At 38.2% G+C, this 72089-nt stretch overlaps 5 protein-coding genes across 6 annotated transcripts; all 5 read right to left on the bottom strand.

Annotated features, from left to right (window-relative positions):
• Positions 1–4237: 4237 nt before the first annotated feature.
• LOC116122229 (F-box protein At1g78280) lies at positions 4238–14211 on the bottom strand. Its single transcript, XM_031408123.1, has 16 exons — positions 13865–14211; positions 13488–13598; positions 13334–13389; positions 13107–13249; positions 11791–11988; positions 11508–11707; positions 10867–10966; positions 10201–10776; positions 9502–9624; positions 8567–8647; positions 7623–7954; positions 7242–7493; positions 6573–6657; positions 6199–6424; positions 5378–5540; positions 4238–4578 (listed from the first exon to the last, which is right to left on the bottom strand). Exons 1-16 carry the CDS (start codon positions 14020–14022, stop codon positions 4440–4442), a joined length of 2943 nt encoding a protein of 980 aa, XP_031263983.1. The 5' UTR covers positions 14023–14211; the 3' UTR covers positions 4238–4439.
• A 1796-nt stretch (positions 14212–16007) lies between these two features.
• Positions 16008–19658, bottom strand: LOC116122228 (phospho-2-dehydro-3-deoxyheptonate aldolase 1, chloroplastic-like). Its single transcript, XM_031408122.1, has 5 exons — positions 19063–19658; positions 18690–18967; positions 17772–18048; positions 17432–17677; positions 16008–16450 (listed from the first exon to the last, which is right to left on the bottom strand). The coding sequence occupies exons 1-5, from the start codon at positions 19570–19572 to the stop codon at positions 16166–16168; spliced, it is 1596 nt and encodes a 531-aa protein (XP_031263982.1). The 5' UTR covers positions 19573–19658; the 3' UTR covers positions 16008–16165.
• Positions 19659–41990: 22332 nt separating this feature from the next.
• On the bottom strand, positions 41991–44712 carry LOC116122230 (F-box protein FBW2-like). 2 transcript variants are annotated; one of them, XM_031408125.1, is made up of 3 exons: positions 44607–44712; positions 43253–43561; positions 41991–42912 (listed from the first exon to the last, which is right to left on the bottom strand). In XM_031408125.1, the coding sequence occupies exons 2-3, from the start codon at positions 43558–43560 to the stop codon at positions 42255–42257; spliced, it is 966 nt and encodes a 321-aa protein (XP_031263985.1). In that variant the 5' UTR covers position 43561; positions 44607–44712; the 3' UTR covers positions 41991–42254. The 2 variants fall into 2 exon arrangements, with proteins under 2 accessions (XP_031263985.1, XP_031263984.1); XM_031408124.1 differs by lacking the exon at positions 44607–44712 and having other exon boundaries at positions 43253–44129.
• Positions 44713–47886: 3174 nt separating this feature from the next.
• Positions 47887–51599, bottom strand: LOC116122232 (serine/threonine-protein phosphatase 2A activator-like). The gene is made up of 2 exons (XM_031408127.1): positions 50339–51599; positions 47887–48286 (listed from the first exon to the last, which is right to left on the bottom strand). Exons 1-2 carry the CDS (start codon positions 51487–51489, stop codon positions 48280–48282), a joined length of 1158 nt encoding a protein of 385 aa, XP_031263987.1. The 5' UTR covers positions 51490–51599; the 3' UTR covers positions 47887–48279.
• A 1788-nt stretch (positions 51600–53387) lies between these two features.
• LOC116122233 (protein EXORDIUM-like 2) lies at positions 53388–54639 on the bottom strand. The gene has a single exon (XM_031408128.1). It carries the CDS (start codon positions 54576–54578, stop codon positions 53649–53651), a length of 930 nt encoding a protein of 309 aa, XP_031263988.1. The 5' UTR covers positions 54579–54639; the 3' UTR covers positions 53388–53648.
• Positions 54640–72089: the final 17450 nt, after the last annotated feature.

Genomic DNA, 72089 nt, shown 5'->3' with positions numbered 1-72089 from the left:
GAATTGTGGACATAGTCTCTTCCGCATCATCCCCAATCGGGGTCAAAAAGGGACGGACGACTCCCCTGCAATAAGAAAAAAAAATCAATCAGATTGAAGCAAATAAAAAAACCAACTGCATATTCAAAAGCTAATCCTTCCATCTTACCTCAGCTGCTGAATCTCAATCTACTATTGGCCAGAATCATCCCAATGGTTACAGCTCTCGACATGCCACCGCAACATCCTAGGAAATCGCTGTTGCACATTCACATTTGTGCTCCTCCCCCCGCCTTGGCGAAGACAAGGGATGGCCTCGTACATCCAAGCATACATGTAAAAAAACAAGTCCATGTCATTATTCAAAACACACATATATAAAAAAATAACATAGAGCTATTAATATTACCTGCATTGCCCATGGGAAGCCAAACAAATTATACGTGCTGGTAAGCCTTCCCGCCCATTCGGCATGCTTTAACGCCATGTCTGGTTTTTAGGCTCTTGATGGTTCGCTCAAATGATATCCGTCCCCACGGATAAGAATTAAAGAACTCCAGTCGCTTACAAACAGCAACCAACTTTCTCAATAGCTTTTGTTGAGTCACAGCCAATAAGATAGAATGACCAAAAACAATATCAAGCACACTTTATACTTCTCTGCATCAACTAAACCGAACTGTAGATAGCTCTTCTCTAAAACTTTTCCTGTAATAGACTTGCCCCTGTTCAAAACCTTTTTACAAAAGTTTATGGCTCCCGCACTCTTTCTTACTGGCGTCTGCCCCGCCTTAGTGGCACTTCCCGCATCCTAAGCCCGTCACCAACGCATACTCCAATCATACCAAACCTAGTGGGCTTTCCCTCCACCACGAACCACATTTCATTTTTTTCTTGCTTTTTACTGAGTGCATCAACTAGTAATGCACTCCTGCCCCCAAAATGATTTTTCCACTTTTTTCCAATTCTAAAAACTGACCGAAAACAAGTGTCACCAAACATCTCTTTTCACCATGCTCATTCTAGAGCTAAAATGGCCCTTATTCTGTCAAAAACCTCCCAGCTCGCGACTCACCGTCACCCTTGCAGGGAAGTAGGGTACCTCTACACTATAGGCTCCAAACTCGTACTCTATACAGTTCGGTCCGCACATCTGCACAATCGATTATAAATAAAATGTCATCAACAAAAAATAAACCATAAACCCACTGTATCTCTTAAAACGATTCATGGACGACTTAAAGATCTTGAATGTGTCAGGCAAGATCGCTTAAGCGATTTTAAATCGCTTAAGCGAATCAACAGTTAACTGGAATCTCTTAATCGTGATTAGCCCAGAACTAAGTCGCATAAGCCACAAGAGTTAAGACCACATCATGAATCTCTTAACGGTTCATTGCTGCGATATGAGTAAAAACGCGAACTAGACTTAATGCGATACTAATGACGCTTAGGAAATTACAAGACAACTCCCAAACTAGTACCCTATCTTCGCCGGCTTCTCCTCGGCGCTGAAGATCCGCACGGCGACCACTCAACTGCCCCTGATATCGCCAGTGGAACCAACCTCCGGTCCTGCATTCTCTCCGGAATCCTCCTTCGGGTTGCCTGAGAGTCTCGCTCCTGATAACTCGTCTTCAGACCCCTGTGCTGGTTGTCTTCACTCATCTTCTGTGCCGCCGGCGTTCCTCTACGTGTGGACCACTTCAATGGTCAGTGATTCGACGCGGAGCAGCCATGAACTGCGTGAGCCACGGAATGTAGATTCGAAGTGGCGTGGGTTGCGTCGTCAATTTGTGAGTGTCACAGGCTTTGGATTGATTTGGTGTGAAAATGTGTAAGTTTGGATTGAAATATGGGCTGTATCGCGGGGAAAATCGCGCAGGATTCTGGTTATAGTGAAGGACAATCGTTCTTAGGGTTCAACAAATCGATCGCAAATCGAGCTATATCGCCGAAAATCGCGATTGTATTCGGTTTAGGTTTCAAGAAATTGATTTAGGGTGGCAAATCAATTGGTGTGGGATCGGAAAAAAATCGCGTCTCCCTTTCGTTCAAGAAATCGCGTGTCAAACTGATGAATCGATTAAGCGCACCCGTGCATAGAGTGTGGGGTTGTTTTGCGAAATTTCCAAATTTGAAAACTCATTATTTCTGATTCGGCCCACATATGTTGTAATCTTTTCATTTTAACCCATTTTACGTGTTTAAGATATCCACTATGCCCCGTCATCTCTCTAAATATAAACTATTTTATGAACAGTATTATCAAGGCCATTTCTGAAATGCAGAACTGGGGGGGACGGGCAGCTAAATTTTTCGGTTAAAAGTAGATACTGAAATGAAGAATCTTGTAATGGGTCGGTGCAACTGTTTCTTCTTTGGTTGAGCAGAAGGGTTGTTGCAACTGTTTTGCGTATAGATGTGAAAACCTTGGCTTGTTTGTTTAGATATTAAGTTGGTTGCAAACTTGAATAAAGGGGAAATGTTGACTTGTTTTGGTTTCTAGTTAAGCATATTTGAAGATAATTATTGTTTTTATCACTCTATCAGTTGGTTCTTACCTTGGAATAAAGATAGCAATGGTAAGGATTCGTTCGTGCCCTTGAATGAGCTTGTGGTTGTTGTCTCAGTCTATCCTGGACTGGTAATGCCTGTCTCTAACAATTAGAAGAAACCCAACGCATACTTTCCGTTAGGATGATCTCTGCCCTCGTGAAAACCGAGAATTATAAATCCAAAGTTCATCAAAACCACAGCATTAATCCTGTAATGATTGAATTTATGTTTGATAACAACAAACGCAGAAATTGCAATGAAAGCAATCTGAGTTGAACCTAGAAGAGAAGAAACAGAAATCGGAAGATAGGATAAACCAAAAGAATACAAGTAGATACCAAGACCAAGGAGAAATCCCAATAATGCACTAGCAGCGAAAAGCCAACGTGTGACAAGTAGTCTGCTACTTCGAGCTGTAGTTTAAGCTCGTTCGTAAGAAATGGCAATTGGAAGGATCAAGTAGTCTGCTTAAGGTGCTGCTACTCGCCGTATTAGTGATGAAGGCGATGAGTGATGGGAGCTCAAGTATGAGGTTCTGCAATTATGGTGACTAGGTAAGACACATCATTTTATATAATTAAAGTTAATAATGATTATCTGGTGATGAAAGAATACAACATGATCTAGCATATAGTAATTAATTATGTATGAAAAAAGCAAAATCATCCCAGAAAGTAGCATCACCGCGATTAAAACAAGTGATGCCAACGCCAGTCGCCATATTTAACTAAAGAATCAATAATACAAATCCATATACCCCTATTTAAAATCTGAAAAGCAAGCTAGATTGTCCTTTAGGTTTAGGGTTACTAATCATCACCACTCGTTAGCATTTTAGTTGCAGTATTTTATAATGTTGTTCTATTTTATTTGTCAATGGGGGAGTGGGGAAGACGAGACAATCTATTAAACCTCATCAGGAGGTTGGACGACAAGACAAGCACTAGAATTGAGATTGCTAGAAAGTACGAATGGCACACCTCATTTAATCACTTATGGAAGATAACAAGAATCATCATTACCAATCCCAAAAGATTAAAATACTTAAATCTTCTGATGAAACAAGAAATCGCTATAATATGTACTGAATCAACTACACCGATTCGTTCTTGAATTAAAAAAAAGAAGAGTTAGGAGCTTCATTAATATCACCACTACTAGTTTTTGTGCCCAATCCTGCTAAGTTCTGGCCATGAGCCAGACCTCTGGGTGATAATTTGAACCTGGGTAAAAGTGTTTTGAATCAAACAAAGGGCAAGGAAATAATGTGGAACAACTGGCTAAAACTTGTCTCGGTACAACTCTTATTTTTGAGTTCTTTGATCATTATAATCATGTTGATTTCGCATTCCCAAGTTAAGTTCCAGATCTCACTTAAGCTTCAGTTACTAGCTGCAAAGTTGCTTGAAGGTAGAGACGATCTTGATTGATCTCACACACTTCAATTTTGAAATACACTCTATCAATATAAGACGACGACGTGTAGAGTCGAAGGTCATCAAACCATTTGATCTGAGGGGCATTAGCTAACTGAAAAGTTTTATGCATACAAATAATTCAAATTAAATCTTTCCAATATTCCATTTTAATTAAACAATCAACACTAATGACTCAGTCTGAACAAATAGGCCTGAGCCTGATAAACCTTATTTTTTCTATTGAACCACAGCTGTAATCAAAATAATCTGACAGAAAAACGTGTAAAAATTTAAAATTATTCAATTTTTATGTTATTTTTTTCCCTTACAACAAAAATTGTAATGCAAATTTAAATTACATGAAGGATTACCAGTTTTTCAAAACTAATGATAAAGATCAAATATGTGTTTGTATGTTTAGACTCAAAAAGCACAGTCGTTGGAGGGTGTAAAACCGTAAATAAATGAGAAACGCAAGAATGATCAGGGGAAGCCCTTGTAATTATTTAGGTCTCCCCACAATTTCAACTCAACTTCTTCCCATGATTTGGCCATCCTTAATTCCTTCCACATACCAAAAATAGCTCCCAAGACATTATCTTTATGCAAAATACAGTAGCACCTGCAGACATGAAGCCATCCAAAAGATTAATATAGATATGCTCAATCTACAGCAAAACGTACAAGCACGTGAAGAACGCTGATTAGCATGATGATGGCAGATTGATGCTGATATAGGATGAAAACATGGACAGTATAACAATGATGCTCAAACTTATAATGGATATCATATTTAATTTGCTCATATCCATCGTTGAAGACCTATATTCAGAAAATACTCTATTAACCCATTAGCAAATTATCCTATTAATATCTTGGATTTTTCAAAGAAGAGATTCAGGTTAAATAATTTGAATGCTTAGATACAAAATAAATGAACAGTTTCAAGCTTAAGGCCCCTTAACCTGGATGCTGAATTAGAGAATTAAAGTTATAGGTTGGGTTGAGACTGAATTTAACTCAGGTTATATTGGATTGAAGCGGATTGTCAAAATATTAATTGAAAAGAAAGCATGCAATAGTGTACTAGCTATTTTCAATATATGGCACTAGAATAATTAAGGAGGGGCATGATTTATAAACACACCATTACAGGGGCCATAAACCTCTGAATTTCAAACCCGTTTAACTGGTACTACTTCAGATAGTATATCTTTCCCGACGGTACTACAATTCGTGTCATTTTTTATGATAATTTCCTTACAATGTTAAATTTACTTGAGCAGTAATAATTGATAGTGTTGTCAATATCATATTACATGAATGATAAATGCATAATTGAACATCAATAATAGCATTGATAAAAATTCGATCGTGAGGTACCCAAAGACAGAAAAAGCATAAATGAGGATGTTCCTTACATGGTGTGGTATGAAAGTCGTGCAAACTTGTCATCTCCTGATTCAGGCTGCGGCATTCTTCTCAATAAAGGGAGTTTATAGCTCTCTAAAAATTGCTTAAAGAGACAAGAATCGCCTCTAAAGACATCTATATATATAGGTATCAAGTCATAGATAGGATCACCTGCAAAAGGATAAAACTCAGATAGATTGTTACATAAAGTTGATTTAACTGTATGCATTACCTCAACATTTACATTTTAATTGACCAATAATAACTACTTTCAAAGTGAGGAAAAACAGAAAATCAACTTGCCTACAAGCCTAATACCATGTTTTTATACACACGAAGTACCCAAAGGTTAGAGCATTGGTTGTCCCACCAGACCTAGAGTTCACAATCGGAACATTGCTACATGACATTCTGTAAAGCAGAGGAACTGATGCATATCCGATGGATTGAAGGATTTCCATTGCAATAATGTAAAACAGACAAAAACATAGATAAAATTTCAAGTTTCCCCAGGTAGTATATTTAAGGTAGAAATATCTGGGTTAAGAGGAATTTGATAAAAACTCGAGGCAAAAACTCTCTATGAGAAAGATAAATAATGCTTCTAGCCTTATAGTTTATAGTAGCCATTTGTTGCTCAGAATCTGCAAGTTTTAAGTTTTATCGTTCACGTTCTGCTTGTCTGGTATTTTGTAGCCTTTTCTTTAATCTCTTTATCTTTAGGCCTTTCAGTAGATTGGCTGCTGGTTGGGTTATTTTTCTTCTTTTCATGACAAAATCATGGTTATAGCTACATAGAATAGAAATTGCATTAACCAAAAGCACTAACCTATAGAAAGATCACTAAAATCAAGAATGTGAGTTGGACGCCATGACTTGTCTTCTCCACTGCCATCATAGCCATTCATGGACCCAGTGTCCCTCGGGCCAGAATCTGCAGCATTTTCACTCAAGCATGAGCTAGCATAGCACCGTTCCATGTGAATATTGTCATCCATGATATCTGAGTGTATCCAGGAGCAAGGTTTGCAAACTTTATTCAGGCCATTCTCATCCTGAAAACAAACAAGCAAGATCCAACTGATAATGAAAAACTAATAATACTTTACCTAATAGAGGTTCCACCATGATATATCTTTACCCGAAACAAAAGATATCACAGCCAAAAAAAAAAAGAAAAAGTTGGTGCGCTACAGAAGAAACCTTGTACACGTGAAGCAACTTTGCAAAATCATCAGGTATGTATTCATCAACTTTCTCTATCAGTGTCCCAGGAATTGGATCGCCCCTACAAGTTGCAACATAAGGATCTCAGAGGTGCCACACAGAACCTTTAAGTGCAAAACACATAAAACATGAAGCTCTAAATTCACATCAGTAGTAACAGAAACTGTCTAATGAAAAAATGTATCAATTATAGAGAAAAACAAATTATAAAGAAATTTGGTTTATTTAATTAAGCACTTCCAAGTATTCAAACTTTGGCATACTATGCAGACTCAATCAAGGTGACCAGATTTATTGGAAAAATTGGGAATAAAAACACACACGCACACTAAGCCTCCTAATCTAAAAATTGGGAGTTGTCGTGTCTGAAAGGCCATTATCAAATTAATATACAAACTTGTTTCTAGTGATAATTTAAAAGAAGATGAATATGAGGAGGAAATAAGTGTGAGATGCTTAAGCGAATCCCCCTCAGTTCATCCGAACCGGATGATGTACAGGTAGTAACCAGTATTTAAAATAAATAAAGCATGTCATGAAATGTGCATATCAATCTGCCAAAAATCATATGCAATTAGCAGTTGGGATATTTAACAGGCTTGAGGTGTCAACAAGACATAGAAGGCAAAAGAAGTGTCTTCATACCAGTTAGTCAGGCGGCTTGCAACATCCTTCTTCTTCTCAGCAAGAGTTCTGATAAAAAATTCCCATTCCACTGGAATATTTGATTTACAGAGAAAATCCTCCATACAACCATTTGTCAGTTCCATTTTCTGTTTAAAACTTGATAAGGTTAAGTCATCGAAAGGTGGATAAGGCAAGAGATGAAGGTTACGCAGCTGCTCTCCCAAAAAGGAGGCTAAGTTTAGCATATCTTCCCAGGTGACTGTATCTCTTCTGCAAAAAGAATAAAAATGCAGTTTTTATGCCTGAAGCTACACCAAGGGTACTCCTAGCACATCTGTAATTTCAAAAGCTGAGCTGCATCTGAACTAGAACAAGAAACAATTATGTTAAGACACTTACAACTGGGCAAATATCTTCCCTTTGCATCGTTTTGTTATTACATATGGCCATATCCCTGTGCATCCATCTGAAGTTTTTAATTCGCATACTGATTTTCCCGCTCTTTTATATTCAAATTGTTTCTTGCTCCATATGCCAAAAGGGAAATCGTCTTCTCTGTAGTTCCATGAGATAAGATTGCACTTACCAATCGCATCAGGCACCCCTTTGCCATCCCAAGGCACAACTTTGTACGAACCATTTTCAAGATAAAGAATTCCGCTCGCCAATATCTCAGGAATGTGATTTTTCAGAGGGGAGTTGACTTTAGACAGTGAACTATAAAATTCTAGCTGCAATCAAGTGAAGCATTAGAGTGTGAACAGTACTTTTGGATCCTTTTTTTCACCTAAGTTTCTAGGACTAATGTTTCTCAATACATTCTCAAATCCAAATTTGATAGATAGATCTTGTGTATCAATTAAATAAGGAGTGAGGTTATATACACCCAATAAAGTGCTTTGAACACCCATTTTTTTATACACCCACAACTAAATTAAAAATTAGAGTTTTACTCCACATATCTTCATAATTCTAATACAAAATCCATAGATCCTTGCTAAAGTGTTAGAAAAATACAATGAAAACCAAAAATTTGATAAAAAAATAATTCCTAAAATTTTAGTAGTGTATACTTAGAGAAAAAAGGATGGAGAGTATCTTGTGTACCAATAGCCCCATCTTAATTAAATTATAACAACGCAAACTGGGCTTATGTGTTTGGATTCAGGTGACAAGGTTAATCTGTTCAAATCTATGTGATATCTTCGGATCCATGTGATAGGACACATATATAGTTTATACATTGTTGTTGAGACCTTTCCTACCAGATTTAATTTATAAAATTAATGGCCACACAACACAGGACATAAAACATGAACTGAGGAGAAAAAATTAAAACTCACCTCAGTGCCCAAACCATAAAGCGAAGATTCTAACCCTTCTTCAACAAAAATTTTGACTACACAGTCAGCCATGAGATAAACCTGTCAAAGCAAGATTAGACCAACTAAGCTACAAAAAAATTCATTTGTATAAACTAAAGCTGCTTTCTAGTAATCAAATTTATATATTCTTGACATCAACAGCCAACTGACACAAATCAGATTCGTAACATTAACAGCATATTACATCGTGCCATGTTACAATAAAAGAAAATGCCACAGTAGTGGAATTTCTTTCAGTCTAAAATCTTAGGATCTCCAATGCTTTGTTGATGGTAGCATAATCCAAATCACTCCTCATTCAAAGAAATTCAGTTCTGTGAGGCTCAAGTTAACCTCAACATGAGTTGCTACTATTTGCTATGTAAGTTTAATAGATTGCCCCTCTCTAGGAGACAGTCAGCTAAATCCTACTCCCTCTAGTCTTTGTGTGGTGGAACCACACAAGAGAAATGCCAGATGAGAAATGCAAAAAAATAGAAAACGAAATATGGTGGAAAGAAAAATTACATGAGGTCCAGAAGTTTTAAGATTAGGTAAATGATTTAATTATGCAGCCCTGCGGTTGCTAGCATCCATACAGACAAACACTTTGAAAGAGATCAGCTTTAGGTCTTAGCACGATTCGAAATCAAACCTTGCCTTTGTATTCATATCTTACCCTCCACAAAGAATCCCTCTCAAAAGTAAACCACTACATTCAAAATCAAACCTTACTGAAAACCTTGTCCTGTCATCAATCAGATCCTTGCATTGATTCCTCATATTTCAATATGTTAAAGTTAATGCAATTCAACAGATAAAAGGGCAATATAACATGACAGACTTGACTAAGAAATAGAAATAAAAAATGAAATTCAGAAAAACATGGCTTGACATAAAAACAATGAACTCACAGGATTGCTTCCAGTGCCAACAGGGAGCCTCTCTTCAGTTGTGAGAGGAGGAAGATCGTGGAAATTGCGAATTTCTTCCAGGCGCTCCAACCATTTGCCTGCATTTAAAGCAAGGCATGCTCCCTAAGACAATTCCGAGCAACTGTCAGAAAATATAGGCATGACAAGTAGAAGGCAAAAATAACCATAAAACTCAAATTTCAACACATAGGAACCAAACCACCTTGATGAAAAGTTTCATTGAAAACATAGGAAGCAAATGACTACTAGATAACCTTATTCAAAAGTTTCTGTTTCCTTATTTAACATTATAGAACTCATCGTCCTACGAGAAGAATCGTCATTCACTCTTGACCAAGGTGATCACTAAGGTGACCAGGATCATCAAGTTTACCATTGACCAAGGTTATCATGATATTTTCCAAGGTAAAAAGAGCATATAGGCAAGTTAATATTGTTGCTAAATATGTATGGTCAGCAAGAATTTAGCTTCTTATACATTAAGACTTGCTCAATGAACACCTTGGTATTGGAATAGTGGGTCTGCAGAAGGAGAATCTGGTAGTATTTTACACATTTGGCTTAATAAATTCATCTCACTTACAGCTCGAAAGAAAGGAAATAGTTATTATTCGTTCAATGTAAATAAAAGCCCAACTTGACAAGCACAAAGAAAATGCTAAAAGGAAAAGGAATTACCTTCCACACTAGCCCTCTCATTTCCGGTTTACCAACCCAAAGCTTATATAACCATTCTCTCATTTCTCGTTGCCCTATGCAGTTGCCTGAGTTCCATGGAAAATTATAGTGGTCTCTCTCTTCATCTAAAAACTTCTCCAAGAAACTTATATCATAAGAAAATCCCTGTTTCCACAAATTATAGCTTTTTGAAACACCATTAATTGCTTCTTCACAATTTTGATTCTCCCTGGAACTGTTAATTCTCACCCTCTTCTCCTTCCTAGTCATGTCTGGATAACTCAGTGATTTATCATCACAGCATGCATTCTTTTCGAAAGCCTCAAGACCACCTTCATCAAGAGCAAGCAATCCAGCACGGCAAACACCTTTATGACGATAACCAGGAGCCATATCCAGACAAACAAATTCAAAGTTGTTGGAATCAACAAAATTTTGGGTAACAGCAATAGTTGTTTCCAAATTCAGGACACAGTGCCACCATCCACTTGGAACAAAAATTGTCTCCCCGGGTTGTTGGGTACACTCAATTGGTTTGTCATCATCGGCAAGAAGAGGATAGAAGTCTAGCCACCACTATAAACACACACATAAAAAAAAGGTGACTCAGTAAAGGTGAATCAGATGAATGATACTAGAAAAGGAGATGAAATCTTTATAAAATACCTGCAGAGATGATGGGGTCTCAATATTGACATCACCATCTTCATCATTTACATGAACTGTAACACCGAGCGGTACTCGTCCAGGAGGATATAATGCCCACCTATCCATCGATCAAAAGAGACAGTCTTGTAGAAATCAGCTATTTCAATTACCGAGGGTTAAATAGTTTGCCTGCAGCCTAATATGCCAAGACCAATATCCCTCACATTAACATGTACAACTATGCCAAAACTTAAATTGGCAAGAGAACACAGCCGTGATTAAGAGGACAAAACAAAAATCAAGCTTTCCATGCTCAGGTTTTGACTTTTTTAGTCCAGTTAGAGAAGAAAAAGAAAATGATAAAGAAACTACAAGACCAAAATCAACCATAAAGGCCTGCACACATGGCATGCATGGTACAAAAATTATGCATTTCATGATACTGTACACATCATTAAAAACTACAACTAACAAAACAAGAACAAAAAATCTAGGATATTCCAAAGGTAAAATTGACTCTTTGTTGAACTTCTCTTTTTCCTATATAATTACTTTGCAAAACAATTAATTACTAAAAAAATAGAACTATAAGGTGATAGGTATTGGTATTGCAAATAAAAATATTGACCAAAAAACAGTAAGTAACATATGATATATACCTTTTACGGCCACATAATAGAGTATTCCATGCACTAGTAAGTGCTGGGTCAACATGCCATGAAGCACCAGACCTCTCTGGACCAACAATAAACCATCGATACGATGGCCGCTGATCTCTATCTAAAACAGCAAATAAGTCTTCTTGAAATAGATGAGGCACACTGTAATCCTCCAACAATCCAGGTGCAGCTTCCCCAAACTATATAAAAAGACAGTTAACATCAAATTTTCTTACAGGAAAAAAAAATTGGTTGAATGAATATTATTACAACCATAGAGCACCTTAGCATCAAAAATATATAGGGGGTCTTCATCACGCTGAACCTTCGTGTATGAGACGTAATCCTTAAATTTCATTGAGATATTTCGTACACCCCTTTGAGAAATGTTAAATTTTGTGTCTCCATATTTCATCAATAGCTGGCCAACTGTCCATGTAGTCCTTGCAGGCCAAGTATCAGCCAATCCACTAAGCAAAACCTGATGAGGACCGAAACACATGAACAAGCCAAATCACATACTATTACAATTTTCAACTTCTGACTACAGAATTTCATAAAGTATGAAAGAAAGGCATATACTGTGAAATAAAAAGTGGCTCATGGAACTAGCTCCCCCTTCTCTTTACCTATAATATCAGAAAAACTATTTCTTTTTATTAAAAAATTATCACTTTCACTTTTCTTTAATTATTTATTCATCTATTTATGTATTTATTGAGGCTAACAATTAGCATGACATGTAACTATTAGTAAAACCTGTTCTTGGATCACAAATAATCAAAACATAGTGTATCTGCAGGACTGAAAGATGGTAAAACTATATGTAACTGTGGCAAATTGGGTATCCATAATCATAGTATGGTATTTTGGAGGAAGTGAAAATGGTAATCATGATTACATGGTAAAAAGAGACATCAAAGAGGTACTTCATCATGACAGTGGTGGAGGCAATCTGGTGGTGATGACAAAGTGGGGTGTGTAAATGTAGCAATGATAGTGTGGTACTGGTGGTAGCTATATAGCACCAAGGAGGGGAATGACATTATGGTTGCGGCAACAGAATAAATGGTGACATGGCATTAATAGCTTAATTTGGAGAGTTATCTTCTGAAGCAGTAACAATGGTACTTGTCAGTTGCTCGTGAATGTTGCAGCAGAGGAGTTGAAAGAAGACAAGGGAAGGTTCACAGAGGGTTAGCATACATTCTGAGAAGCATCATTTCTACCTTAATTTTGTTTCTTTATATGTTGATTCAACATTTCAAAAACTATCACCTGTTTGATGCCCTTCCTCTAGCATTCATAAATCTTCTAAAATATACTCAAACCCCTATTGAAAGAAATTAAAAGAAGCCACCAAGGAAACAAAGGCAGGAAAGTTAAATATGACTTCAGATAATTATAGAAGATTTAAATATATGACAACATTAAAAGAAAGTATGCAAGGAGATAAAAGCTTACACAATAAGGGATAACATAATAGAACTAAAAGAACAATGTATTAGTAAATCTTTCCAAATAGAGTAGAAACATCCTTTCCAATGGTTTCAATCCAAAGTAATTTATTGAATCTAAAATCAAGAATTTACACCCTACCACATCAGTCTCATTACGTGCATGATTAAAATCTTCCAAAGTGAGGACTTTCCTTGCTTTCAGAACCCGGTTATCAAAAGAGAAGGCATATAATGAAGTATTGCACCTATAAAATCTTCTGTACAAGAATGGAGAATAGAATCCTAAAAAAGGTAATGTCAGTGACTTAAGATTACTAGGAGAAAGAAAAAGTATATAGAAAACATTACGAATATCATTAGATATACCATCAAAATGCAACGGCCTTCTGCATGATTCTTCATATTCAATAGGCGGATCCTCTCTGTGTCAGTAAAGCACAACAGAAACTATTACATTATATACCAAAAAAGGAATATTGTGAAACAAGGTGAAAAATATAGCATTAGTTTGAAAGATTACAATTGCAAAGTGGTCTTCTTCCAAGAGCCTTTGTACTGGAGTAGGCCATTCGCTTTCCTGACGCATAAACCCGTCCACAGTGGTTCTTCATTGCAAAATATATACATGACACTGCATATCAGAAACAAAAAATCATATGAATTCAACAAGTCGACGGCCAAAGATGAATTCAACAGAAAAAATAAAATTAACAGCTAAGTTTAAAAAAAAGAAATTGAGATTGTAGAAGTTAATCAACGTATAATTAACTTTGGCAATGCTATTCAATCATATAGTCATTAACTCTCGAATTGCCAAAATAAGCTCAATTCATCGTTAACTCAGATTTATTAATTAGAATTTAATAAATAATTATAATAATAAGTCGCAGATAAAACCTGCTAACGCAAGCGAGACGACCGACATCACGAGGAGTGAGGTTTTCCAAGATATAGCAAATGAGTTCATCGGGAAGGACTTTAAGGTTGCCTAGAGCATCAGGTCTGCGATCTTTTGTTGCGACTCCATTACCATTATTATTATCAGAATTCTCCATTGATTTGATTGCTTTTGCTCAGCTATACTATCAAAGGTTTCCAAATCTCTCGAGGTGGATTTGGTTTACTCTTTTTAAATGTTCGCTTTTGATAGAACGCGGCCACTTGCAAAGATGGTGCCCACCTGAGGTTCGCCTAGAGTTTAAGCAACCTTGATAGCGCGTGTATGTGGAAACCGTTTTCATTGCCGCGTAGACCGGTTACACGTGTGCTTCGCAATTGAACGCAGACCAAAAAAAAAAAAGTTGTTTATGAAATTTTAAATATAATTGTCTTAATTTGTGTAATTTTGCTGAAATCAATATATTAAAGCTTAATTAATATATTTTTATTCTTATAAATAAAAAAAAATAGATTTTCAGTTTTTTAATGTTATTGTTTATCTTTAAAGACACAAGTTAACAAATCTCAGGAAAAAAAAATATATGATATAAATATCTATCGTATAGTTTAATAAAATTATTTGAAAATAGAATAATATATTTTAATACAAAATGAAACAAAAAATCACTTCAAGCTTAAGTCCTAGTTACAACCTTAATTTCAATTTTTGTGAATCACTATTAACTCACTCATTTTTTATCTATCGATATGTAATAATTAATTATATGCAGTTTCATTTGGAATCACAATTCACAAATAAAGTAAATTAATCCCATTTTATATTATGTATATGTAATACTATATAAAGGGCCAAAAAAAAATGTTCTTTCTTTATATATTGAAGATCTAGTTAGCATCACTTAATTTTCCACTAATTTCGGTCATAAAAAAAGATCAGTCACTATAATGAGCGATTTCATTGAAAATATATATATTTTTGTTTTGTCACGATGACAAATTCCGTTGTTGTATGCAATTTTTCCATCAAGTTCGGAGTATTACGAGGTTATAGCTCGACCTGAAAACAGTTCGACTTCACTGATTGTCCGACTCAACGTAAGCTCGTCGAGCTACAGTTTGACCCAGCACAAGCTAGTCGCGAACAATCCAAGCGATCATTCAACCAACTCTCAGGTAACTTTAGATCCCAAATATCTCGGAAGGGATCAGATTGACAATAATCTTTGCGCAATCACAAGGCCCAATCACGAGAATACCGGATATGCATTTCAATTTAATTATAATCTCTTTATTTTCGCTATTTCCTTTATACAAACTCTGTATATAAACCTCCTTAAACAATGATAGATGGGTTGGAAAAAATTCATAGAATTACTATTGTAAGCTCTCATAGCAAATACAAAAAACAGTGGACGTAGGTTCAAGAGTTTACCTCGTCGAACCACTTTAAAAATCTCTTTGTCATTTTCTTCATTGCATTCATTATTCATTCATTGCTAGTTACCCGTAATCACATACATATTAATTCCAATCTTATTAAGGTCGATCAGATCACTCAAATTGGTGCAGATTTCTGTATCAACATCTGTAAATAAGATTTCAAACTCAGCTATTGATCTCGTTTACGAGATATGGAGTTGTGAAAATTGATGAGTGAATGTTGAGAATAGATTATAATCGAAGTGAAACAAATTGAAAAATGTGAATACAGTGGGATTAGTAATGTTCAAATTTTTATTTCTTCATATAAAATTTGGTTGCATATTTTGTACTGACATCCAAGGGTACCAAATCAAACCAATTTATGGGAATTACATTATCTAATAGCAGTGACCTTAGTCCTAACGAATATTAAAATCATTTAGCATAAATATCAAAAAAATATCAGTTGTGACTTTCCCGTAGTAGCTTGCTTAGCTCATTCCAGCCAGCCGAACGAACTGGACAGGAAATAGGCATTTCTTACCAGCAGACCAAACCAACTTCAAATTTCAACGAAAGAGTTTTCATTACGAATAAGTATGCTCAACTCTTAAGTTTGGTAAAACTCACGTGGCTGTGTCAACACCTAACTTCTAGTACAACATAAAACCAAAATCTATAAGATAATACAATCCACAACACACAGACATCACCAACATTTTGATAAACTCACAATTTTATTTTTTATTTCTTTGGTTCTCACTTCCAGTATACACATACAATACATAACATAAATTAAATCAAAACTTCAGAATTTAAAATAGTAGTACAGTCTAATTATAAAAATAACATATTTGTGAGGCCCCTTGAGCCAATCTACAGCATCGAGAAGGAAGAAGAGGGGGAAGAGACAAGAGGTTGCTGTGAATTGATCCTTCTCTTTCTAAGGCGTTCAGCGATGATAAAGGCAAGCTCGAGTGATTGTGAAGCATTGAGTCTTGGGTCGCAATGGGTGTGGTAGCGTGAACTCAAGTCATCAAATGTCACTGTTCTTGACCCACCAATGCACTCTGTTACATTCTGGCCCGTCATCTCCAAGTGTACACCTCCTGGGTGGCTGCCTTCTTGCTCATGCACATCAAAGAACGCTCTCACTTCAGCCTGGACAAATGAAGTAGGATAAGTAATTAGTATTCAAAATATCAATTCCGTATCTGGTGCAACAATTTCTGTTTAAATGTGCAATACTTGTAAGGAAAAGAAAATCATAAAATGGCTGCCGCCCCCCAACAATTCATTCCCTTACCGAAAGAAATGGCCAATATTTTTATTTATTTATTTATGGGAAAAAGAGTTATGGACTCCCTCAAAACTTACTGGGGAAAGACGACTACCTACCTAACAAAGAATTGTCTAAACTAAATTATCATATCCATGCTTAAAAAACCTCATTTGACCTTTTTGCCACAATAAATATTATAAGTTGTCTCTTTCTCACCAACTACAACTCAATGCTTACCTCAGAAACATTATGATTTCTTTGAAACTACAAAATACCAACACTCGGGATTCTATTGCTTGCCGCACTATCTATTTTACTAAAGCAAAAATTATGATTTCTTTGAAACCACAAAATACCAACAGTTGGGATGATTGAGCTAGCTGCCCACTTCATAAATGATAAAGAGATCAATCAAACAACATGCTTATAAAGAAATCTCTAATCGCAGAATATGCTTATAGCTATTGGGTATGGTTGGTGAGTTTTGACATTTCTATACCCCTATCCAAATTGGTTCAGTGGCCAGAACATGGAAAGATGCTGCAGGCAGACAAGAACTGCTCTAAATTATTTGCATTGAATTTTAAATTTACAGTAACTCTTTTTGTCAAATTTTGAGATGAATCTATTCTTCATGTGCTTACTAGAGTAAGCCGATTAATTAACCATTATTCTCATTTATTAAACTCAAAATTTTCCCATTGTTTTCCCTGAACCAATATGACTTGACCAAATTCTTAAAGGATATTCGTTCCTCAGATATTAGGGAAAGCATGATGAAGTAAATTTAAATTTATGCTAATCAGGAAATTCCTCAGAAATTTAATTAAATCTATAAAAACAAGTGATGAGTAGTTTACCCTGATGGCATCAAAGGGACGAGTTTTGAGACCGCAGGGAGCCTTTATGGTGTTACCATGCATGGGATCACTGACCCATGTAACAATTTGGCCTGCCCGGCGGACTGCCCTGATCAGATGGGGAAGCTTTACCCTCATGTTCTCAGCACCCATTCTTGTGATTATTGTTATCCTCCCAGGTTTATTCTGAGGATTCAAAATCTCAATGAGCTTAACTAGCTCATTTGGATCCATCTTATCACTGACCTGGAGTAGAAGAGAAAATTCATATCAGTAGAGTTCAAATTTTTGTTTCACCAAATCATATTAAATTATAGGGGTCTCATCCTCAGTTTTGGACCTTAATGCCTAGGGGGTTTGCAACACCTCTCAGAAACTCAACATGAGCACCATCCAGCTGCCTGGTTCGTTCTCCAGCCCAAAGAAAATGTGCAGAGCAATCATAGTAAAGGCCAGAAGTTGAATCAAGCCTTGTAAGTGACTGCTCATATGGCAAGAGCAAGCACTCATGTGATGTCCAGAACTCAGTTGTTGTCATGATAGGATGGTCAACAGTGAGTCCAGCGGCAGACATAAATCCAAGGGCCTCATCAACCCGGTTAGCAAGTTCACGGTACCTGCCATTTCAAGACCAGGACAATTATTTCTTCAGGTAACATAAGAGAGACAGAAGCATTAGATAAAATAGTTAAAATTATATAGCCACTGGCCAAATTAATTTCATTTGAATCCAAACACCAAGAATAGGATACTTTGGATATTTGGAATAAAATATTCCAATTATATATTTGTTTCTTCCACACAAGAATAAATTTACAATCTGACTTCACAAAACACGTGGCAAAATGGTCTTATAGAAAGCAAGCAAGCAGATTATCTTATAGACAAGGCTAAACAAGTTAAGGTGTTAAGCATCCCAAATAAGGCCTAGTATGGCCATTTTTCAATTAAAAAAAAACAGTAGCAGTGATGTTGATGTATATGGCATATTCTGTATGAAAAAGGTTATCTGCCGTTTACTCCATATCCAATTGACCTCTGAGAAACACAAAAAACATGAAAAAAGCAAAGTTGAAAATGACAAAACTTTTGTAAACCCTCCGATAAAATTTTCCAATTTAATATTTTACGGATCTAAGACTGAATCAAAACAGAGTCAAGACGGTACAACCGCCATTTAAAAAAATAAATTAAAAATCTAATGAAGTAATATCAATCATCTAAGACTAAATCAATAAAAAAAGGGTAAGGTAATTACCTATCTCCTTGCTCGCTGTGTTCGGTGAAATCCAAATTCCACTGTGTAACCCTCTGCATAGCCGCATAACCACCAGTAGCAAAAGCCCTGAGAAGATTCAAGGTAGCAGCGGATTGACAATAAGCTCTAATCATCCTCTGTGGATCTGGAATCCTAGATTTCTCATCAAAAGCGTCTCCATTAACATTATCCCCTCTGTAACTCGGTAGCTTCAAGCCATCCTTCTCCTCAAATGGGTCCGATCTCGGCTTCGCAAATTGCCCCGCCATTCTCCCCACCTATACAAAAAAAAAAAAAAAAAAAAAATCATCAATAAAACAAATAACATAAAAAATAAAAAATTCAGTAACAAATGCCCCTCAAAAATTCAGACCTTGATAACGGGCATTTGACCACCGAACATCAACACCGCACCCATCTGAAGAAGGATTCTGAAAGTGTCACGAATGTTATTAGCATGAAACTCTTTGAAGCTCTCAGCGCAGTCTCCTCCTTGGAGCAAAAACGCTTTACCCACAGCGGCTTCACCAAGGCGCTCCTCCAAACTCCTGGCCTCACCAGCGAACACAATCGGAGGGAATGCGTCCAGAGTTTTAAGAACGGATTCCAGCTCTTCCTTGTTCGGGTACTCCGGCAACTGCAAAGCCTTCTTCGATTTCCAGCTTTCAACCGTCCATTTCCCTGTACCCGCATTGTGGGTCTTGGTAATTGGCTGAGTTGCCGGCGTCGTTGAGCTCTTCACAGAGGGTTTAGTGGAATCGGCGGCGTGGACGGCGGAGATGGGGAGGATATTTGATCTGGTTTTAGCGGTGAAGGGCGGAGTTTGAGGCTGAATGAAGGAAGGCTTGGTGGGAGTAATGGAGGTGCTGCCAATGAGAGCCATAATGGCTTTTAGTTTAGGTTCTTGTGGAAGTAAATTCACAAGTTTTGTTTATGACGGGAAGCGGAACCTGGACAGACTCTTGAGATATGTGAAGGGTTTTATAAAGAAACGGCCAACTGGGGTACGTGCGGCGTACGTGCGTGTCTGGTGAACTTGATTTGTGGTAGTTAAGGGTGTTTTTGGGAATTCTAATATGAAAGGGCTTTCTAGGTAATTGTCTGTCTATTTTTAGTTTAATTATGTTTTTTTAAGTTATTGATTAGTCTCTACTTGCCACCTAATGATGGTTAGAGGCGGCGGCATGAAAACTGAGCTGAGTCAAGTTGAGCGAGCCGGCATTACTTCAACACTTTACAGCCTGTAATGCTAAAATAAAAAAATTAGAAATAAGTTTTTGCAATAATCCAGTAATTAATAAATAGTCTGATACTGATAATTATATAAATCATATATGTTTTAGCCGAAGAAAAAATAAAAATAAAAGAGATAATGATAGTGCAAAATAAAAAATTAATATCTTATTTTAATTTAGCTGGAATTCTGTTAAGACTTAAGTGGGATATTGCTTCCACCTTATTAAAAATTAAAAAAAGATAGAAGTGGCTAGTGCTGAGAAAACGCAGGCAGGAATATAGACCAAAAAAGAGTTCAAACTTGAATAAAAATCACCTACCACCTTTGTCTTTGATTGACCAGCCCCCACATGAATTGAATGTATATACTTTTATTCATATCATAGTACTAACAGCACGCATTTTACGGTAAACCGTATAAAATTTGTTCTCAGTCCCGATACAACAGCCAAAATCATATCCTTTAATCTTTTTCAACGACTTTATTTAATAATATAATATTATCCTCAAATAGTCCACTTAATCTCTAATTCTCTATCAACAATCTCCTTTATCTTAACAATTTTATTATTTTTAAGATAAACATGAAATGTTGAGGCATTTTTTCTTTTTGTTGACGAAAAATGTCTGGTTCAGTCGACTAATTTTCTGGGACTTAAAGTTAATGATAGGATAAGTCTCTAGTTGTCATAAGGGGCGGTCCAAGCACTAAGCAGATAAGATAATTGTCTAGGGCCCCCAAAAAATTAGACTAAAAATAGCCCAAATTTGTTATAAATTTTTTTTGAATATATTAAAAAAATCAATAATGTATAATTTCCTATCCATGCCGGTCTAAAGGAGCCCCAAAAAAAGCCAAAAAGAGCCAAATTTGTTATAAGCTTTTTATATATATTCTCACTCAAGATTTATCGAAATGATAGTTTATACCCCTAGTTTCATATATTCCATATTTACACCCTTAAGTTAACACATTTAGTTTCTTTTAACAATAAAAGGCTAAAATAGTCATTTATATGTCTCAAATTTCTCACCATCAATTTAATCCCAAAATTCGACATTCGATATTTAATCTCGACATTTAATCTCAAATGATGATGATAATTTGAAGAAAAATTGTTTAAATCTTGAAAACTTTTTAAAACATGACATGATCTATGATATTTATGGTTTAGATTTATATTCAAAATTAAAAATTTTAAAAGAAACTACAAACGCGGAAATTAAAACACCACTTGAGATACTAAATTTTATAAAAAAATGTGAATTCTTTTTCAAATGTATGGATAGCTTATAAAATACTATTAATTATTTTTGTTATTGTAGCTTCACTAGAAAGAAAAAAGTTTATCAAAATTAAAGTTAATAAAATATTATTTGCGTTCAATAATGTCACAAGAAAGATTAGGTAATTTAATTATATTATTAATTGAAAAAGTTTTGGTTTTAAACTTGAATTCAAAAATTTAATTAGTGATTTTGTATCTTAAGAAAAATAATTTTGAAATAATTCTTTTAATATATACTTATATTATTAGAAGACCTTTAAAATAACTCTTGTCTAAGGTCATAAATATTCTTGAAACGATTCTAATGATTACCCCTATTAATAATCAAGATAAATCAAACTCTAAAATTTTTAAATAATACATTCAAAAATTCTAATAACTGGACCAGCCACCAAAGGTCTGTGCTAAGGGATATTGAAATCCAACTCCAAGCCGACTAAAGCCTAAGCCTAACAGAAGAAGTCACCTGAGAGGCTAAGACCTAATTAAAGTAAGTAGGTGAGTTTTGTGAAGAGTAAGTAGAGGATCCATTTGATGGAATTACGAATAAACCCTTATTAATTAAACGTGTTGATTAGGCTTTAGAAATTAGAGTGACGTCTAAGCCATCGCACCTACCCCGCTCCACTCCTGAGTCTACCTTCTCCTACCCCAACCATCCAAACCCCCTCTTTCTTATTATTATTGACACGTGTCCATTGCCATTTAACACTTAACAGTTCACGGCGTATTCTTTGTATATTACTTCTCAGACAAGAAGGCTATTATTTTTCTTTTAAAACTCAATCGGGTGAATGATTTTTAAATTTTTTTTAAAAAAATTAATTAATATAACGAATAGGTAATGGGTGTTGGTGAGTATGATTAAATGGGGTCAAGGTCTGCGAGGTTTTAGTGTTTTTTAGGATATGATTGGTCCAGTTTTGGTAAATATTCAAAGACCATATAGGTTTGACTTGTCAACATGTTGTATTTTAGGTCACTCTGTTATCATAATTCAAGATTTGATAATATAAGTATATCGTCTTATCATTTTTAGATATCTTCGGACTATTGGACTGGCTCAGGCTCACTATATATATTGTAGTGTTAGTGTCACCCTTTGATAATTAATTCATATACTCCTCAAATGATTTAAAAAAAAAAAAACTACTGTCACATAATAATTTTATTTTAGAAGCTATTGCCTTTTAGTTTGAATAATATTTTTATACTATTTTTAAACTTATTAAAATCATGAAATTTGGTTAATTTGTTTTAAAATGAGGGAGAAATTACGGTATTACCTCTCTTGAATTGGTATTGATTATGACTAGACCATACCTTACAAAAAAAAAGTCAACAAAATATGTCTTGATTTCATACACTCGTCAAACCGCCTTAATGCGTGCTCTGTTTGGCATATTTACTTGTTTAGTTTAAATCAATTAAAATATCAAATTATATTTATTTCCTCACTAATGATTTTGTCAAAACCGGGATGGTAGGTAGGGAGCTGCTAACGACACCGTTTGGCATCTACTTTGCGCGATGCACGTGCTGTCACCAGCCTCTGCCTATAGTCAGGACTGAAGGGATGTCGTGTTTCTGCAATCGCATGAAAGATTTACGTGGACAGAGTTTTGATCAGTTTCACTTAACAAGTATCGGATGCTTTTATATTTTATTCAAGTGCTACATAATTTACTCCACAAATATAAATATAAATACATTTATTCAACAAATATGGGGAAATTAATAGTATTTTAGAATTCTATTAAAAAATAAGGTGACTCTAATATAGTATTAGTATTTATTCGACAAAGTGACTCTAATATTCTATCTTACAATAATATTATATACAACTAATTGATAATTTGATGTCGAACATTTAGTAGATGAATTCTTGGAGAGAGTTGAGCGTTAAAAGCTCAATTACGTATAAATCAACTTAAAATAATCATAATTTTTTATATGGAAGAAATTATGGAGCTCATAAGATATAAACAAAAAGCTCGTTTTGAGCTCGACAATATGGCAACTTTGATTCCCCAATCGAGGGTCTTTTTTTAGGCTAAAATCCACTGTTTTGACGTGTTTTAGGGCTATTTAAGTTTTCTGCGTATTTTACTTATTTTATAATTAGTCAACAATCAAGATTTATTCTTTCAATTAATTTATATGTTTAATTATGATTTTATTTCCTTGTTTAGGAGTTTGTTAGAGTTGGCTGTCACCACCTTATATAAATATATTATTCATTTTTGGAAGTTATTAAATAATTATTTAGATTTTATTTCAAATTTTATGACCTAAGTTTTTGTGATTGAGATTTGTTTATCAATTCTAAATGTATTATCGAATGCTAGCCTTATCGTTACGCTAACTCATTGTGTCATAATGAAATGAATACATATGATTGTTGAAATAAAAATAAAAAGGTAAAATCGTCCATTATTAGTAAATGCTATTATATATGTTATTGGTGATCCCATGAGAATAATAGTTAGTGATGCATGCGTTATTGAGTTGATGGGTGCACAATCTTGGGTTTAAATTTTGTTAGTGTCTCTGTATTTGAGTAGCACCAGATCCATTGACGATCCTTATAGAAGAAGTGGGCCTCTCGATACTTTAAGCGGAAATAGTTTAATGGCAGCATTTGAGGCCACGCAAATGCCGCTTGCCTCAATACCTGCTCTATATTATTTTCTCTATCTGGTTTCAGTTTTTAACATTTGAAACTCTTAGTTGTTTGTCACATATTGGTGTTTGCTTAATTTTCAGGGTCATGAAATATTTTATAATTCCAATTTAATAATGTAATTACATAAATGTTTTAGATACCTCTCTTACTACTCAAACATAAGACTTTCTAAGTATAGTTAATCCCAGTAATTAAAGGGTTTGTCATCCGACCATAAACGGAGAGGTTATTTGTCTCTTTTCAAGTAATGAAAGAAGGTTTTAGGTGAGGATATGATTCATTTTGTTTCTTCCAAAACGAAGGATACAATTTATAAGCTATAAAAAATTTAAGAACTAACTTTTGTATATATATATATATAATACTTTGTCACATTAATTTATGAAGACCACACAAATATATCGACAAGAATGTTAAAATGCTTACTTTACTAAAATTCTGCAAAGTTTTTATAAACTTGTTTAAGAGTAAAATATGGATATGTATTGTATGCAAAGCCGTGGAATTGTTAAATGGTCTGAGCAGTGCAGATCCAGTTGTTATGTTGATGGGCTAAATTCAATTGATGGGTCAATGAGTAGAGTCATTATCAGAAGATTAAAAAGAGTGAGTTGTGTCCGCAAATATGAGATGTTTGCCCATTGGTATCAACCTTTTTTCAGTTTTAAACAAATGCAGATAAGTTTAGAATTCATTAAAAAACTCTGTTATGAAAATACGTTTGGGTTTGGTTGAAATGTTTTCAAAATCAATTATTCAAAGATTAAATAAATTCCCAAAACTTGAAATGATAAGTGACTTTTAAAAAAAGAATCATAAGCAACTACATCTGTACATGCAAACTTCCAGGCTGATAATACAGAGAGTTCCCCTTCAGCTCTTGGCTTATTTCACCCTCACTATAAAAACAAACCACAAAGGCATGCGAATCTTACCAATTGATGATTGCTTCTTGTCTTTTAGAAAAGGGACCACTGACCATAAAATTATCAATGCGCCCACGGGTCGGGACCCAAATATTTAATGAAATTACCTTTTTTTTTTTGCCCATTTTAAACTCATAAAAAACGTAGTGGTAGAAAAGTTACCTTGTTTGAAGTTGGTGGTTGTATACGTGGCGGGAGATGGAAGGATGGGGATCACGGACGATCATGATGAAGCCTTATGATTGACGAAGGTCAAAAGTTTACAAAATCCAAAAGCACAACTTGAATGTGAATTTAAGGACACTGCTATAGTGCTATGCCTATGCTAATAGTGGACCTCTAACTTTTTGTTATGCTTACGAAATGAGGGTTGACATAAGTTTACAATAGCAGACACTAACCATAGTTTAAGAAGGCTTTGTGTCATTCAGATACTACCACTTTGCCCTAAGATAGAAATGGTATGGCTAGAGGTGGAATAAATGGGTAAGATTAGACGGGTCAATCTTAACTTGGCCTGTCTCAACCTAAGTTCAACCCGGCCCAAGTATACCCCGTCGAGCGGGCTCGAGCAACTTGTTTTTTTTTTTTCCAAAACCTGTCCAACTCGTCGGGTTGAAGGTTGTCAACCCGCCGGGTTGACCCGCAGGTTGGACAAAAAAAAAATATTTTTATTTGCAAAAAACTCATTTTATCCTTTAAATATAGACGCTTTATAGCAGTTGGAGGGGTCGTTTTGGTTATTTTCTTTTCTTTTTTTTCTATAAATAGGGCCTAAACTCTCATATTTCCTCACATCCCAAATTCTCTCATTCTCTCATTTTCTCTATTGAAATCTCTCAATCTCTTTGTTGTCAATTTGCTCTCATTTTAATTTTTATTAGTTTTTGCAATTTTCAATTCATATTTCCAAATTCCAATTCTCCTTCTTTAATTCTTTATTTCTTTTATATCTATTTTTTTTTTAAAAACTAGAATGGATAGATATTTACATCCCATCAATTTAGATGATGAAGAAAATTGTCCTAGTCCCCCTGAATCTACTAACGTAAATGCAGTAGATTCAAACAGTCTCGCTTTCCCATTTTCAGAATCTGATACACCTCATAATATTCCCCCCTTCCTCCCCATGCTGCACAACTCTTGGTGGTTCTAGAAGTCGTCTTTGTCCAACTCCATCGCAAGCAGAAGCGGGTTCATCAACTGCAGTCGGAACCAACGACAAGCAAATATCAGACATTTGGGTGCATTTCGAAAAGTTTTACCAGACATAAAATGGAGTTCAAGTGAAGAAAGCAAGATGAAAGTATTGTGAAAATATTTATAAAGTTGATGCAGGAATGATACTAGTACTTTAAAAAGGCATGCTAGTAAACATATGAATCAACATGGAAATAAAGAAACCAACAAACTCAAATAACTAATATGATACTACTTGGCGTTATCAGTCCGATGTATATAGGGAACAATTAATTTTATATATTGCTGTAACTGATCAACCTATTAATATGACTAAAGATAAATATTTTGAAAGATTTATTAAAAATTCATTTTTTCTAAGATTTAAAAGTTATTTTAAAACTGCAACTAGAAATGATTTAATAAAATTGTTTGGGAAAATGAAATTAGAATTAAGAAATAAAATACATAGTTGTCATGTTAGTGTGGCTCTAATCGCCGATATTTGGAGTGGTAGAGCTAAACATGATTATATTTGTGTGACTAGTCATTATTTTGATAACGAATGTAAATTAAATAAATCTTTATTGAGATTTAGATTAATAGATGTGGATCATAGTGGTCAACAAATTTGTAATAAAATTATTGAAGTTTTAGAAGATTATGATATTGTTCACAAAGTGATAAGTTTAACTTTGGATAATGCAAGTGCTAACTGTAGAGCTATAGATTTTTTTAAAAGTAATTTTCATTTTCATGATAATTTGAAGTTTTTTCACTAACGTTGTGCATGTCACATTATTAATTTAATTACGAAAAGTGGTATGAAAAAATTAGAAATAATATTTACATAATTAGGGGTTCTTTAGATTGGATTACTAGTAGTAATAGAAGAAATGTTGAATTTCAAGATGCTTGTACAAAATCAATTATGTCTCCTAGAACTTTTGTATTAGACATGCCTGTTAGATGGAATAGTACTTATTTAATGCTTGATTCATGTTTACCTTATGCAAATTTAATTAGTTATTTGTAGCAAATAATAGGGGTTCTCATTATTTGGTGGACAGTGATTGACATATAGCTAAAAAAAATCATTTTTTTCTTAAATTTTTTTATCAATCCACTTTAAAACTTTCTGGTATGTATTATCCTACTAGTCCATTGGTAATACATACAATTATAAAAATTTTAGATTTATTAAAAAAAACAGAAACAATAAAATTTTAACAGGACCAATAGAGGCAATGGAATTAAAATTTAAAAAAATATTGGAAACCCATTCCTTTTCTTTTTTATTTAGCTGCCATATTTGATCCTAGAATTAAATTAGCGGGGTTTAGACATGTTAAGTGAAAATTTACGAAACAAAGTATATGCCAATCAACTAGGAGAGATAAGACAGTGTCTTGCAGAGGTATATTTGCAATAAGAAAGTAGGTATAGGAACCAGCAAAGAGGCGAAATACTCGAGGAATTAGCATCAGAAGACACAAATGAAGACTTCGACTCCTGGAGTGCATTTAATAGACTGAAGGAGACCCGAACCCGAACCCGAAGCATAGCCTCCTCTTCAGAAGCATCAACAATAAATATATTGTCCTCCATGCAGCTTCAAAGTAATGAGCTTCACCAATATTTGGGAACCCTGACGTGCTACCAACAGATCCACAACAAAGAGCCAACTTTAATATCTTAGAATATTGGAAAACTAGAAAATGTATTTTTCCGGTATTATCAAGACTTGCCCTAGATGTTTTCTCTATTCCTGTCTCAACCTTCTCATTTGAACACACATTTAGTGCAAGTGGAAGAATTTTTAATGACATGAGGACTAAACTTTTACCAAAATTGATTGAAGTCCTCACATGTCTGTGAGATTGGGAACGGTCGCGCCATTAGGATCAATATAAGGTTGTCGACGATACTTTAGTAGAATCATTTCAATTTTGTAATTTAGATGATACAGACGAGGGAGGTCTTAGTCAACCTCAAATTAGTTGTTTTGTAAATTGTGACTTTGTAATTTGTAAATTAACTGTCAATTATTGCACTATTTTTTCCTTACCAAGTTTTTGTCCCAATTTGGTTTTTCTCGGTAAGGTTTTTAATAAGGCAATAATTGTTGTAATTTCTTATTACTTATTTTATTTTTTGATAAATAAATAAATCTAATTTTTCTTATATTACAATTTAATTGTATTAAAATTGAATTAATATTTGAAATGTTTACAAAAAAATTAATTTAATTGAATTGATATTTGAAAAGTTAGCTAAAAAAAATTACACAAAAGAAAAAAAAAATCTGGGCTAGCCCGGCTCAGCTCGCACAAAAACTTGCCAGGTTAGGGTTGGCGAGTCGGGCTGGGCTAACCCTTCTGGCCAAAGAGACGGGCCGGGTTGGGCCTGACCTGCAATATGGCTTAACTCGCCACGGGCTGGGTCGAGTCGAGTTGGGTAGGTTAATTTTCCACCTTTAGATACAGCTGTCATTAACTCAACAGATTCATGTTTTGTCTATGAGTGAATGGGGACCACACACCTGTCCAAGCCCCAGATAATTTGAGGATATTTTTTAAGTTATCAGCCAATGAGAGGCAATGAAGGACTTACACGACACCTACTCACTTGCAGATTTGTAATCATTACCTTGAATTCAGCTACTATAAATAGATGACTCTCTCTCTCTCATTTTTGAGAACTTTACTTTCATAACAATCAATAGAAAAGACAACTTACAAGAAAGAGACCGACTTGATATTTTATTTGAATACTCAGTTATTGTACCTTTGCTCGTTGTTGGCTATATACGATCTCTTATAAAACTCTCATATATAAAAAAAACAGTGGACGTAGGAATCGCTTTAAGCATTCGAAGCACTATAAAAATCATCTGTCTCATTTATTATTGTGTCTTTGCATTTGATAATATTGTTTAACCTTGTCCTGACTTTTGAATCAATCATATCACGTGTGATTTCTAAGAACAACTTAGCACTTTGCACGTGTGAGTTGTTGGTGTCAAAATCAAGCATCAACAGTTCGACGCTAGAGAGAGGGCTAGATTTCACATCTGCTCTTCATTCAGAATTTCTGATCAACCAGTTCTATTTACGAACTTATGGCTCGTGGTCTTAAAATTGAGCGTACTAGCACCAATAACGAGGAGACCCCTTGGGTATAGGATGTTACTTCTCCCGAAGTACCTCCAATTCCCCAAAGTACCATGGTTGGTACCCTCTTGACCTCTCAGCTTGATCCGACTATAATGGATTACCTGGAAAGGTCCAATAACACTCTCCAAATGATTAACCAAAGGTTAGATCGTTTGGATCAGGTCGTATCGCCAAATTCTGATAAGGCGGTGCCACCTCCAAAAATGCCTGTAGGTCACGCTAAAGCATAGAAATAGGCAAAAGCTCACACCATGTGCACTACAATGCATAAGAACAAGGGAAAATAGGTAGTTGAAAATGGGCCAAAAGGCTCTAAAGGGCCAATGAATACTAGTCGCGAAACAGGTAGAATATCTGTATCTTTGCAACTTGGCTGTATGTCACATCATGACTCGTCTCACGCCATGTCGCAAGGGCACCCGCACAAGAGTGCTGGGCAAGGAGATTCCCATTATCGCTGGAATGATGGCTTCGACCATCACCGTGAAGGAAATACCCATCATCTGCGGGTCGGTTCTAACTACCGTGGAGGTCGGGATAGACTACCGTGGAGGTCGGGATAACTCCTTAAGCCATTCAATGCCTTCACATGGCTTTACCCAACATGTGTCAAGGTATGCCGAAGGCTTCGGCCAAGACATGGAAGAGTCTGATCTATAGTCTTTCCTTAATCACAATTGTGAGAAACGTACTTATATTGCAGCAAGTGATCCCTAGGTGGCTTCACTCCCTCATATTGAGGAGTTACAGTGAGCTTTGGATCAACTCAAAGCTCACAAAATGAGCGGGGTAGACCTGGAAAAACGGGTGGGTGGACCGGGTATAGTCCGGGTCTAAACAGGTACAGGTCTTAAACGGGTTGATCTAAACAGGTCCAATACTTTAGTCCCATACCCTACCCTATACGGGTACGGGTGGACCCGCAGGTGCCTACTTATCTAGTGAAGTTCCTCTTGACCCTTCTTCTCAAAGTACTCAAGGTGACTTTAGGACCCTTCCAACGAATCTCAACCGCTAATCTTTGTTCTTTGTTCTTCCTTCTTCTCTGTAATCTCATGCGCCAGATCCCACCCCTCCATCCTCTGTACCACCAATTTCACCTCGTACTTCTTCGTCACAACTCATAAGAGGCGGCCATGGCTGCCACCTCATCATCTTTATCACCATTCTTCAAACCAAACCTAAACCCAAAAGCAAATACCCAAAAAAGAACAACCTTAAAACCTTCAAATCTTTAAAAAAACAAAAAGAAAAGAAAACTTGTTTCCAAAATTACACAATGTTTTTCATTCTTCCCATGACTCAACCACACAAAACAAACCCAAAAAAGAAAAATTCTTAAAAGCTCCGAAATCTTGAGAAACACGAAGGGAAAACAATTTGAAGAAATGGAAATGTGCTGCTCTACAACCTATCTTGATGAACCAGAAGTGAGAAGGGCTGGGTGAATTCAAGTTTTTTTCTACGCCATCAATTGGATCTATTATACCAGTAACCCCTTAGTCGCAAAGAAGAAGAGTGGGTTGTTGAAAAACTCTTTTGGAAGAAAAATTAGTGGGTTAGGGAATGGGAATGAATGGAGATTGTGAATGATTTTGATAGAAAAGAGGCAAACTGCGAAATGAAAAAGAGAAGAGAAGTTAAGTTTGGAGAGAGAGAGAGAAGGCAAACAAAAGGTGTTTTAGCTTTTAGGCATTTGCTCACACACTACGAAAGAGAAAGATGAAAGAATGCCAGGGTTTTTTTCTTTAAATTAAAAACGGGTACCCGTGGGTGTACCCGGTCTACCTATTTACAAAACGGGTAGGGCCGGGTATGGGTATTAAAAAAATGGGTTTAATAATACAGACCCGTACCCTATATAATTTACCCGGGTATGGGGTCGACCCGCGAATCCCAACCTGTTTTGCCAGGTCTACAGCGGGGACAGGTCGCTAAGGCGTCTCTCTTTTCTCTAGTAGTTTTGACTGCTCCTCTCCCGTCAAGATTTAGAATGCCCAATATGCAAGCATTCGATGGGAATTTTGATCCGCAAGAACATCTATATGAGTTTAACGATCTCATGGAGCTTTACCAAGCTTCTAACTTGGCAAAATGTCACTACTTAGCAGTGACTTTGATTGCCCATGCTAAGTGTTGGTTTAGATTACTTCCACTATGATCTATCAACTCATGGCAGCAGATAAGTTCTTTATTCTTGAGACACTTACAGGCTAATGGGAAGTTCTTAATGCCGTTGAGCTATCTCAACAACATACGGCAGGAGAGGAATGAATCCCTCTAGTCCTATATTTACAGGTTCCACAGGAAGTTGAATAAGATGGTTAATACACCAAAAATTCAATTTGAACTCTCATTATTGTTGGAGTTTGCCTGCAAACTGACTTGTGGAAGAAATGCAATCTGAGGATGATATTTCCCTCTCTCGCTTCTATAACCTCATAGAGAAATATCTCAGAATTAAAAATTTAGTGGATGCTTTGAATTGCCACAACCCTGGTCCTTCGACTAGCGCCCCTAGTGGGAGAAAGGAAAACCAGGGTGAGAGTAGTAGAAGACCTGATCGCATATGGGCTAATGACTATCAGAGAAAGAGAAATAAGCAACTGTTTGAGCCTAAGAAATCTTATGCCCAAGTTCCTTGTTGCAATCGCGATAAGAATTTGTTCACTCTATTGAATGCATCGGTTTTAGCTATTCTGGATAAATCAGAAGAAGCTAATTTGCTCGGAGAGCCAGAACGCATGAAAAATCCCCTTTCTAAAAGAAACAGCAATAAATACTGTTGTTATCATCGGGATAATAGGCACCATACTGATGAATGCCTAGCTCTTATGCAGGCTATTGAAGACCTCATTAAAAATGGGCACTTCTAGGAGTATTTTGATGGTCCAACTCGCACTCGGGAGAATGATCAAGAGGACAATAGGAAGAAGCACCGTGGTCGAAAGAGTCTCCATTTTGTGGAGACCATCTTTGGAGGACCATACACAGCGATGAATTCTCGAGGTGCTCAGAAGAAGTACGCTCTAGAAGCTTGTCATGAGCTCATGAGTGTTTTGAATACGACCCTGACGGTGCAAAGTTCACAAAATTTTGGTGGATAATGGGAGCGCTATGAACATCTTGTTTCAGCGAGCATTCGAGGAAATGCAATTAGAGGAAACAAATCTGAAGCCGGTCTCTATCCCCTTTTATGGCTTTACCAGGGATCATATAATTCCCAAGGGGACGATTGCATTTCTTATCACTTTGGGTGAGACCCACGAATTGACTAAGATGATAGAGTTTCTGGTGGTAGATTGTCCATTCGCTTTTAATGACATATTGAGATGACCTCTACTACGAAACTTTAAAGCTGTCACCTCTATCTATCATTTGAAGATGAAATTTCTCACTTCGACAGTGTGTGGGGTAGTCAAGAGGCCCTAGCGTGAATCTCACGACTGTTACGTTAGAGAAGTACATATGACATGCAAAGAGAAAGGGAAGCCTATGGGCGTTCTCGAGCAGGTAATGGTGATCAACAAGATAGAACCACAACCCAGTCTAGTGAAAGACAACATTGATCCTCATGTTCAGGAAGAGGATTCCCATAATAGGCCTGTTGAGACTTTATTTGAGGTATCAGTTGACTAGAATGAGCCGACTCGTGTGTTGAGAATCGGAAGCAATCTCAGCCCTTAGCTCGTTACTGATTTAATGAGCTTATTCATGCAAAATATAGATGTTTTTGCATGGACTCATGCTAACATGGTCGGGATTAGCCCAAATGTGATGTGTCATACATTCAACATCGACAATGAAGTCAAACCAGTTCACTAAAAAAGAAGAGCCATGGACCCATGACGTTATGCTGCTCTTAAGGTTGAGGTGGACAAACTCCTCTCAATCGAGTTCATTTGAGAGGCTCATTACTTGAATTGGGTTGCCAATCCTGTTTTGGTGAAGAAACCCAATGGTAAGTGGTGGACATGTGTTGATTTCACAGATCTCAACAAATCTTGTCCAAAAGACAGTTTCCCTTTGCCCTTAATTGATCAGCTTGTTGATGCCACTTCTGGGCACAAGTTGTTAAGCTTCATGGATGCCTACTCGGGGTATAACAGATCCTGATGTATACGCTTGACGAGGAGCATACTCGTTTATCACAGATCGAGGACTGTACTGCTATAAAGTCATGCCCTTTGGTTTTAAGAACGTTAGAGCGACCTACCAGCGTTTGGTTAACCATATGTTTTCTGAGCAGATTGGGAAATCAATGGAGGTCTATGTCGATGACATGCTGGTCAAGTCGCATGTTGCTTCAAATCACATAGCTAACCTCGCAGAAATGTTGATATACTCTGGAGATATATAATAAAAATTAATCCTCTTAAGTGTTTGTTTGGAGTATCCCTAGGAAAATTCCTGGAGTATATGGTTAAGCATCGGGGAATTGAAGTCAACTTTGAGAAGATTCAAACTCTTTTAGATATGAAAAGTCCTACTAATTGAAAGTAAGTTCAGAGTTTGAATGGGAGAATAGCGGCTCTCAGTCACTTCATATTGAGAGTGATAGATCATTGTTTGTCGTTCTTCAATATACTTAGAGTCAACAAGAGATTTGACTGGACTTTATAGTGTGAACGAGACTTCTAAAGCATAAAAGAACATCTCGAAAAACCACCTCTTCTATCCAAGCCTTCTCCCAATGAAATCTTATTTCTCTACTTGTCCGACTCTCAGTAAGCGATTAGTGAAGCTTTTATTCGAGAAGAGAATAGAATTCAATGGCCAGTGTATTACACGAGCAAACGATTACTGGACGTTGAGACATGGTATCCAAAGATGGAACGATTAGCTTATGCCTTGCTGATCGCTTCCAGGAAGCTGCGACTTTATTTCCATGCCCACACCATTCATGTATTGACTAACTACCCACTCAAGTAACTCATTCAGAAGCCAGAAGCTTCGGGTAAGTTGCTTAAGTGGACTATGAAACTAAGTCAATTCGATCTGCATTATAGATCGAAAACAACAATTAAAGGGCAAATTGTTGCTGATTTCATTTCAGAGTTCTCTTTTCAGCCAGATCGGGAACCCGAATAGCCAACTAGTGAAGTTATCTAGGAAACTGTTCAAAACTTGTCAACTTGGAGTCTCTATGTTGATGGGTCTTCGAATAAGAGAAGAGTCGAAGCTAGTCTTCTACACATTAGCCCTAAGGGGACTCGTATTTATGGAGCCCTTAGGTTTGGATTCAAAGCTACGAATAATGAGGCCGAGTATGAAACGATATTTGCTGGTTTGCGACTAACAAGAGAGATGGGGTCAGATATGATCGACATTAATAGCGACTCATAATTGGTAGTCAATCAGATTTTGGGAGGGCATCAAGTCAAAGAAGAGCATATGATCAGTTACTTAAAGAAAGCCAAGGCCACACTTGAGCCCTTCAAGCATTATACGATCAGGCAGATCCCGAGAGATAGTAAATCTATCACGAATGCTTTGGCAAAGATAGCCTCTTCGTTGGACTCCGATGTGTCAGACAGTATCCTGGTTAAATACATCGAAGTTCCCAGCATCAGCTCATATTAGCAGGCCATAGCTACAACTGAATCTGTTTCTTGGATGAATCCGATCATTTAGTATCTCAAAGATGAGGTTCTCCTTAACAGTATGACTGAGGCAAGATTCCTGCGAACTAGAGTTGCTCATTACACTCTCATCAGAGATCAATTGTATAAACGAGGGTTTAACACTCCCCTCTTCCGATGTGTAACAGATGAAGAAACAGACTATATCATGAGAGAGATACATGAAGGGATCTGTGGTAATCACACTGCTGCACGATCTCTCGCCAATAAAATTATTCGCCAGAGATATTATTGGCCCCTACTTCATGCCTTCAACTTTGTGAAAAAGTGTGACAAGTGCCAGAGATTCTTGAACATCCCGCGAGCTAATTCCACCAATTGACAACGATGACCAGTAGTTGGCCATTTGCTATATGGGGAATTGATCTCATTGGTCCTATGCCAACCGGTAAAGGTGGCATCAAATATCCAGTAATTGTAGTGGATTATTTCACTAAGTGGGTCGAAGCAGCGTCTTTGGCCGTAATCACTACCAAGAAGCTTGAAGACTTCGTCTTCAAGAATATAGTATGCAGCTATGGAATCTCTCATACATTTATCTCTGATAATAAAAAACAATTCGACAATGAAGATTTCAAGCAGTTTTGCGAAAAATTGGGGATTCATAAGAAATTTGCCTCAGTAGCAAGACTGCAAGCTAATGGTCAAGTTAAAGCTGTCAACAAGACTATTAAGCACACATTGAAGGTCAAGCTTGGCATAGTCAAGGGCAATTGTGTCGATGATCTCCCAGAAGTTCTATGGGCATATAGAATGACTCCGATAACCTAACTTCAGAAACACCCTTCTTGTTAGTATATGGCTGCAAGGCAATGGTTCTAGTGAAAGTAGGGGCCAATTCACTTTGGAGAGAATTCTACAATGAAGCACTCTTACGTGCAAGTTTGGACTTAATTGAAAAACACCGCGACAAGGCTTAGTTAAGGATAGTTTCCTACCGGCAGCGGGAAAAAAGTTTATTCGACTCTAAAGTCAGGAAAAGAGACTTCTAAGTTGGCGACCTAGTGCTAAAAGAAGTCATTCTCAATACAAGAGAACCAAGTACGGGGGTATTAGGACCTAACTGGGAAAGCTCATATCGCGTCGTTAAGGTGGTACAACCTGAAACATATCACCTCAAAAGGCTCAATGGTTCTAAAGTACCGCGAGCTTGGAATGCTAAGCATCTTCACCCTTATTATCAACAATTCTGAACTCATGTATAGCTTACTCGATCAGTTTTTATTTATAATTTTTTCCCTGTTGTAAATGCTGTGAATAAGATTATCCCAATTCTTCTCAAAGAATCACTTGTGTCGTAATCTCAAGTTTTAAATAATCTTATTGTTCACAATGTTTTACAAGTTTTATGATCAAATATGCTATATTTGTTTTGTGAAATACTTAAGTTATAAAAGTGCTATCGCAAATTGGTCAAAAGTCTTTTTTATATGTTGCAAAATATTTACAAAGGACGACCAAGAGCTACAAAAAGCAAAAAGAAATGTAAAAGACTCTTTGCGAGTAAAGACGAGATCGATCATTGGTCTAGAGCACCAGAATCCCTACTTTCGATTATTGCGACCTCTGGGTCGTTCGGTTGATCACTGACTTCTGGGTCGTTTGCTTAATCTTCAGGGACTTCAGTTTCTTGCTAGTCGTCCTCTGGGGCATATTCTTCTTCTCGCTCTTCGAACGACATCATTGAAGCAAGAGTAACTTGGTACTCATCGGGGAGGTTGGAAATGTCCAAGTTAGGATTATTCGGCTGCAAGTTGTGAATAGCTTGTATTGCCCAATGAGTAGCCTCCCTTTTCACCTCGAGGTTTAGTTGCTTCATCTGCTCGGTCAGTGAGATGATTCGCCCGTGAGCCAGCTCAAGATCTGTTTGTCTCGCTCTTTTCTTTTTCTCTGAGTTTTCCTATAACTCAGCTCGAATATTTTCTACTACCTTTTTGCGTTCTAAGCTCTCTTGAAGCTCCTTTTCTCTTTGGCCCAACTCCTTAGCGAGCCTCGCTATTGTTAGTTGAAACTCTTTGTTGTCATCATCCTTATTCTGGGGCTCGACCTTCTAAAAATCTACTGCTCATAAAGCTGAGTTCCTTTCTGTCAGGACACGTTCACCTGAATGTGGGCAACATTTGCAGCTTCGTTTGAAGTCGCAAGATCTTGTTTCAACTTGGCAATCTCCTCCTTCATTTCATGGAGCTTGCCAGATGAGTTGATCTTCATCTTGTTATGAGCACGTTCAGTGTGAGCAAAGACTACAAAGAAAGGAATAAAGATTTAGTTTTTTTTTTTTTTAATTTAAAAAAAAAAACTAAAGGATCGACTTACATGAAAAGGTTCTCGAAGAGAACAAGTCATCTTACCTGGCTTTGTATTTGGAGTGTGGTGGCCACCAGGTTAGTAGGTCGGGAGGCCTCAAAGGTAAATGCCAATTGGTATTCCAAGAGAGTGAAGACCACCGACCTTAAGTGGTTTGGCATTTGCCCTAAGAGGTCCAACACGGACTAGTCGTACCTCTTTGTGGCAAGGACCTCTTTGGTTCACTCTTCGTCGGGTTCCCTTTGAGTGGTCATGCCTTCGCCTGCTGTCGAGGCGCCCTCGCCCACTCGCAAAGTTCCTAGAATGCCCTATGGGACAGCCTTCGAAGAAAGAGGTCGGTGGGGCTGTAATTCGCCCAATAGTATCCCGAAGCCTTCTGATTCTGATTTGGTTTCTTCTTCGGTTGGTAGTGTTTTCCTCTTCTTTGTCTTCGAGGCTGTGGTTTTCTTCTTCGATAGGCAAGCAACAGTAGACCGGGGAGCTTCTTCATGTTGCTCTGCAGGTGGTTGCCTTTCGACACTAGTTTGTGTCTTCGTAATAGGGACATCACTGGAGGTCGTTCCAATTATTCGAGTCGGATTTAGTCTGGGGAATGTGAACCTTGTAGACTTTTTCAACATCTTGTTAATCTTCAGTGGCATGACTGCTACATGGCATACGACCACGTCAGCAAAAAGAGTCTACTTTTGTTAAAAAGACTTGGGTTTTTCTATATGAGAAATACTTACGAGCTGAGCCTTCCAAGTATGCATCAAGAGTGAAAAATCCATATCTCCGGAGCGTCGCGACTCTAGTCGGGCAGTCGACCAACTGCTTAGATACGGCTACGATAATCTAGCACCGATAACCTGGTCGTTTTGTTTCCTGTAAGGAAGCAAAGAGTTTGTTAGCTTAATATATGTTAAAGGAAGAGTTAAAGTTAAAAGACGAGCAATCTGAAAATTAAAAGGAAAACCTACTTGGTTCTTTAAATTTACAGACTCCGTCATATTGGAAGAAAAAATATTTGGTTTCATAAGCCCCCATGTTGCCTGGGTAACCAAATATTCCTCATTTGATTGTTGATCACTTGGAGAGGTAGTACGAATATTTGTCTTTGCTCTTCTTTAAATAATAGGCACAAGCAAGCTCTTGCGTTGTTGGCTCGCTGAGGTTGTGCTTACTAAATGCAATATGCATAGTGACTGCTATCATATATGCATTTGGCGTCAGCTGGAATAGCGCGACCTGGAAGTGGTCGAGGATTCGACCTAATGTAGGGGTGAAGAGGTATCCACACTCCACATTTGAAGATCGCTTCCGAGATCGTAGCCATTCCCTCGGGAGGATCCTGAGTAGTGTGCGACCTGTAGTGATACACTTCCATGTCGATCGTGTACTGGTCTATCACGCTCTGAATTTTTTCCTTTGTGACAATAGATCGTATCACCTTTTCGGGACCTGCTGAGGTGCCCGACGGTTGCGAGCTTCTCTCTCCAACTGTTCTTGTCTCAGAGATTTCCATTGCCCTTTGAGTCTGTAAAGGTATTACACGTAGGGGTGACTTAAACCCTAAATAATCTACCTCTTACGATGAGTCAGAAGAAAGAGAATCCTTAAAAGATCTATGCCCTAAGTTTTAACTCTTAAAAGTGTTTCTTTCAAACGCTACCTAGGAGTGTTCATCATCTAAGTCTACCAGACATCCACGACCACCATTACTGTAAAAACTAAGTTTTTGATAGAAATGAAAAAGAGAAAAGGGAAGAAATTTCTTTACCTCTCGATTGTTATGAATGGATATTTTGTCGTAGCGTTGAGTGCGCATTAACTGGGAAGAGGATGAACTAATTTTTTCGAGTTTGAAAACGTTGTTCTCTCTTTGAAATTGTAAGTTCTTTGAAAAAACTTAGGATGGGTTTAGGGTTTTATAGGGTTGAAGATGACGTTTGGCTTCTTTTATAAACGACGTTTGGGCAGGAACGCGCTCCTAGCCGTTGATTGCGACCACGTGTCACCAATCCACGTGAGGAGTAACCCCTACATTTTATGAAAATCAACCAGCGCATTTCTTTATCGAAATTGCCAAGTGCCCATATGATTATCTTTTCCACATTAAATGTGCTCTCATTCGTATTTAATGCTTCAAAAGAGAATGTCGTTTCAGCATGACTTGCAGTTAATGCTCATGGCTGACACTTATTGCGCAGAGACACGTCTGTCAGATAAAACTTATTTTATTGATCAAGCCAGCTGTGAAGCGCAATGGATAACATCTGAATAGGCCATTCAAATAAAACATTTGTTCAACATGTCAGACTTGAGCACCGAACAAGATGGTTTTTATTTTTCGACAACAAAATGTTCTAAGTGTTTTCAGGTCGTGAATGACAGCTAGAGTCCAAAACACATTTTAATAGCACTGGACAAGATCAAGCTCAAGTTGTTGGACCTCTATACACGATCACGTCAGGTCGCTTGTGTAACTCTCAAAATCCATGTTACAACCTATACTCAATTCGTTGATCAGATCGAGCAGTTAGCCTCGTGTTGTCTGCAATGATGTGACTATTTTCAGCTGTTAGCTTGAGCAGACATTTCTGGAGACAAGTCAAGTCGCTTCATAATCATGAAGTTCTCAAGATTCAATTCTTGAACCTTAAAAACTGGGGAACTTTTGTTATGCCTAAAAAATCAGGGCTGACGTAAGCTTACACTAGTAGACACCAATCAGAGTTCAGGAAGGCTTTACGTCGTCCAGACGCTGCCACATCACCCCAAGACAGCAAGGATACGGAGTCACCAATCCAGCTGGTTCAAGTTTTGTCTATGAGTAAATGGGGACTGCATACTTGTCCAAGCCCCAAATAATTTGAGGATCTTGCATAACACCTACCCACTTGTAGATTTGTAATCATTACTTTGAATTCAGCTACTATAAATAGAGGACACCCCCTCTCTTTTTCAGGATCTTTACTTTCATAATAATCAATAGCAAAGACAACCTATGAGAAAGAGACTGACTTGGTATTCTCTCTGAATACTCAGTTATTGTATCTCTTGTAAAACTCTCATATATAAAAGAAACAGTGAACGTATGAATCACTTTAAGCATCCGAACCACTATAAAAATTATTTGTCTCATTTATTATTGTATCTTTGCATTTGATAATATTGTTTAACCTCGTCTTGACTTTTAAATCAATCATATCACCTGTAATTTCTAAAAATAATTTAACACTTTGCATGTGTGAATCATTGGTGTCAAAATCAAGCACCAACACTTTTCATTAATTCGGAGCTTATATAAATCAATTAATTAATTAATTAATTAATGTGTATAAAAAGTAATTAAAATGCAGTATTTATTTACCTGAAAACATATCAAGAAAGTAAAATAATAATAATAATAATAATAATTAGTTTCATGATTAAGGTATGAAATTTAAGAAGAAGAAATGGAAGTAAAGAAATTGGATTGTGTGGGCACAGCAGAATGATGGGTAAGGGTAATGAATACTTTTTAATATTATTACATGGACATGATGAGTGTACTTTCCATTGAGTTAATTAAAGTTATTTATTTAAAAAAAAAAAATTAAAGCACGTGCAACACATATTTTGAGGGGAAATATGTTTTGAGTGGTAAAAAATTCACACATCTCAAGACAAACAAGAGTATGTGAATGTGAACAGTAAAGTACAAGATCCAAAGACAACAATCACATGTGATCATGTGATCTACATCTACTACTGCCTACTTGTTTAATTAATTTGTATTTAATCTTTAATCAAACACCCATTTTTTTTAAGAAATTCTCTAAGAATGTAGGCGACAAATAGCAATTAGTTTAATTAATAAAATGTAAATGAAGATTAAAGTAGCATTATTGATGTGACAGTGAAACATTAACATAAAAAAACTCCAATAAATTAACGGTGGGAAACAATATTTAACTACAGATCCCTTGAGTTTGAATTGGCATTGATTGATTGGAGGAGCAGATTCAAGTGCAAGCAGGTTGTTTTAGTGGGGAAAGACTTTACTGATAACATATTTATTCTTTAATGCCTTCACATTCTTTGAGGACTTATGTTGAAGACATTCAAGAATAAGACGAACTGAATGTCACTCATTTCACCTGTGGATCTGAGCACTTCTTTAACAACTCAAAAATTTATATTTCTTACTTTTTTCAATGCATCCAATCAATTTGGTCTCACGTGAAACTCCTGTTCAAATCTTTCTAATAATAATATTTTAACAATGGATTCTATTCCATGGGAGGAGGCAATGGTTGTAAAAAACACCTCTAAAGACTCACACCACTCACCATTCAGCTTACTAAAAGACAAGTAGTGATTGTGAGGGCAAGAAATTAAGATTTGCCAGAAAAAAAAAATAATAATAATAAAACGGAGGGCAACAAATTAAGCAGGTGGGATTACTCGAAAATCCAGTCTGCAATAAGGGTTTTGCAGCATCTACTCCCCCTTTTAACAGCAAGGGCCAAAAGAAAATATGCTGAAGTGAAGGAATTCGCCTTCCTTTAGGCAAAGAAAGAACCAGATATGCCTAAACATAAAAGCTTAAAGTCAAGGCCTATTTTAAAGTGGCATGTATGGATCATATAATATGCAATAAACATTGTTATCTTTTCCATGCAGGTGAAGCCAAATTCAACCTTATGCTTTTGGAATATAAATGGAGGGCCATTGGAATTGAAAGGCTAGGTTTCAGTTGCTTGCAAAGTGGGTGGCAGCCTGGCATCAGAGTCACCAATGATCTGACACGTCCCGTAGAAATATCAATGTATGTGGGCCAACTCTGAACTCTCCTATTGCTAGATCCATTCGAGTTGCTTTGTCACAAAATAAAGATATTCATATGGATCTTATCTTTCTATTTCCACCTCAAGGGCATTTGAATTCAAATCTGATTGTTAATTAGCAACCAAAATACACTCAGGACTATACAAGGAATCTTTCACTTGGAACTTTAGATTATGCATGACAGAAGAGAGATACAAACCACACAAGTTCATTCCTATTGAAACATATACTACATTTAGAGCATATAGTAGAAGTTCCAAGATAGAAAACGCTTGAAATAGTACACAACTTGACAAGGAAGAAACACAGAACCTAAGGTGATGGAGGCCAACCATGGACTCCTGCATCCTCAACAATTCCGTCGTAGAACCTTAGCTCAAGCTCCTCCAGCCTGCCTTCATCATCCCACATTCCGTCATAGAGTACATCATCATCATCATCATCATCATAATCACCCATTCCACCAGCTAGGAATTCCCAGGCCAAGTACTCAGAACCATCCGAGTAATCTGAGCAATCGTCCCAATCATTATAGCAATCCTTGACATTGGGTCCCAAAATCTTCAAGTTTGGGAACTTCCCCTTGATGAACTTGTCATCAAGTTTGACATCCCAGCACCCTCTCAAATCTAAAATTTCTAGCTGAGAGCAGCTACAAAGGATCGTTAAAACACTTTCAGTGCTAAGATCATGGTAAGCCATCTCAAGACGCCTGAGCTTAGGCATTGTTGCAGAAATGGCATTAGCCTCATCATCTTGCGTGAGCTTCCCTGTAGCTGGGTGCATGTTCCGGCACAAACCTACCAGCATTTTGCAGTTCTTTCCTATGGCCTCTAAAGCACGAGCACCGATTTTATTGCAATAGCTCAAATCCAAAAAAGTGATCGCTGAGAGCCTTCCAGCAATCTGCTCAGTAACAGAATCACTCATCTCACCTCTTGGTAGGCGCAATGTATGAAGGGAACCAGCACTTGCAAAACAGGAAAAGAAGACCCGTATCAGCAAAAATGTGCTAACAGAGTTTCAAATGAAAGGTCCTTTGAAGTACTAAATCATTTGAAAAAGGTTGCGCGATTCAGGAAACTGAAAGCTTTTAAAAGGGCCCTAAGATCAAATAGATTTAATTGAGACATGATGCTGATTTACTTATGAAAATTTGTAAGTATGTTAACAAACTAGGTAGATAAGTTCATCTCATAACAGTCTAAAACACTGACGACAAAGGCACCAAGCATAAAAAAAAAAGCATCAATGTATCATAAAATCAAAATCTGAATGAGGGTGGAACAAAAAGGCGCAATTTTTATTACTTTTCTGCAATGAAGGTGAACATCATGTCATTGTGCAGGCCAGAAACACAGAGCTTGCGGAGAGATCCAGAACTTCTTGCGATCAACATTTGAAGCATCCGATCAAGGTGTTCAGGTTGGCAACATTTGCTCCATTCTTCGATATCGATCTCTTGCCAACAATATGGTCCTGTTACTGCTTTTCCCCATGATTTGCAAACGCGAGGGATCACTGTTAGTACCTCCTGGAGTGATAGATGTTTAAAGATTAGTCCAAGAGCATCTGGTATTAGCTCATCCCAATTCCGAAAAGCACTTTCGCCTTCCATCCTAACCGTCTCAACACAATAAACACACAAAAAGTTGAAAACAATCTCAAAGTCAGCTTTGTTTTAACAAGGAAGATAGGCTCAAAACTAGGAATACATAGTAACCAAGAATCAGAGAAGAGATACTAGCAGGAAATCTTTTATCACGTTCAAAAACATAACCAGTCACATTCCATTAATAAAGATGAAAACTACTCTTTGCTTGTCAGTAACGCAAAATACAATTGATTGAAGAACAAGAAATGGATGCATTTAGAACTTTCTAAAAAGGGTAATTCAGTAGATATGGAAAGGAAATGAATTATAGAAGAAAACGTCTCAGATCAACAGGGAAATTTAAAAGAACGGAAAACTAAGAAATAATTTCCGATAATAACAAAGAAAGGACCAAATTCTGGGGAACTTGAAAGAAAAATCAGGGTTTGATAATCTGGACAAGGAAAACAGACAATGAACAGAAAAAATAACGCATAAAAGACACAAATAAACCAGCTTTACAGATCTAACCAAACCCACAAAGCAAAATTGCCAGAAAACTATCACGCATGAGAAGCAAAAAAAAAAAAAAAAAAAAAAAAAAAAAAAAAAAAATATATATAATATATAATATATATAAAAAGAAACTTTATCAAGGCAGAGAGCAAAGTGTAGAATAATAAAATGACAAGATTCTGGTCACAAGCACAAAGACAGAATAATATTAACAAAAGAAAGTCACTGTGCAAATTACAGAGGAATTGAACTGAATCGAGAATCCCAATATATAGCATATGAACAAGATTCTGTTTTGTAACCAAGAAAATGTTAGTAAAAAAAGAAAATCATTACTTGAATCAGAAAGTAAGTTGAACTAAAACTAGTTTTTTTAAGTATTTCATACCCAGAAGATTAAAACAACAGATGGTAATCATCCTCGTTTCAGTTCTGTTCTATAGACAGTTTCAGAGTGACGGCAAAAAGAGAAAATTTACATACATCTAAAAACAAGATGGGTTTCGTTCAAAAGGCAGAAACTTTCTGGATTTGGATTATGCAAAAGAACTCACCGGTTTATCCGCCACAAACGTAGGGTAAAAAGAGAAAAAAAAAAAAAAAAAAAAACTCAGAGAAACACTCAGAAGTGAGAGAGAAAGGAGAAATAAAGAGAGAAAGCTACAAAACTAGTCCTATTATCCACCTAACCAAAAGCCATCAAATGCAACCAACAACAAGAACAAAGAACAAGAGTAGAAACAAGAGTAACAAGCAAGGCTACACGGGTTAATAAGAAAAAGGAGAAAAAAAAAATTAAGGAGAGAGAGAAAAAACCTAAAAAGCGACACATACTCTTCAAGAGAATAATAAGTAAGAAGAAATGAGTGAGTGACAAAATATGTACTTTTTAATACTGTGACCATTGGTTGTCATGTATCGGTGTTAAGACAATTGAATACGGCTGAGATTGGACATATGATTTGTATGGTTTTGATGAAAGATAGGGTTGAAAAAAAACACACAGCGAGTGTAGATACTTGTGGGGACAGTAAAAAGAGTAAACGACATGTTCTCACCCAAGGTTTGACAAAATCCCAAGTTAGTTCTTTGGTTCCATTTATTATAGATTCTCACCCTTAAAGTGACGAAAAAAACGTTTGAGATAACCGTAAAAGGGTAAATTGGTCATTTTATATGGGCGACGTATGTTAGCAGACCACCGCCTTAACAGTCCTTCGACGCATGTTAGTAGCCGTCGTTTCCAACATTTTTCGCTTTTTCTGGCGATTCTTCCACCAAAATCACCTTGTCACTACCATTTGAAACCCATCCTCCCCTCTACAATAACCATACATCACAACCCTCTCACCTCGCCGATCTCCGACCACGACAACGAAAAATGGCCGATGAACCGAACTCTCGGCCGGCGAATGATGATGAAACGGTTGCGGGGACATAGGGTGTTTATAGATTTGGGGTGGTGGTTGCATTGGTGGTGTCCAATTGGATTTTTACCGTCGGAATCGATCGGAATTCGGTGAAGAACACCGAAACCCTAAGCCTAACGGGTGCCGGAGATTGGAGGGGCAAATGAGTCGGGAACCAGAGGGGTTTGGACGAGGACTATGGGGAAGGCGATGGAGGTGACAGGGGTTCGACGTCGTCGAAAACAGCCCAGATCGAGCTGTTTCCGGCGAGGGTGTATAGTGACCGAGGGTGTTTTTGATATATTGAAAAAAAATGATAAGTTTGTAATTCTACTAATTTAGGGGTTAAAACATAATTTATTAATTTAGGGTAAGGGCATTATGATAATGCACCCTCTAAACCCTAAAAATTCATAACACTATTATTTTAGGGTGAAAATCTAGAATAATAAAAACCAGGGTACTAATTAGGATTTTGTCAAACCTTGGGTGGAATATGTCGTTTACTCCAGTAAAAAAGATGAAAAGAATTTTGGTTTGGTTGCAAATGGTGTCACCGACACGAGCCGGTGGCATAATGTGTTGAAACAATGTCTATTTTTGTGGAGGCCCATGCGGGGTGGGGTGGGCTGCATATAGCTCAGAAGTGCGGCTGTTCACTTATTTGAAAAATCTTGAAGAGTTAATTTTAACATTTATTAACCAAATGCAGTTGAAGTTTGAACCTTCTGGTTGCAATGCAATTCGTCTATGAATAAATATTAACTATGGTTTTCTGAAATCTGACAAACCCAATATACTGAGTTTTCTTTGCAGTGGTTTGAACCACCATTAAATGGGTGGCTCAGGTTGATGAGAGATACAAAGGGTCAAATTTATGGTTTCAAGAGAGTTTTCTGCAGGATGTAGTTGTTGATTAATTGAAATTGAGTCCCACAAGTAACAAGCTCATTCATGCAATTGTAAGGGAGGAACTTGTGATGAGAAATCATCTTTACTGGCATTATAACGTGCAAGAGCAGGAAGTAGTGTCATGTCTACACCCGCATAGAATTTTCCTCAAGTTATGAGGGGCAAAAAAATAAAAATCACTCTCACTTATGTCAGCATCATGTCACGAAAAGAGCTGACAACATGTGATCCAAGCTTCAAAATTTGGTTCGTGTCCTTGCACAGGGTCCGAGCCATTCATGTCCAGTTGATGGGATATGATTACAGCAAGGCCAGTCCAGCAAGAAAAAAAGTAAAATTATCCGGTATTAGGAAGAGTCAGAACCATTTTCTTCTTAAAGCTAATGTACCCAAAGTACAATCTCCCACGGCAGTTAAATCTGAGCACAATCCACATCCTAGGATAGCCAAAGTGATTAGAGTTATCATTTATCTAATAAAGAGTTCTCAAGGACAAGTGAATTTCAAAGTTCAAACCTCATATTTTACGGACTAATTGTTGAGCTTTTTGGCTGACGACAAAGCAGAAGTCTCCCATCCCACATGTTCTCTGGATTGGGTTTAACTTGAAAAATGAATTGGTTCAAGAAAAAAGTACCCTCTATTTCCCAATTTTCACCTTGATTGTTCCTAATTTAAGCCAACTATGTGACATAAAAAAGCTATCACTTGGGAAAAAAGTACACCAACTGCAAAAATCACTAATCCATATTCAATCAAAGACTCATGTGGGCTGTTCTGCTCTAATCAGGGACTTAGGAACTATGAAAATTGTGATTGCGGGAGTTCTAAGGAGGAGGGTAATTGGGGAATAGAGGTTGCTCCTTGTAAGCTTGGCAGTGAGTGCAGACTATATACAGTGATTCCTAATAGACCGAGTAATAGGTGACAGAAAGTAGCTGTCCTTTTATTCCATCTCCTTTTGGGAGGAATGGATTACCATGAGTGGAGAAGAGGGGCATTTTTATTTACTTGGTGTGTACTCCCTTGTAACAATGCGAATGAAATTCTGCAGATTAAACACCTTTCCCAACTCATCTCAAGGATTCAAGACGAGATGACAACTAGTTGCCTCTAAACACTACTCAAATAAGCTATTTCTCATCTCACAAGTCATAACCACAGCGGCCAAAGAAGCCGGCAAAACATCCTCGAGACAACCCTACACTGTCATTGCATAGGAGCTACAATGAATTTCTTAATAGTTTCCGAAACGGAAAAATAAATAACCCATGCAAAGATAAAACTATCAGCTGCTGACATGTCTATTCTTCCAAATATCCAAATGTTCATCTGTTTGTTTCCCCAAGCTTCAAACACGGATATAGTGGCTTTATGGCAGCTATAATGCATCATAACAAGAGAATTTTAGCAGACCCCGAAATTAACCCAAGTTAATGTATAAAAACATGAAACAATCATAAAGACCAATCCACCCATGAAAACTTCAGCGCACTCAGCTTGTGTCACCATATTAATGCAACATGGGTATAAACGGATAGTTTATATCTGTCATGTCATTAAAAAGTAGAAAACCCACTGCAGAACTTAGGACAGAAAATTGTATACTAGGAGCTCTAACATACCAAATATTTGTAGACATAAGGTTTCATTATATTATCCATTCAACAGAAGACTGCTGGGCTTCCATTAAATGCAAAATATGATCAACAAAAATTAAGGCAGTGTGCTGCATCTGCTAAAGCCAAGTAGCATGGCAAACAAAAAAGAGGAAATACTAGATAAATTCATACTCCCAAAAGTATTATAATCCGAATAAGTTCTACTCTGGTAACTGTGCATAGAACCTTCTGGAAAATAAATCTCTTGATTCCACTGCATACATTCCTGATGTTGATATATCGAACTACTCCCTGATAAGAAACAAAGCAGAAATGAATTATCAGAGTTTAAGGAAAACAAAATTACACTCAGCTTTTCTATGACAGAAGAACATGCAACACTTACTACAAGCTACACATTTGCATGCACCTAAATATTTTTAGTCAAAACTAAGGCAAGTTAAGAAAACAGAATTTTATGGATAGTTTCCCAAAATATAAAGATAAAAACCATTGGCCACGCAAACATGTAGCAAAGCTTCAACCAATTTCTATGATAGCCCAGAATCCTGATTGCAGGAATACTGGTACTAAATCACAGCCACAAGTCCAATGAAAGAAATCAATTATATTGAAAATTGTAGTAATCAGAAACATTCTTACATAAAAATTATAATAAGGGAAGACATATCAAATATGCACAAAAAGATAACAGTTTTATAAGAGTGCAAACTTAGTCCAATGCAACTATAAACCCTTCAACAAACAAACCCACCCACCTCTCTTGTTTTGGAGTCATTCCTACATTGTTATCTCACAAACCTAATTTAGATTCTGTAATTCAATCATCTGCATATGGATAACATAATGATGGGTAAATATTTTGTTAAAATTTGGTAAATGAATTACCTAGAGGAGATGTTTGGTTGATTAGGTTTAAGGCACTACAAACTATGGCTAGAGACAGTAGGCATTGTTTAGATCTATAGCCAAGTATGAAGCAAACAATGAACCTGGTTATGGTGACACCTTCAGACAGTGTGGAAGCATCAGCTTCCAGTGTAAGACATGATGAACTATGTAAAGGAAATGGAGATAAAGATCTTGACAGACCATTTTTTTTAATGCCATCTTCAATGACAAGAACAATTATAATTCTGTCATAATTGTTACTTGGAGTCCTCATTACTGCACAACCAGATATGTTATGCATGAATGAGGTAGCCTTATAATCTTCATGTTGATAACAGTCAACTTAAAGATAGAAAATTCTGTTAGCAAAGGCAGTGAATGCCATCAGCCAACACATGGTTTTCATTTTGATTGATGGTGCTCAGATCAAACCGGAAAAATACTAAAGTGCAAGAATCACCTTGTATAGAAAGCAAAAAAGGACACCAAACGAGAAAGGAGAAAATATAAGAAGATCTAATCTGCACATGCCAAGGACAGGTAACAGCATTATGATGCAAGATCTCTAAAGTTGACAGAAGGGTCGAGGCAGTGGCGGCACCCTCCCTTAAAACGATTTTGGTTTGTAGACTGCGATGCAATCAAACATTTTATCCAATCGGGTGACAAACAGAAAAAGATTTAACAAAAAATGACTCAGAAAAAAGAAGATTTTCTCACTTCCCCTTTCTATTTACCATGATCACGGAAAATGACCCCTTATTGAGAGCAGTACTATATCTACTATGAGTAATAATATATGAGATCAATATTTTTAATGTGGTCTTCTGCAACAAGCACCTAAACTGAAACCTAGCTTTAAGCCAAGCAGTAATGTGTTCTGCATAATCTTTATGGATTGTATGAAAGCGCTAATTCCAAACAGAGATCCAGCTATTCTTAAACAACTTGGTTTATTAACAGCCCAAAAAAATCTATGCCACGCATCCCAACTCAAAATCATAATAAATCATATCTAAATGGTACATGCTGTTGGCTAACTTGGTTTATTTATGCCTATTAGCAGTTTGTATGATCCACAGAAACCAAAGTAAAAGTACTAACTGAAACATGGCTAATGCAGGCATCTATAATACGCTATTACAAACTGAGCTGAAGTAATTCCTAAATAATAAGAAATTGTAAATACAGCACTTCAACTCATAATAGTGCAATAGTGTATATCTAGTCATCATATAAATTTCATCCTATCCTTCCAACAACCAATTCAAGAATCAGGTGTACCACATAACAAACATATAAGTAATTCCAGAAATCATCTGTTACACTCAAACCCAATTCAATCGCTTAATTCAAGAAACAAACAACGTAACATGTAATACCAAGCAATCCATAACGATCAATTATGAAATAGATAATTAAATCACTCACAAACACGAAAAAGAACCATACCATCTAATGAGCCATCCGAACAGAAAATGCTGCATGATGGGAACCTTCTCGAGCACCTCCGCCTTATACATTTTCAGCAGCCCACTGTTAACCTTATTCCAATTTGGCACACCACTGATATCATCCAACAAAGGTGAGTGCTCAGCAAATAAACCCTTCTTCACCTTCTTCACAAAAGCAACACAGGAAAGATACATATACTCATTGGAAAAATTTTCCAAAATATCCTGATTATGAATTGACTTCGGCTTCATATACTTATGATCAATCAACTGCGAGGAACCAAATATAAATGGCAAGAAATGATAATCATCCAACCCCCAAACACCACGCGATCCAGCAGGCTCCAAACAATATACTAATTGCAATTTCCTCATCAACTCTAAGTACTTAACAAAAACCCTAGACACAACAGCTTGATAATCTTCTTCCTTAATTACTCCTAATCTAGCTAAGCAATATAACCAAGCAGTGAAATTAGTTTCATGACCAGTTCCGTAATCAATACGACTCGGATTACCAAAACTATCATTAAAATACGGAACAATTTCCACCGTGGCAGCTTGAAGTTCGTCAGGCAAAAAACGGAGCATTGCCGTATCGCTGTATTCAGTTAAACGGCTATTCCAGGTTCGGTAAGAGACGTTACCGTAACGAGACACCTGCTGAGCCGGAGGAATTACGTCGATCCATTGAATTAATTCGTCAATAATTGATGAAAGGGTGCGGATTGTTTGAGACTCGTGACATTGATCTGAAATTTTGTGCCCGCGAATGGACTCGGAGAGAGCGACGACGAAGCCGAGGAAATTTTTTCCGGAATCGGAATCAATGAAGTGGCGGACGTCATCGGGGGATTGGATTCGTTTGGAAGGAGTTTGGAATTTATAAGGAGGGGAAATTGTGGGAACCTTTTGGGATTGGGGAACGGGAGCAAGAATGATGGCTTGAGAGTTGTTTGGAGGGAGGTTAATGGCTGGAGCACGGATGGGACGGTATGTGGGAGGTGGGGAGATTTCGGAGTACGGTGGTGGTGGTTCGAAAGTGGTGGGGCCGCCGCATCTGGCGCAGCAGGATGTGATTGTTGTGGTGGTGGCAGAGGAGGGTGGCGTTTTGGGGGAGTGATCATGTTGATGAGATTCGGGTTCCATGTTTAGAGAAAGGAGAAAGGGAGTAAAGGTGGAAGGGGAATTAAATGAAAATGTTCTTGAAGGAAACTGGATGTGTCGACAAGAATGGATTGTTATGGGCTGAATTGATGGGGATTGGGATGTCGTTGGTTATGTAATTTTATCGAGGTCATGTCGTTCAAAAGTTTGATGTGAGACTGACATGCCGTTTATCAATCTTTTATTAGTTTCTTGGGTTGGAAATTGGAATAGCCTAAGACATGATTTTTTATTTTTATTTTTTTTCAAAAACACTTGCGGTCTGTTTTGGGAGTTTTATAGTAACGGTCGTTAGGTAAACCGTCGTAGCGGTGTTGAGGTAAACCATTGTAGTAATTTTGAGGAGTTTTTAGTAGCGGTTTTTAAAACACCCAATTTGTGCTTAGGAGTTTATTTTCTAGCGGTTCTGACAATTTTTTTAAATGATAAATTTACATAAATGCTCATAAAGTTAAAACACTCTCTCTTTTGCTTAATTAACTTTGATAAATACATATAATACCTACATTATTTGTTTTTATTTTCTTTCTCTCCGATCAAACAAGAGGAGTTATGATTAGGTCATCAGTTTCAGTTTCCAGTTGTATTTGGTTTGATGGAATATATTTTTGTTTCTTTCTATTAAGATTTGTAATGAAGCTCTTAAGAAAAGAAGTTTGCTATGTTGATTTCATACGAGGGAAAAAGAAAAAGGGATTTGCAGACTTTGAACCAGAGTTGCTCTGCTTTAACTTTCTCATGCACGGACAAGAGACTTAAGTAATCGGCGATCAGAATCAGATGGTAGCAGCTGTTATCTGGTACGGCAATGACCACCGAATCATCTGTTTTCAGACACTTTTAAATCCCTTTGATTCTCTTACCATTTGCTTTACTTTCCCATCTACTAAATCCCAAAACCAAACAAAACAAAACCCCAATCTCGCTCTATCTGTTATCCTTTTGTTTTTATTTTCATTTTAATATCTTTTTCCTTTCTTCATCTCAAATTGTTAACTTTCTCTCTCGTAACCCAAACGAAACAAACACAGAAATCTTGACTATCACAAATTAAACGAGTTGTGTGCAGTAAAGGGATTTGTGTGCAGCAAATTAAAACCATTCACTCACTTCGTGTGCAAGTAAGAGATTTGTGTGCTAGAGAGAAGTCAACAGCAGCGATAGTTGTGTGCAGCAAAGGGAGTGGAAAGGGATCTTTTTGAGATAAAAATTTTAAATCAGCCAAAATACCCCGATTTGGGGTGTTTTATAAATCCCTCAAAAATACATTACACTGGTTTTAGGGGGTTTTTAAACCAGTCAAAACCAGTTCATTAAAAATCTGGTAAATGGGGGTTTTTAAATACCTCAAAACCAGTCTAATTAAAAACCCTTTAAAACTAATGGAAAAAAAACTCTCAAACAGACCCTTAAAAGTTTATAACTGTCGCCGATCCCTTAGAGGCGAACAACCCTTCTTTAGGGAGAAATAATTGTTTTAATTATAAGGAACAGTCAGTCTTTTTTTTTTTTTATATATGAAAGAACATTGGTCCTTGGCAAAAATAGATCATTCATTGTGTATAATCAAAATTATTTAATACTTTGAATGTGATATGAGTTGACGTGATAGTTACTGATTCGAGTTATAAAAGAAGGTTATGAGATTAAGTTGTGAATATAATATTATTATTTTATTATGCATAACGTGGGGTTTTTGGTCACCTTGTTCACTTAAAATGTTTATCTCAACTTGGGTTTCGCAATAAAACGTGATTTTGTGATTTAAACATTTGGAGCTTACAAAAATCTGGATTAGGTTTTCCATTTAATGCCAAGCACGGATAATGCCAATAGTGAGTAGAAATTAAACTAAACTGCTGCCCAAAATAAAAATCATGTATCAGAAATTCAGAATCTCCATTCTCCGTCTTGACCAAACAAACCATTGCAACATTCAACATTCACAATATATACTTATCAGTTGCAGGTATATATGAAAACGTCTTTACACACTTTTTATTTGTACTCAACAAAATTACAACATACTAGCATTAAATATCTCTAATTAAAAAAAGACGTATCTACACGCAGTTACCATTACGTAGGCATACATGTATCATTTTGTGTTTGTATTGGTATCAGCCTTAATTTTATTTTGGTCACACGAGTGTTTTGCACGTGTTTGTCCGCGGGTCCCACATCGCGGGCAACAAATACTTGCGGCCATTTATGCCAATCGCATTATAGCTAGCTCCGCTCGTTTTCTCTACCAATACCTTCCCTGGATACCCCGGATACGCTCCTTTTCCAAATATACCCGTGCACGCACTAACGGCCTCAAGAGGCGCGTCTGCTGGCCCCTGAAAGTACCCGTTATTGAACGGGTTCGTCACCGTGCCTGCCAAAACTGTTGCCAGATTGATGATCATCCCGTCAACTCCGACGTCTCCGTTAGGAGCAACGAAAGGCGGAGTCTGTGGCCCGTAAATAGGTTGATGAAAGGGCCACGCGCACTGACCCGGACACTGACTCATCGAGTTACCAACCCAGGCATAAGCAAATTTGCTCTTCTTGTTTTGACCAGAACCGTGGGTCCCGCAACGACTCATGCAGAAACCATCCACTGCTACGTCAGCAGATGTCAAAAGAACGTTGACCGCATTATTCTTAATCCCTGCTTTCGAAGATAAAGCAATGAGTTGTTCGGTTTTTAGTAATTTTCCCAGTGAGTATTTTTCATCAAGAACCTGATTCCCTACAGCGAGAGATCGCCGACCGCCTTTGTATGTCTCGGTGGTTTGCCACCATGAAGAAACAGAAGGTCTAGGGGCTGTAGCAGAGCTGAATGAATTGAGGAAGTCAACGATTATAGACCTTTGAGCGGGAGAGAACTTTCCATACCAAACAAGATTAACGGTGACGTTTCCTTTGAGAAGTGGACCGTTATGATACTGTAGAACAAGCGGTTGCTGCTCAACAAGAGCTGACAGCGTTCTCGACGTGGCAAGGCAAGTGTTAGAAAGAGAAAGAGAGAGAGATAGTAAGAGAAGTGAAGAGAGGATGTCAGAGAGACGTGAAATAGAAGCCATTAAGTGAGAGTGAAGAAATTGCTTTGTTTGATTAACTTGAAAGTGTTTGATGAGAAAGTGGAGTAGTGGATTGTGATATTTATATAACAAGGAAGGAAGATAAGAGGATAGTGCGTGTGAAGACAGCTGGCTAATAAAGAGAAAAGTGCCGCGTGGCGAGGAGCTGACTTGTTGGTTACAGAAGACGCTAACAAAATTATGAGTGTATACAGTAATGAGGAGTGTTTAATAAGGAAGGCGTATACAGTGAAGGGAAGGAATTAAAGAAGTTTGATACTAATAAACTCTGTGCGGCCCCAAGACGTGCATACTACTTCTTTGTTAACAGTTTGTGGCTGCACCAAATGACAAAATATGTGATGTTAATTTATCAGGATTTGCATGCATCAAGACAAACGCGGTTTAGCCATCCCATTAAATTATTCATTCTGTCACCCATTGACCCTTTACAACTGTCTATATGACGGATTGCAGGTGTTAGATAGCGGCTTTTCTCAAGTCAAGGGATATCAACTATCAACTTGCTTAAAGATTGTTAAAGTCTTTAATGAATTGTCACCAATTCAACTGAAAATCTATTCAGCTGGATTTGGCAAAATCCACTCAATTCAATTGAATGAGTCGTCTTTAATATTTCAGCCTCTTCATTAGTTATTAAGAATGAAAGCTATACATGGAGAATAATTTACGTTGCCGGTAAAGGTTACTTGAAATGAACGGAAATGGAACTCAACAAGTGAAAAGAATTTATGCATTACCCTTTAAACCTTCTAAGTTTACAATATTTCCCTATAACTAATATTATAATAGAAATAGGTTGACAAATCCTTCTTATTAACTTTCTCTCATAAACATGACGTAACAACTTTAAATTAATCAAGTTACAATTGGTCAAGTAAGACTCATTATTGGACAAACATGATCTATTGCGAGCTGACACGTCGCGTTTGTGAGAAAAAATTTGTAAGAAGAGTTTGTGAGTATAGTATTACCCTTAATATTATTATAGAATAATCTTATGCTCATAACTGAGTCATACAACCAAGCAAAGATTTTACAAAATTCATATAAAATAACTACTATATCTTATATTTTTTGCCTAATTGTATGACTCAATTGTAAGTTATTACTCTATTCCTAACAAGTCATGACTCATGATACTAACAATAATACTATATATGAAGAATATAATAATGGTGGGGCGTATTATCATGGAAACCATGGATTTTTATCTTAAAGATAATGTTTAATTAATCTTATGGATTTCTATTTAATTTGAATGAACTTAGGTCATTAATAAATCATTACCGTCGATGATTCTTTTATATTTATAATCCATTTGTGCATCCCAGCCTGTTTCATGAATTATGCTTCTAGATAAATCCTAAATTTTAAAGGGGCATTGTCCGGCAGAGATGCTCTGATTAGGTTTGCGGAGTTGAACCCACCAACATAATTGAACGAATCAGCCGCGTCTTAAAAGTTCCAATAAGCTTAAATTCAAATCGTGTTAAGTGGAAGATCATTATTATTCATTAACTAAAGTTAATCATTGATCAACTTTCAGGCTCACTTTGGTAAGAAGGAATACGATGGATCAATATTCTACTTGTACACGTATTTCAAAAACATTATCCTACACTGTCTATTTATTATTTTTACGAGAAAAACAATATTTATTATTTTTATTTTTATCTATAGGTTGTAAGCCAAGCAATGGTAGCTTTTCAGTGGTGGTCGGCCATAGGCTATTAACTATTTTTTTAAACTAAAATATATATAAAATGCTATCATGAAAAAACACAAATAATCTTATTCTTTAAAAAAATAAAAAATAATAATAATATATTTATCGTAATACACTCTGGATTAGGAGCATACAAAAGGAATGAGAAGCTTCACTGTAAAGTCAAAAGGTCGGAAAGGTGAGACACTAACACAAAACAAAATTTTGAAAAGGGCAGTTGTCAGACGAGGCCGGATGGTCGGTGCTTATAGGTGACGTTTCAGAGTGAATGTTTATAGATATTGTGATGAACTGTGTTCACATGTGGAGTCCAGCGGTTAAATCGTGGCATGGCCGCGTGGGCGAGCTTTGCGTGAAAGTTATGGCTCTTGCGCCAAGCTGCTGCCTGCGTATGAGTGTATGGTGGTCCATACAATGTGTTGAGTGCGTAGACAAATTGGCACTTGAGGTCTTATTGTCATCGCTGGCGGCCTACCACGACCATTGGAATACGTTAATTTTGTGTGCAATTTGGGTCACGGATATTGCTAGATGCGCTTTGATTGCTGGTCTTGAATTTGCAAATTCGCCAAAAGATTTGATGAGCCCACAGTGATTACATGTCACAACTTATTTTCAGTATATATGATGACTTTAAACAAACAAACAAGTGTTGTGTGTGATTTTGCCAGAAAGCTGGCAAATCTTAGAAGCTTACAGAGCTATAGTTCGCTTCAAAATCAGCTCAGTCTAGGACAAGTTCGACCTAGAATTAGTACAATCCAGAGTAAGCTCGATTCAGCTAAAGCTCACCATGAGCGACCAATCCTATCAGTTGTTCGATAGATCAAGGATAAGCTTTAATCTCGGATATTTCAGAAGAGATAAGATCAACACCTCTGGTAGCGCAATCTTAGCGCTCAATTGCGAAAATCACGGGATTACACATAAAATCTAATCGCAGTCCCGAACTTATCTCTCTTTCCTTTATTAAAAACTTGTATAAATATCTCCTCAAACTATGGGAGAGGGGCTAGCAAATTAGTATTGTTATGCCTGAAAAAGTAGGGTTGACGTGGAGCCTCCTCAATAAAGGATGGTCAGAGCTCAAAAGAGTTCTGTGCCATCTAGGTGCGACCACGTCGCGCCTATCAATGTGGTATGACTTCTGTCAGTGCAGTAGGTGGGTGTCAGGCCAGCAAGCGGCTGGAGATCGCCCACGTGTCAAAGCCCTGCTTTAGTCGAGGAAATCCCTTGGGCAGGTGACCAATGGGACTCAAAGAAAGGATTTGCACGGCACCTACCCACTTGCAGCTTTTATAATCATTACCTTGAACTCTCCCACTATAAATAAAGGACTTCCCTCTCATTTGGAGGGATTAGCTAATTTTACGCTGAAATGGCTCGCTCTCTCTCTCTCTTTTGTATTCTCTCTCTAAACTGTAACTCAGCTCGCTGAACGCGACCTGACCTCTCCCTCTTATTAATACAATAGCAGTGGACGTAGGATTCGCTTTTGAGCATCCGAACCACTTTAAATATTGTTCTTCACCTTTTATTTAATTCAATCCCCTCATATCACATGTGACTTCTAAGTCTTTTTAGCATTTTACACGTGCGAATAGTTGGTGTCAAAATCAAGAATCAACAGTTTGGCGTTAGAAGGAGGGCCTGATTTAGTAGCTACTCTTCATCAGAAAAACCTTAGAGTAATCGGTCCCACAACAGCAAATGGCTCGCGGTTTTGAATATGAGCGAATCAATTATGGCAATGAAGAAATCCCCTAGGTACAGGAAGATACTTTTCTCGAAATGCCGCCAGTCCAGCATAATATCATGGGGGATATTCCTTCAAGCTTGCGGCTCGATCCATTCGTCATGAGTTACCTAGAGAGGTTCAATAACACTCTTCAAATGGTAAGCCAAAGGTTAGACCGATTGGATCGAGTCGTGCCACCCGAATCCAATAAGGTGGTGCCATCGCCAAAAACTCTTGCAGGTAGCATGAAAGCGCGGAAAAGGGCGAAAGCCCATACCGGGCGCACTGTAGCGTGTCAGAGAAAGGGAAAACAATTAGCGCACAACAGACCCAAGGCCTTCGAGAGACTAGCGAACACCAATCGCGCCCCGTGTAGAATACTCGTGGCATTGCGACTCGGCGATATGTGGCAGCATGAGCCGTCTCGCACCATGTCGCATGGGCACTCCCATAAAAGTGCAAGGCAGGGAGATTCCTAATATCGCCAGAACGATGACTTCGATCGTCGTTGTGCAGGGGATTCCCATCGTCCGTGGGTCGGTTCGTGCCATCGCGGAGGTCGGGAAGACTCCTTGAATCGATCAATGCCATCACGCAGCTCTAGCCAACATGTGTCGAGATTGGCCAGATCTTCCAGCTGAGGTGAGGAAGAGTCCGATTTGCGGTCTTTCCTTAACCGCAACCATGAAAGTCGAACCCATGTTGCGAAAAGTTATCACCAGGTAGCTCTGCTACCTTAGATTAAGGAGCTACAGCAAGCTCTAGATCAGCTTAAGGCTCAGCAGAATGAGCAAAGGCAAGTCGCAGAGGCGTATCCCTTTTCTCCGGTAGTGTTAGCTACCCCTCTCCTATCGAGATTCAGAATGCCTGACATGCGAGCATTCGATGGGAATTCTGATCCACATGATCATTTATATGAGTTCAACGACCTCATGGAATTCTACCAAGTCTCTGACTTGGCAAAATTTCGTTGCTTGGCAGTAACCCTTACTGCCCATGCCAAGCGTTGGTTTAGGTCGCTTCCAGCAAGATCGGTCGGCCCATGGCCTCAAATGAGCTTGACATTTCTGAGGCACTTCTAGGCGAACAGAAAGTTCTCAATGCCGCTAAGCTACTTGAGCAATATACTGCTAGAGAGGGATGAACCCCTCCAATCTTATATAGAATGGTTTCACAGGGAGCTCCACAAAGTGGATCATACTTCCAAAGAGTCTACTCGGACTCTCATCATTGCGGGAGTTTGCCCACAGACAGACTTGTCGAAGGAACTGCAATCTGAGGATGATGTTTCCCTTGCTTTTACAACCTTACTGAAAAGTACCTCCGGATTGAAAGTTTCGTGGAAGCTTTTAGTCGCCACAACCCCGATCTTTCTGGTATTGCTCCCAACCGGGGGGAGAATAGGAGGACTGATCGTAGATGGGCTAATGATGATCAGCGAAAAGGAAAGAAGCAACGGTACGAGCCCAAGAAATCTTATGCCCCAATTCCTCGTCGCGATTGCGACAAGAGTCAATACACTCCTCTGAATGCCTCGGTATCGGCTATTTTGGATAAATCAGAGGAAGCCGGTTTACTCAGAGAGCCCAAGCCCATGAAAAATCTCCCTTCAACCAGAAACAATAAAAAATATTGTCGATATCATTGGGATTATGAGCATCACACTGATGATTGGCAGGCCCTCAAGCAGGCAATTGCGGACCTTATTAAACAAGGGCACTTCAAAGAGTATGTTGATGACTCAGCTCCCGTTCAGGGAAAAAATCAAGAGGAACCAAGGAAGAGGCGTTGTGGTCACAAAGGTCTCTATTGTGTGGGGGATCATCTTTGGAGGACCACACCTTGCAGGTGTTAGTGTATGATGCCCTAGGAACCAATCGTGTTGTCGGTTTCAGGACATTATATCTTGTAAATGTATTATGAATAAAAGAAAGTGTTCTTATTTCACATGTTGATTTTCTGCTTTATTTATATTATATTATATTTAATATTGCATGTGAAATGTCCGGATGACACGAATCTTCAAAAGATCAAATCATCAAAGAATTCCCTACGCAAGTAATGTTAATTGGGCAATAACATTGCATATTAGGCATGTTGAATGTCTCTATTGAATATCATGTGATGGTATTAGTATGGGTGATTATAAGAGGTATGTCACTAAGACATTAGCATGGATAAACGGTTAGTGAATTGTTTATCGAATACGACCGATTACGATGAATCACATGGATATGGTCAATGATGCATCGTATGATCGTGCTAGTGTACCATTGATCCTTAGACCTAAGACATCACGATTAGATTCAACATAGGATGCATATGGTTCATATGGTGTATAAGCACGAGACTAGTCACGTCTTGTGTAATAAGCTAGTTTGGTCATATGTTATTCATGTGCGAGGACAAGTGATGGTCAAGATCGGATCCATTAACTCAAAATAGTCCAATCTCGAGTTCCCAGACGAATGTCAATAAACATTGGAAAAGGAAAATCTATGGCTAGAGTATAATGAATGTCAAATGAAAAGTACTTTCATGTTGGCGAGTTCTATTGTATCAATTGACAATTCGATTAAAGATTAACTTAAAGGTTTTGACATACCATGAACCATTCTTAATCGGGATTAGATAACAGAGGGATTGACTACATAGTACGTACGATCAAAATAGGTTCATTGGAGTTTACACTTCATTGTGGTTTAGGGGTTATGGAATATTGCTAGACGTCTACCATAAACAGTGGGAGTTTCGATTATAAAGAATTATAACGAAGCATATCAAAATCTGATATTGGGCACACGGCTAGATCACAGTGAACCAAAATGGTCACACATAAAACCAAGCTCAAGGAGAGAGAGTAATACATATCATTAATCAAATTAATGACGTTTGGACGTAAACAGTTGCATCGGAATTAATGTATTGGTGAGAAACAATTATCCATGGATAGCTAGCACTAACCAAGGGTAATAAGGATTTATTAAATATTATTATTGAATCGGATTTATTAAATATTATTATTGGCAAAAGTGCATTGGTTTTATTCTAAAGGGTTAGAATATTTAATGGAATTAAAATTTGGTCTAATTATGAATTAACCATAAAACCAAGGACTTGACATAAATGCTTATTCTCAAGTTAATTTTAAATTGTTTGAGGCCTTCCCAAAATAATTTAAATTACACTTTGTGCCCATGGTATATAAATTAGTTTTATGCCATTTTAATTGAATTGAATCAATTAAAGCAAAATCACTCTCTCATTTTCTCTCTCACTCTCACGGTTCTCTCTTCCTTGACTTATGTGGATCATATTTTGAGGGTCTTCAACTTCACTTGAAGAACTAAGATTCCAAGAAAGAAGATTCAAGTGTTGAATAGCAAAAGAGTAGGTAATATTCCATCCTTACCTTAAAATTTTTTGGGCTTATGTGTTATGTTTGGGTTCTACCTTACATCCATCATCTTGATCATTATTTTCTCTCCGTTTCCATGTCCAAAATGCATGAACCCAATAGCAAGGAACTCTCGAGGCGCCCAAGAAATGTATGCTCAGGAAGCTTGTCATGACCTCATAAGTGTCATGAACACGACGCCGCGACCCGCCAAGGTTCTCAGAGAGGAAGAAATCACATTCTCCGAGAAAGACGTGGTGCGAATGCATCATCCCCATAAGGATGCTTTCGTCATCACGCTTGAAATAGGTCGGTGTGAAGTCTACATAATACTGGTAGACAATGGAAGTGCCATGAATATCTTATTTCAGCGAGCATTTGAGAATATGAAACTGGACAAGGCAGATCTGAAGCCTGCCTCTATCCCTTTATACGGTTTCACCGGGGATCATTTGATTCCCAAGGGGATGATCTCGCTCCAGGTCATGTTGGGGGAAACCAACGAGATGACCAAGATGACAGAGTTTTTAATAGTAGACTATTCGTCCGCTTTCAATGGCCTTTTGGGATGACCTCTACTACGAAGCTTCAAGGCAGTCACTTCAATCTACCATCTGAAGATAAAGTTTCTCACCCCGACGGGGATAGGGGAAGTAAGTAGATCCCAATGCGCATCTCACGACTGCTATATAAGGGTAGTGCAGATGACGTGCAAGGGAAAGAGAACACCAGTTGGCATCCCTGAGCAGGCAATGACGATAAGTAGGATCGAGCCACAACCTGACTCGATTGAGCACAACATGGATCCTCGCATCCAGGAATGCCCTCATAGTGGGTCGGTCGATGACCTATCCAAGGTATTGGTCGATCAAAGCGAGCCAACCTGAGTGTTAAGAATCGGGAGTAATCTCAACCCTCACCTCACCTCGCCAATGACCTGACATGAGTCCATGTGAATACGTCGAATCTATTCGCATGGACTCATGTTGACATGGTCGGGATTAGCCCGAATGTTCTATGTCATGTCTTGAATATTAATAATGCGGTCAGGCCGATTCGCCAAAAGAGGAGAGCAATTGTCCCCGAGCGGTATGCTGCCTTAAAAGTTGAGGTAGATAACCTCCTCTTGAACAGGTCTATCTAGGAGGTACTTTACCCGAGCTGGGTTGCCAACCTGGTCTCAGTAAAGAAGCCTAACAACAAATGACGGACCTACATTGACTTCACCGATCTCAACAAAGCCTGTCCGAAATAACAACTTTCCCTTATCGAGAATCGATAAGCTCGTCGATGCCACCTCCGGGCACGAGCTGTTGAGTTTTATAGACGCCTACTCGGGATACAATCAGATTTTGATGTACGCATCAGACGAAGAGCATATCTCATTTGTTACAGATCGAGGGTTGTATTGCTATAAGGTTATGCCCTTCGACCTAAAAAATGCTGGGACGACTTACCAGCGGCTGGTTAACCGAATGTTTTCTGAGCAGATCGAAGGATCGATGGAAGTCTATGTTGATGACATGCTGGTCAAATCACATGTCACCTCGGATCACATAGCGTATTTCACTAAGATGTTCAGCATACTTTGAAGATACAAAATAAAGCTCAATCCTCTTAACTGTTCATTCGAGGTATCCTCGGGAAAACTCTTGGGGTATATGGTTAACTAGAGGGGGATAGAAATCAACCCCGAATAGATCCAAGCTCTCTCTGATATGAGAAGCCTGACTAATTGAAAACAGGTTCAGAGTCTTAATGGGCAAATAGCGGCTCTTACTCGCTTCATATCAAGAGCAACAGATTGCTGCTTGCCATTTTTCAATATACTTATGGCCAATCAAAAGTTTGAATAGACTTCGGACTGCAACAAGCTTTTCAAAGCATTAAAGAGCCTCTCCCTCAAGAAATTCTTCTTTTCTATTTGTCCGTCTTTTAGCATGCGGTTAGTGCAGCTTTAATTCGGGAAGAAGACAAACTTCAATGGTCGGTATATTACACGAGCAAGCATCTGGTGGACGTTGAAATGCGGTATCCAAAAATGGAGCAATTAGCTTATGCCCTACTGGTCGCCTCCAGAAAGTTGCGACCTTATTTCCACGCCCACACATCTATGTATTGACCAAATACCCACTCAGGCAAGTCTTCTAGAAGCCAGAGGCTTTAGGCAAGTTGCTCAAGTGGGTGATGGAACTAAGTCAGTTCGATTTGCAATACAAACTAAAAGCAACCATTAAAGGGCAGGCTGTTGCCGATTTCATTTTGGAGTTTTCACACCAACCGATTCAGGAATCCGAGCAATAGTCCAGCGAAGTCACATAGGAAACTATTAAGAATCTATTGACCTGAAGCCTCTATGTCAATGGATCCTTGAACAAGAAAAGGGTCGGGGCAGGTCTTCTCCTTCTTAGTCTAGAAGGGACTTGCATCCATGGTATTCTTCGGTTTGGGTTCAAAGCTACCAACAACGAGGCTGAGTATGAAGCACTACTCGCTAGTCTATGGTTGGCAAAAGTTGGGGTCAATCGCGATCAGTATTCGCAGCGACTCCATGCTGGTTGTTAATAAGATTTTGGGAGAGTATCAAGCCAATGAAGAAAACATGATAGTTATCTAAAGAAAGCTAAAGTCGCACTCGAGTCTTTCAAGCACTTTGTGATCACACAGATTCCTAGAGATAATAATTCTGTCGCGGATGCCTTGGCAAGAATAGTCTCATTACTAGACTCAGATGCCCCAGAAAGAATTCCTGTTTGATACATAGAGATCCCTAGTATCAGCTCGTTCGAATAGGTTGTGGTTACGACAGAATCAGTTTCCTGGATGACCCCAATTATTCAATATCTTCGAGATGAGACATTGCCCAATGACAAGATTGAGGCAAGAACCTTACGAACTAGAGCTGCTCGTTACACACTCATAGGAGATCAGTTGTACAAACGAGGGTTTAACACCTCTCTCCTCCAATGTGTAACTGATGAGGAAGCGGACTATATCATGCGGGAGATACATGAAGGGATTTGCAGTAATCGCATTGCCGCGCGATCCCTTGCTAACAAAGTTGTTTGTCAAGGGTACTACTGGCCCCAACTTCAAGAGGATACCTTTAACTTTGTAAAAAAGTGTAACAGGTATCAGCAATTCGCGAACATACTGCGAGCTTCTTCCCACCAACTGATAATAATAACCAACCCCTAGTCATTCTCCATATGGGGAATTGATCTTATTGGACTCATGCTAGCCGGAAAGGGAGGAGTCAAGTATGCTGTGGTCGCGGTGGATTATTTCACCAAGTGGGCTGAAGCTGAACCCTTGGCCACGATCACTACTAAGAAGCTCAAGGACTTTGTCTTCAAAAATATAGTGTGCCGTTATGGAATTCCTCATCCACTCATCTATGATAATAGGAAGCAGTTCGATAGCGAGGAATTCAAGCAGTTTTGTGATGAGCTTGGGATCTATAAAAAGTTCGCCTCAGTCGCAAGACCTCAAGCAAATATCTAGGTTGAAGCTGTCAATAAGACCATCAAGGATACTTTGAAAGCTAAGCTTGGCATTGCCAAGGTTAATTGGGTCGGCAACCTCCCAGAAGTCTTATGGGCATACAAGACAACTCCGAGAACCTTTACTTTGGAAACATTTTTCTCGCTAGCATATGGCTGTGAGGTTATGATTCTAGTGGAAATGGGGAGTGGTTCACTTCGGAGAGACATGTTCAATGAAACAGACAATGAAGCACTTATGCGTGCAAGTCTGGACTTAGTTGAAGAACACCGCGGTAAAGCTTGGTTAAAGATAGCAGCCTACCAGCAGCATGTGAAAAGATTCTTCGACTCAAAAGTTAGGAGAAGAGACTTTCAGGTCGACGACCTGGTTCTGAAAGAAGTCTTTCTCGGTATAAGGGAACCAAGCGCAGGAGTATTGGGAACAAACTGGGAAGGCCTCTACCGTATTGCCAAGGTAATACTACCAGAGGGTTATCACCTTAAAGGGTTAACGGTTCCAGAGTACCGTAAGCTTGGAATGTTGAGCATCTTTGCCCATATTTTCAGTAATTCTGAACTCGCTCTTTTAGTTTTCTTGTAAAAATTCCCTCGTAAGCTTTGTAATTAAGATCGCTTTTAAGCCAAATTCATCTTATATAAATGTATGATCTTGTTCCTCGCATTATTTTTATCTTTCTGTTTGCATATGTAATAGTTATGAAGTACGAAAATTTAGAAGTGCCATCACAAATGGCTGGAGAACGTCTTTCTGTTCGCATATGTAATGTTTGTGGAGTATGAAAAAATTATAAGTGTTATCACAAACAGTTTAAGAATAATCTTTTCATTAATAAAATTTTGAGTACATAGGTAGGAATGTGCGAGGACGTCAAAAGCAAGGTTGTGGGAAAAGTTAAAGCATACGCAATCACTGGTTTTCATCCCCAGGCCCTTCGGCTATGACCTCGACCTCGCCAGGTTGGTCGCCGACCTCCTAGTCAGTTGTTGGGTCCTTTGGAACATACTCCTCCGACTGATCCTCGTCGGATAAGGCCCTAGACCTTCCTCCTCATCATCAACTCTCGCCATGGAGGCAAGGATCATCTGGTGATCATCCGTAAGGTCGGTAAGGTCCATGGTCAGGTTCTTTGGCTGAAGGGCATAAATGGTCTAAATTGACCAATCAGCGACTCTCCTCTCGATTTCCTGCTCTTGTCACTTCATCTCTTCAGCTAAAGAAGCAACCCGCCCTTGGGACATTTCCAGATCCGCTTCAAGTACCTTCTCGGTCGTCTCCCACAACCAAGCTCTCTCTTTCTCTGCCCGCAAGGCCCGTTTAGAGTTAGCCCGGAGCTCCAGTTCTTTCTTGCCACACTCTTTAGTGAGCCTGGCCACTATCCTCTGAAGCTTTTTAAGCTCTTGTCCCCTATTCTCCCGCTCGGTTTTCTGGAAGTCCACTGTCCGAAGAGTAGAGTTCCTCTCCAACATGTACTGGTTCGTCTGAATGGTGGACAGGCTCAGCTCTTTTACTGTAGTTGCTAAGTCGTGCTTCAGTTGTGTGTTCTCTTCCTTCAGCCTGAAGAATCCCCTGGCAGCTTCCAGTTGGATCTTTTGTTAGGCCAGGTGCGTGGCGAGCAAAGACTGTATAGTGAAATAAGAAAGCGTTAGACTTTGTCTCCTTGAAAAAAGTAAAGTAAGTATTGGAAAGTTTTCGTTGAGGACAAATCGTCTTACCTAGCTTTACATTTGAACTGCCCTGATCATCAAGTCCGCAAGGTAGGAGGCCACGAGCTCTTCAAAGACTTTGGCAAGTTGGAACTCCAAAAGGGTGAACACCACCGATTGCAGGTGCTTTAGAAGTTGACCCATAGAGTCCAACACCGGTGTGCCAGCTCTTGAAGTAGAGGGCATCTCGCCAGCCGGTCCTTTGCCTTCTCTCCTCTTGGGAGCCGCGGTCTCCCTTTATCCCCTGCGTGGATGGCTTAGGATCAATGTAACCCCGGTTGTGCACCTCGAGCTCCCGCCCGAGTGAAAAAGCTGATACGGCTGCGACCTCCCAGGCTACATCCCCAAGCCCTCCGACTTGGACTCTGACTCCTTGGGTTACAACACCTTTCTTTTCTTGGACTTTTGGCCCATGGTCTTATGCTTTGGGTGAGCAGCCGCAGACTGAGAAGGTTCTACTGGTTGTTTGACAGGTGGTTGCGCCCCTACCTGCGCTCCTCCAACAAGGGTGTCACTAGGGCCCGCCTCGGCTGGTTCTGTCGCGTCGACCCGGGGAAAAACAAACACCCTCTCTCTCAACGACCTTAGCACTTCGGGTGGCATATTCGTTGCATGCAGATACTATTAGTAAAAAAGTTTGCTACATGCAAAAGCAAAAAAATTTCTAAGACTGCGGACACTTACGAGTTAAGGTTTCCAAGGTTGCTTCCGAATTGAAGAAGCCGTACTTCCTCAAATTTGCAATTGTTACAAGCAGTTTCGCATCGCGACAATAATCTGGCAAGTTACCAAATGATACTATTTGGTTGAAGTCAGCAAGATCTGTCAACCTGGTTGACTTGTTTCCTACGAAGAGACAAGAAAGATCGTTAGAAAGCAAAGCCAAAAAGAAAAGAAAAAATTCAGTAAGTACAAGAAGGGAAGACCTACCCGGTTCCCTGAATTGGCAACGCCGTCATAACGAAAAAAGAAAAACTTAGTCTCATACGCCTCGACATTACTAGGGTAATTAAAGTTGCCTCCCTCGATCGAAGATCACTTCGAGAGGTAATAAGAATCCGTATCTTTGCTCTTCTTCAAGTAATACGAGCAAGCGAGCTCCAGCGCAGTCAGCTGGCAGAGGCCGTTCTTAGCGCACGCGATATACATAGCCACATCTATCATATATGCGTTCGGCGTCAGCTGCAGAGGTGCGACCTTGAAGTAATCGAGGATTGACCTGATAAAATGGTGGAAAGAAATTAATGCCCCGCATTTGAAAATGGACTCGGAGACCGCGACCATTCCCTTTGGGGGATTTCGAGCTGTGTACAACCTGTACCGGAATATGTCTATGCTAAGTGTGTACTGGTCTACCACCCTCTGTATCTCCTCAGGGGTGGCCACTGACAGAATCTCCTGTGAAGAACCCGTTGGGGCGTCCTGCGCCTACGAGCTCGTCCCCTCATTTGTTCTGCTTGCTATAGGGTCCATCTCTTCTACGGTCTGAAAAAGAGGGGCATGCAGAGATTACTCAGTATCCGTACAAAATTTTGTATGATGAAGTCGAAGGACAAAGCCCTAATGTATCTTTCAAAAACCCTAAAAAGTCCTTGGGGACCACCCCCAATGATTCGTACCATAAAAACATATTCCTTATAGAAGACTAGCCATAAACACCCACCATTATCGCATGAATAAGCTAAATTCAAAGCAGAAAAATGATAAGTAATAGAAGGATCTTCCTCAACTCTTGGCTATAGAGGGTGAACTTCTTACAATGAACGGAAAGTGCGCACCAACTTAAAGGATTGAAAATCTGGTCTCGCGAGAGCTTTTTGATTTTTCTGAAAGTATGAGTGTTGTGAAATTATTTAAGGTGAGCCTGGGTTTTATAATGGAGGAAATGACGATTTGTCTTCCCAAAGCCAAGCGATGTTTGGGCGTAATGCGTCTCTCTTCGTTGATCACGACCACGTGTCATCAATCGGCGAGAATGAGTAACTGCCACACTTTGAGAAATTCAATCGTCGCTTCTCTCCGTTGAAATAATCGAGCGACGGCTCGATTCTCTCCTCCACATTAAACTCCACATTAAATGCGCTCTCATCCGTATTTAATGCCCTGATAAAGAATGTTGTTTCAACATGGCTTGCATTTAATGCGCATGACTGACACTTATTGCGCACATTACACGTTTGTCAAAATAAAGGATACTTCATTAATGGATTAGCTGTCAAGCGCAACGGATAACATCTGATAGAACACTCTTCGTCGCATGTCGGTTGTAAAGCGATGTGATTCCTTGCCTCCAGCAGAAATATGCTAAGTGTAATTAGGTCGCGGACCTCGGTTAAGATAAGAGGCACATCGATACGGCACTGAGTAGGGTCTAATCTAGGTCGTCGACTTCGCAGAAGAAAACCATCTCAAGTCGCTCGTAGAAAACTGTTCTGCGACCTCCTTGTAGCTAGGTTGGCTCGACCAAGTGTCATTTGGGATATGTCAAATCATGACATAATTATGAAGTTCGCAAGGTTCGATCCTTAAACCTTAAAAACTGGGGGACTTCTGTTATGCCTGAAAAAGTAGGGTTGACGTGGAGCCTTGTCAGTAAAGGATGGTCAAAGCTCAAAAGGGTTATGTGCCGTCCAGGTGTGGCCACGTCGCGCCTAGAGCAAGTGGTATGGCTCTTGTCAGTGCAGCAGGTGGGTGCCAGGCCAGCAAGCAACTGGAGATCGCCCACGTGTCAAAGCCCTGTTTTAGTCGAGGAAATCCCTTGGGCAGGTGACCAATGGGATGCAAAGAAAGGATTTGCACGGCCCTTACCCACTTGCATCTTTTATAATCATTACCATGAACTCTCCCACTATAAATAGAGGACTTCCCTCTCATTTGGGGGGATTAGCTAATTTTACGCTGAAATAGCTCTCTCTCTCTCTCTCTCTCTCTCTCTTGTATTCTCTCTCTAAATTGTAACTCAGCTCGCTGAACGCGACCTGACCTCTCTCTCTTATTAATACAATAGCAGTGGACGTATGATTTGCTTTTGAGCATCTGAACCACTTTAAATATTGTTCTTCACCGTTTATTTAATTCAATCCCCTCATATCACGTGTGACTTCTAAGTCTTTTTAGCATTTTACACGTGCAAGTAGTTGGTGTCAAAATCAAACATCAACAAGTATAGACAGTTTCATATAATCTCTTGTAAGTTCTCATATATAGTAACAAGAGAACAGTGGACGTAGGTTTAAGTTCTTACTTGCCGAACCACTTAAAAATTCGTTTGTGTTTTTTACTTTGACGCAGTTTCATATTGCATTGCTGATTTTCATTAAATCACACAAACATCGGTTTTGATTCTGTCAAGGTTAATCGAATCCCCCTGGTTGGTATAAGTTTTCATATCAACAGTAAGAAAATAAGTTAACTGTATGTTACAAATGCATTAAAAGGTCGGAAAACATATATAATACTCACTGTGACTGGTTTTTCTTCCACGAGGTTGTTTCTTTACTAAAGTTCTTAGAGCAATAATTTCCATATTTCCCGATCTCTCAATTCACGAACACTGAAGTTATAGGAATTTCTTGTCCAAAATTTTGATAAAATTTGACATGATAATGAAAATGAATATTTTTTATTGTTTTTTTGAAGAATAATACGTGTACTGATTCATTTTACAAACTTGCTTATACAGATTAATGTGCTACAATTAGATTGGATGATTTAAAATTAAAGATAATGAAATAAATTAAAGCGAATGAATTTATCAAGATATAATGTTATTACATAAGTTTGAATGATTAATTTTATATATAGTATTTATTCTAATTTTTTTAGTTGTTAGTGACTTAGTTCTGCTGCATTGGTAGTTCTTCCAATAGCTTGCTTTTAAGAATTTGTAAATGTCAACTACATTATCTTAGTTCTTCCTTTAAAGATCGACGAGGGTAATACTTGGTCACATGCAATACTTGAAAAATACCATTCCTCAACAGGAGATCAACTCTCAAGAAGCATAACCTTTTGTTATTGTTATGCCTAGGAAAATAAGGGCTGACGTGGGAAAGTCACGTGAAGAGTGACCTGCTCCCGTCAGAGTAACACGCACACGTCAGACCTGCCAAATGATATGGAGTTCACACGTGTCATTTTCCCCTACAATAAATCGTGCGAAATCAGCTTGGGAAGAGAGCAATGGGACATAAAGCCGGATTATATCCTGACAATCACACCAACCCATGGATTTAATGATGATTACACACTTCAGTTTGATATAAAATGAAGAAGACCCCTTCATTAAGGGGATTCGGCCATTTTTACATTGAGAAAAACTCTCTCTCCCCTGTAAACATATTTACTTTTCATAACTCTCCTGTAAGTCAGTCCGCTGTTGCGACCTGACCCACACTAATATCAATACAAATCAGTGGACGTAGGACTTGCTACCTTAGCATCCGAACCACTTTAAAAGCTTTCTTTGCCAATCAGCGTTACGCACATGACAATTCGTTGGTGCCAAAATCCAGCATCAACAATTTGGCGCTAGAAGGAGGGGCTGATTTAGTGTCTACCCTTCATCAGGAGAATCTTTGACCTACTGGTCTTACAGCAACAAATGGCCCGTCAATCTGAACCTGAGCAGGTCAACCAGCGTACTGAAGGAGTCCCCCTAGCCCAGAGGGACACCCCTTCCAATATACCTCCAGTTTTGCAAAATGCTGCTGGGAATATCCTGGCAGCTCCGCAACTGGACCCTGCCATCAGAAACTACCTAGAGAGGTTCGACAATACTCTCTAGACGGTCAACCAGAGGCTAGACCGTTTGGACCAAGGTATGTCATCTACGACAGCCGGAGCGGTACAACCGCCAAAGACGCCTGCAGGTCGCGCGAAAGCGCCCTTTGCCGCGAGCACTGCAGCGCGTAGGCGCAAGGGTAAGCAAGTGGCAAAAAGTAAGCCTACGGGCTCCCAAGGGCCAGCGAATACAAAAGGCGCCCCGAGCAGGGTGTCGGCAAAGCTGAGACTCGGTGAGAAAGTGAATCCCGAGCTGTCCCATGCCACGTCGCAGGCAAACCCAAGCGAAAATACTGGGCGCGATGATTCCTATCACCACCAGCAGAACGATCCCGATCGTTATCATGCGGGTGGCCCCACACCTCGCGGGGCGGTTCATACCACCGCGAGGGTCGTGATAATGCCCCGCACAATCCATCGCCTTCACACGCCTCTAGTCAGCGTGTGTCAAGTGCGGCCGGAAATGCCAGCCGAGGTGAGGAGGAATCCGATCTCCAGACTTTCCTAAACCACAACCGAGAAAGCCGGGCTCGCACGGGTGAAAGCAATCCCCAATTGGCTCCGTTACCACAAATTGAGGAGCTGCAGCGAGCTCTGGACAGGTTAAGGGAGCAACAAAACGAACAGGCGCAGGTCG

Source organism: Pistacia vera, unplaced genomic scaffold, assembly GCF_008641045.1.
Source record: "Pistacia vera cultivar Batoury unplaced genomic scaffold, PisVer_v2 Contig1326, whole genome shotgun sequence".
Taxonomy (NCBI): domain Eukaryota; kingdom Viridiplantae; phylum Streptophyta; class Magnoliopsida; order Sapindales; family Anacardiaceae; genus Pistacia; species Pistacia vera.
The sequence above is the reverse complement of the archived record's forward strand: the minus strand, read 5'-3'. Positions and strand labels throughout refer to the sequence as shown.

Excerpts from the sequence above, each read along its gene's own strand:
- LOC116122229 (XM_031408123.1), bottom strand. The coding sequence starts at position 14,022 with ATGGAGAATTCTGATAATAATAATGGTAATGGAGTCGCAACAAAAGAT. Across the intron at positions 11,708-11,790 it reads TATATATTTTTGATGCTAAG|TTTGGGGAAGCTGCACCTGG; the intron begins GTGCTCTATGGT and ends CTTTTTATATAG. Across the intron at positions 7,494-7,622 it reads GGGAAGATATTTGCCCAGTT|AAGAGATACAGTCACCTGGG; the intron begins GTAAGTGTCTTA and ends TTCTTTTTGCAG.
- LOC116122228 (XM_031408122.1), bottom strand. The coding sequence starts at position 19,572 with ATGGCTCTCATTGGCAGCACCTCCATTACTCCCACCAAGCCTTCCTTC. Across the intron at positions 18,968-19,062 it reads GTCAAATGCCCGTTATCAAG|GTGGGGAGAATGGCGGGGCA; the intron begins GTCTGAATTTTT and ends TTTTTTGTATAG. Across the intron at positions 17,678-17,771 it reads CAAACCCCCTAGGCATTAAG|GTCAGTGATAAGATGGATCC; the intron begins GTCCAAAACTGA and ends CTTCTACTCCAG.
- LOC116122230 (XM_031408125.1), bottom strand. The coding sequence starts at position 43,560 with ATGGAAGGCGAAAGTGCTTTTCGGAATTGGGATGAGCTAATACCAGAT. Across the intron at positions 42,913-43,252 it reads TTCACCTTCATTGCAGAAAA|TGCTGGTTCCCTTCATACAT; the intron begins GTAATAAAAATT and ends CTGTTTTGCAAG.
- LOC116122232 (XM_031408127.1), bottom strand. The coding sequence starts at position 51,489 with ATGGAACCCGAATCTCATCAACATGATCACTCCCCCAAAACGCCACCC.
- LOC116122233 (XM_031408128.1), bottom strand. The coding sequence starts at position 54,578 with ATGGCTTCTATTTCACGTCTCTCTGACATCCTCTCTTCACTTCTCTTA.